We start from the raw sequence: 58,112 nt of genomic DNA on the forward strand, positions 1-58,112 counted from the left end.
ACCTGTCAAGACTGACCAACTAACATTAATCACATAACACTCTTACACTGAAAGAACCCCACAGGCTGATGTGGAGGAGATACTCTAGGCTATGTTCCACAGTGTGGTTAGGTGCACATGCTAAAGCAAATGATAAACAATTGTTGCGTTTGCCTCAGTTTAACAAAGACAAAACACACACATTCATCTCAAAATGGGTGCTGGACTAAGTCAAATAAACAAATTACTTGAAGTCTGCAACATCAGGCTCCAGTTTCTCTAATTATTTAATGTGAATATCAATAAAATTAAGAGAAACGGGAGCCTGGTGTTGCAAACAATTATTGCCTGTCATTAGTTGTTGCCCATGGGAATATCATCATTATGTTGTACATTATTTTTCACAAAAGCTTTTTACTAAAGATGTAAACAGAAAAAATATTATGACCACTCATGGTTTCTGTTTAACCTGTTCAGGAGAATCTTGTGACTGCTGAAGAAGGCTTACTTTCCAAAACAAAACGTACTTTTTTTTACAGAAGTTTCAAAGTGTTTGTCCAGATTCAATGTGGCTATGACACAGATCTTTTAGTAGATGTAGTAGAAGAGTATAGTATTATGTGCTTATCCCAGGTTCAGGAAGTGATTCTACTTCTACATTTGGCACCTGCGTTCATTGATAGAGTGTGTTCTAATCAGCATCTCCAGGTACAGAATGGGCGATGTGGCAGCGTTTTATTTTATTTATTTATTTTTAACAGAGGTGTCAAAAGTGAAGTTAAAAGTAAATTCATGGTAGCACATGACATTACACATCTGTTATACCAATTACTCCATTGTACTTAATGAGATAATGGTAGATAGCTGTTCTGTTACTGAAAAACACTAAAACTCCGTAACTCTCTGAGTATTGATGCTGCTGTGACTTATGTCAATGCTATGATTATGTCCCACCTGCATTATTGTTTATCAAGCTGGTCCCAGGCCAACAAGACTGTCTTAAAATCCATTGATTCACTATACAAGCAGGCCCTGAATGTCCTATATAGAATATCTTTTCAGTACCATCATTGTCCTATACTGAGCAAGTATAATATGCTCAGCCTTGAAAACATCATACAATTTTCTGATCTGCGGCTAATCCATAAAATTATTCACAATGCAGCACCCCCACCCCTAAGAACATTTGTTCAACCCTGCTCTGAATTGATGAGCAGAACGTCAAGATCCACCATTAGGGGTGATTGTAGTCTCCCAATCCGACGAACTGCTTTTGCTCAGTCAGCCTTCTCCTTCAGGGCAACCAAAACATGGAATAGTCTACCCAGTAACCTAAAAAGTATTACTGATTATCAGGCCTTCTCAAGGGGTCTCAAGGGGTGTAACCAACCAGTCTTGTCAACATTAATCATATGTTTTTTAAAATATGACTCACACTGTATGACATTTTTGTGTGTGTGTGTGTGTGTGTGTGTGTGTGTGTGTGTGTGTGTGTGTGTGTGTGTGTGTGTGTGTGTGTGTGTGTGTGTGTGTGTGTGTGTGTGACCCATGGCCTATGGATGTGCTTACTTGTTTATATCTTGTTTATGTTAATGTATTTTAATATTTGTTTTACCTGTCCAGGGACTGCAGATGGAAATTAGCTATATAGCTATAATCTGGCACAAGCCATCTTTTTACTTCTGTAATCAATGCGTATTGTGAATGGCCCCTGTTGAGTTGAACTAAACTAAATAAACTAAACTAAACTAAACTAAAAAACAAAGATCCACCACAAACTTGATCCAACCAATGCAGATTCAGCTGATCATAAGACAAGTACACATAGGTCTACTGGTTAGGCTACTTAGATAAGTTACCTGGGTTAGAAGGAAACTACGTTTCATTTTTCTTTAGTTTTAATTTTTACTTTTGACACCTCTGCAGCAGAGTATTGTGTGCATATCCCAGGTTCAGGAAGCTACATATTCTTTCTACATGTGCTCTTGGCACCTGCATTCATTGACAAAGAGGGTTCCAATCAGCATCATCAGGTGCAGGGGCCTCGTGTTCAAAGCCTGCTTACATAGAAAAAAAGCCACCTAATGCTTCTTTTCCACTGCCGGTTTTCTGGTAGGCCTATAGCTCGACACAGTGCGACTCGGACACCACTTTTTGCTTTACGATTGAGCTTTGTTGTGCCTATTCCAAAAGCAAAAAGTGTTGACCAAGTCGCGCTGTATCGAGCTGTAGGCCTACCAGAAAAATGGCAGTGGAAAAGAGGCATACAGTAAGTAACTTTTTATGCAAATGTTCAGATGTACTAAGGCTGACTTGACATGAAAAAGAGCATGTGCACACTACATTTCCTGTGAAATCGCATGACATGAATTAGCATGGAAGCCTGTTAATACATGGACTGATTCATCCAACATTTTAGGTGGAGACATAAGGTTTCAGCTGATGATTTGTAAATAGTCTCAGCACCTTCAGACCACCCAGAGGACCATCAATTGTACCCCCCGAATTATGTTAAGTGTGACCTTGGTGTTGCACAATAACCCCTTTTCACCATCATGACAGACAAGTTCCGCTTTGAAGCGAAGCCGGTGACCTGTTTCAAGCAAGAAACAGTAGCGTTTAGATATATTCTATATGCATATTGTGTCTATATGTCTGTATGTCTCTCCCACCAGAAGCAATTCATTCCTGGTACGAAAGCATTGAAATGTTCAATGTTCGCAGGTGTCTGATGTCATGTGTAGAGGGCCCATGGTGGACTCACTCTCAATAACAGTTCTGACTGCTTTTCACCATTCTATTCCTTAGCTTCCAACTTCTTCTTCCCTCTGTGTGTCTCATAGGATATTTGAGACAATCTGACTGCGCTTCCCGGCCGCCACCATGAGCGACGGAACAGGCCTGTCGCGCAAGCATGGCCAGTCGTCGGGCAGCGGCCGCACCATGACCACCACTGGCCGGCAGCAGCCGTACTTCCACGAGCCAATCTCCTCCAAGCGCGTGTGCTTCTACAAGAGCGGCGACGCCCAGTTTGGCGGCCTGCCTGTGGTCATCAACAGCCGCACCTTCAAGACGTTTGAGTCGCTGCTGGACAGCCTGTCGCGGCGAGTGCCCCTCCCCTTCGGCGTACGCACCATCACCACGCCGCGGGGTCACACCACCGTGCGCTCCTTAGAGCAGCTCCATCACGGACACAACTACATCTGCTCCGATCAGGTTAATACTTGGTTAATGGTTGTATGCAGATATGTGTACGGAGCGTATGTGTGTGCAATATGTTTGCTCTGTTAATGTCTGTGTTTGTGTGTGCTGATGTGTGCAATATGTTTGTTCTTTCTTGTGTATTATGTACGTATAGTCTGCAAGACACCTTGACTGCCTTTGGTGCAGATCCAGACTGGTTATTTAGCATACAGGGCATTTTTTTTCAGTTGGCTGACAGTTCTTACACTGTAAAACATTGCAGCCAGTTATACGTAAAAATTGTAAGTTGCCCTGCTGCCTTAAGTTTGTGAGTTAATTCAACTTGAGAAAGCCTCGTTCATTGAAGCCTCGAGTTGAGTTAACTTGCAGTACAAACGCAAGGCAGCAGGGAAACATACTTTTTTAGGTTCGATTTTTTACGTTAGCTTTTTTACTAGCTTGCAATGTTTTGTAGTGTAGGGGCCGTCCCAGTCCAGGTCTGCTTTGGAATCCATGAAGTGACTCTATTCTTCTGTACTCCTGTCTACTCGACCAGCGCACCGTCAAACCTGTAGACCTGGAGCGGGCTCGGCGGAGGCCGCCGCCTTGGTACCACCCTCGGCAGGTCAGCGCGCCACGGCGGCGGGAGCAGTCGCAGCAGAGAGATCAGATCCGCTCCAGAACGCGGCGGCGGCGGCGGCGGGAGGCCACTCCGCACCTCCTCAGCACGCCCCGGCGGCTGGTGGTCTTCCGGAATGGCCGACCAGAGGAGAAGCACACCGTCCTACTGCAGAAGAAGAGTGCTAGATCGTTCGAGGCACTTCTGGACTATGTATCTGAGGTCATGCACTTCCCAGTAGTCAAGCTCTACATGCCTGATGGTCACAGAGTAAGGGCTTGTTTCTTCATTCTTTCATTGGTACACATACCAGACTTTGGTTCCGCAGTAAAAGTACTGCATAACCCTCATGAAAATTAACCATGGTTATTCATGGTTTTCATGGGAATGATTCGCGACTATGGTTTAGCCATGGTTTGACTATGGTTTAACCATACCGTTACAAAAATTAACCTTGGTTTTACTTTGAAAACTAACCATGGTTTTACAATGGTTAATAGTTATTCATTACATTACACTTACACTTTTTCATCCAAAGTGTCTATACAGCTATTGCAGGGTATTGGTTACAGTTCTTGGAGCAATGTAGGGTTAAGTGCCTTGCTTGGATTCGAACGGCAAACTCTGTGATCTTCAGTCCAACTCCCTATCCATTACACCACGGCTGCCCACAAGTAGTTATTATTCATGTTTTTAGTATTTTTTTGGGTAACCACTAAAACCATGGTCCGTGACTATGCTTTAGGTTTGTGGCAAAGAGTACACTAGTTGAACTCATGGTTACCCAAAAAGATCATGAATAACTATAAACCATGATAAATCCATGATGAAAAACATGGATAGTTTTCATAGTAAAACAATGGTTAAACCCTAGTCAGGAACCACAATTTCATGGTCACCCAAAAAACCATGGATAAGCCATAGTAATACTATGGTTGGTTCAGAGTGCTTAGAGTAACCATGACATACCATGGTAGAACCATGGTTACTACAAAACAACCATGGTAGATTTTCACAAGTGAAAAAAGTATTTTAGTTTTCAGTTGTGGAGGAGAAGGATTAAAGTTTCACCGGCAAAACTGTGTGGAACAGCCTAACAACTAAATGTATAAAAGCTTCACCAGCCAAACTGTATGGAACAGCCGAACAACTAAATGTATAAAAGCTTCACCAGCCAAACTGTGTGGAACAGCCGAACAACTAAATGTTTCGCTTCTCCTTCCTGTTATGCAGCTCATGTAAATAATGTTCCTTTTTTCCTTCAGGCTTTTCTGTCAGACAGACAGACACGCAGACTGACAGCAGACAGACCTTTTGACCCTAGCTTTACCCGATCCGTGTCACTAAAAGTTACCTTAATCTTGACTTTACATGCGTGACTATAGACCATGCCTATATTTGGTCCTCTCCCCCCCTGTAGAGGAGGGGGATATAATCATGACAGTAATACCAAGGCAGGGACTCTAAGCGTAAACTAGAGTCGGAGCACTCAGGTGGTCAGGGAGCCTGTGACATCACACCTTGGCCCACTGTTGCTAGGCGCGTATAAATAACATGAAGTTAGAGAGAAACCCTTAATCTCCCCAGGTGCGTGATCCGGCCAGCTACATCTGTTCCGCATATGCCATGTAGTGACAAGCTAAATAAAGAGGACACATTCGCCTGCACAATCCGCACCAGACACGTGGTCCTGAAATGGTTGATGGCTCCCTGTCATGTATGGACCTTAATAGATAAAGCAGGTAAAAATTGCAGATGAATAAGTCGGAAAAGTTTTCATGTACTTACAAATGTAAAATGTAAAATGCTAATTAGATGAAATGCTTGAAATTGATGATGAGTGTGAACATGGAAAACAACATTTTCAAACATGAAGACCTGGAAATGTACAGGCCACACATTCAATCAGTCTAAAATTGATTGTAAAAGTAATAGTAACATATTATTACTTTTACATGTAGTTTTATTAAACAATTCTTTTCCTGTCCTCTGTCATAGTGGTGTAGTACTATGGTACCATAGTTAAGTTTTTTTCAGTGACTATTAAAATGTTCCAGTGATGGGACAGTGTGTGTTAAGGGGTTACATGTCCAGTGTGCAAATTTGATATTGTTCATGAATATTGTTCTGAATAGACCAGAGTATGATTTTAAAGTCCAAGATGTCTGATGTCTACTACTGGAAATTCAAAATGGCTATTTTACATGGACAGGATCCACCTTTTCGTGTATGAAAAATGTGAATTTCGAAAAAAATTGCTGATGGTAGTAATTATTAATGAAAAGGATGAAATGTGTGAATGATCAGCATACATTATGGAAACAATCTACTTAAGAGTTCCACACTCCACCTTCAAAACTATGCAATGTTATTGTGTAGAACATTGAAGCACATAAGCGTTTCAGTTGGTTATTTGCTCTTTTCTGACCCAATGACAAAAAAATTGTGTTGGAGTCTGCTGAGGTAAACGGTCTTATTTTTTACTGTTATAACAGAAAAACATGCAGAATCACATATATACGAATGTATGGCATCGAGCCTATGTAGGAATCAAGCATTTCCACAGCGAATGTTGGTTGCAAATCGTGGTGGAAAATCAGTCTTCTTTCCTTACAAGTCATTATGCCCATGTGCAAGGCAGATAGTGTAGTTGGCTGGATTGGGTGCTTACAATCTCCTTTAGAGCCTCATCCTCTTATCTTCCAGTGCATGCTGGGAAATCACCTGACAGGGCGCAGGGGTGGTGGGGTGTGGAGAAGCCTATTAGCGCGTTATTCCAGCTCCCCCCAGGCTTGAATGGAGGCACTGCACACAACAAGACACACGCATGTTTACGTACACAATTCAAGAGGAATACGTGATCATGCAAATTTGCCAGTTTCCACAAACGGTGAGGTGGAGGCTAAGAGGTCATTACACAATATCAGTGTATATGTGTAAACTACCTACTGAGTAACATTGTTTAGATCTAGTCATGTAGTCTATGCATCTACTTCAAAGACAAACCGCTATTTAAACATAAGAGAATACCTTTGTTGACAGAAATACACAAATTGACTTTATACCTCATCAGTTGATCAGAAAAATAAATAATTAATTGAATTCCTTCTACTTTAACATTATTTTAGCACAGACAGCAATTTCAATTGTACATTTTATATATTCTATACTATATTTTATTATATCAGTGAAGATGGAAATCGTCCTGACTGAAACAGTCCTTTCACACACCACTCACAAGCATACACATAATCGGTGTCATTTTCAGAACTTGCTTGTGATGACAAGAAGTCTACATGTCCGCCTCAGTAGTCCCTTGCTTACACCCCCCACCACACTCTCTACACGTGTTGACTTACGCCCACCACCACACTCTCTTCATTCGTGGACTTACGCCCACCACCACACTCTCTTCATTCGTGGACTTACACCCCTCCACCACACTCTCTCTCTACTTCCGTGGACTTACTCCCCCCACCACACTCTCTCTCTACTTCCGTGGACTTACACCCCCCACCACACTCTCTTCATCTGTCGCAGGTGGACGGTCTGCCGGCTCTGATCCTCTGCTCCGGAGTGCTAGTGGCAGCTGGTCGGGAACCCTTTAAGGTCGGCGACTACGACGTCCAGAGACCCATGGCCCCAACATGGCTGCCCGCCAAGAGAGTTGACCCAAAATGGGCGCATCCCACTCGCCGTAAGTCTGGCTCCTTAAATAATGTATTTTCAATAATACAAAGATCCAAAAGATTCAAAGACTGTAAATGTTACCATATGAGAAAAACTGTCTTTTGAGTGAGGGCTTGTGTGTGTCTGAGGTGTTTGTGTACACGTACAGTAGGTCCAGTCCAGTAGAAGTGGAGATGTTTGCGATATTTCTTATATTTAATATATTTGTATATATTAGATATAGCATATATTTAATGTTCTGTTCCTAATAATATATTTTTGATAATAAAGATACTGTTGGGCAATTGTAAAACATGTTTGCATTGGTACCTAAATCGTGGGCTCAAGTTCCTAAAACAGTGCACTCACTGCTATTACTGTACTGTAAGTCGGGCCCACGTTTTGTATCTCGTGAGAACAATTTACTAGGCATAGCCACGATTTATATAACATGCAATTGTTATTGAACAATCATAATTTATTATTAGCTTTCTAAATGAAGTGAGCATATTTTACAAATTGTTGACACGTTTTAGTTAATTGTGTTCACAAGGCATATAACATGGGCATGACTGAATAGCAGCAGTAAGATCAGAGTTTTCGTAGGATGATTCCACAATTTAGGTAAATGTACATTGTACATATACATTGTACACACGCTTTATTTAGGTGCTCGTTACACGTATGCAGATATTTTTAAATGCGGATATTTTTAGCCGTTTACGTGAGGGATGGGCAACTGGAGGCCCGGGGACCACATGCGACCTGCCTCCATACTCAGTGTGGCCCGGATATAAACATAATTCAATTTTGTGTCAGCATTACAGTAAACACGGTATTTTGCTCATTCTTTAAAACTTAACATTTGTCTTGGTTGTTTATGACATCATGTTAAAATACCATGGTTTAATAAACATTCGGGTATAAATACATATAACAAATAATTTTGCAGATTCGCTTCTCTTTCTGAAATGCGTGGTCATGTGGCCCTCTGATGGTAGCGATGAAAAATGTTGGCCCTCTCTATCAAAAAAGTTGCCCACCCCTGGTTTACGTACACATGGCATGTGGATCCAAATAAAAACATTTTAGCATTTTAGCTCCCTAGAAGGGATATTTTTAAAACTTTAACTAAACAGTTTTAAGAGATGATTCCTGAAATTCTGTGTACAAGTGAACAATAAGTAAAATCCAATGCGTTTTAAAAAGATATTAATATCCATGTAAACAGCATCTTAATCGAATGCATGACTAAATAAAGTGAGGGCAAGTTTTGCAAAGAGAGAGAGAGTGCTTTCTTGAGTGTGTGTGTGTGTGTGTGTGTGTGTGTGTGTGTGTGTGTGTGTGTGTGTGTGTGTGTGTGTGTGTGTGTGTGTGTGTGTGTGTGTGTGTGTGTGTGTGTGTGTGTGCGCGTGCATACAGGTGTGTGTGCTGCACAATACATTTCAGTGTACGTAGAAAGTGAAATATTTTAAATGTTCTTTATTTGCCTGGATTACCAGTCTCCTTGTCTGTGACTGTGGCTTGTGTGAATGAGTATGTGTGCATACTGAAGGTGGCTGGCAGAGGGATGAGACAGCTAGGAGAAGTGCTGAGGTAGTCATATCCGTTGCTGTAATACCCTCAGTAACCTACTTACTGAGCGCATCATATCCCTCATACAGACTAGCTCAGATACACTATGCTACGACGTGCCTCAGGCAGTCTCAATATTCTATGCCTTGCATGACTAATGTGCCTTTTTTCCTTTTTTTGTCTCCCTCATGCACACGGATGTTCTCCTTCTGCCTTGATGTGGGTCTTTTCAACAAATGGGCCACCTCCTTCTTCTCCTGGTTCGACCGACTTTAACCATCTCGACCAACGTGTGTGCCTGCAACAACCTTGAACTCATGAAGGGAAAAAGAAATCAGCGTCCAGCAGCGTGAGGTCCAGGATCTTCTCACCGTCCTCAGAGCGTTTCTTTGTCAACCAGATCCATAACAGTGTGGCGGAGAGCATGGGTGACGCTGTCGGCTCAGTGGAGATGGAGAACGGCCATGCCCTGGGCTCCCTAAATGGGACGGACATACTGACATATGGAGAAGCCAATGACACCCAGGCGCTTCCCGATGATGACATCGAGAAGTCCTTCCGGGTCAATCAGGATGGCAGCATGACGGTGGAGATGAAAGTCCGATTGACCATCAAGGAAGAGGAAACAGTTCACTGGACTACGACCTTAAGCAGGTCAACTGTACCAAATCAAATAATGGACTCTAGTATGCTTTCCGGTGAAGTAGAAGCTGGTATGGCAGATTTCCCTCCACCCCCTGAGCATGAGGATGACTCGGATATTGCAGCTAATGAAAGTGCTGAAAGTCAGGAGCTGGTGCCTCCAATTAAAAACAGCTCATCTGAGACCTCTGAACCTGCAAGGGAGAAAGAGGAAGAGCAAACCGGACAAGTCAAGGTTTTCAGTCCCCTTGCCGCTCGATTGCCCACGCCTGGCCCACGCAAGGAGGCAAGGAGACAAATACAGTCACCAGTCGAGAAAATCTTGGAGGGTTCTGAGACTGAGGTCCACAGGGAAGTGGTGGGCACCTACTCTTATAGAGAACAGAAACAAGAATACTGTATAATGCAACAGACGAGTAGGCCTGTGCCCAAACCCCGAAATGTTCAGTCTGGCGTGGGCCTTCAGTCCCAATACACAGATGCTGACATTCTTAAGCTCCAGGAGAATGCAGAGGAGATCAGGGAAACTGTGCTTCACATTTATGAGCAGCAGACCTGTCAGGACAATTTTCTGGCCAACACACAGTTCAGAGTTCGAGAAGTAGCAGCTACATACAGTCACCCTACTTCCCCAGATACCGTCCTCCCAGCCTCATCCGAGAGAACTCCCCACAACTCATCCAGCCTGGACTGGGATGCGGACCAGAACCCTTCCACTACCAGCAAATCAAACAGCGAAGGGAAGCTGGTGGACCAAGTCTCGTCTTTAAACTCTAACACCCATACTGGTGAAGCGCCAACTGCTACGGACAGCGGTTCTAACACCGTCACAGGAGAGAAGGCGTCGGAGTCAAATCAGCAAACAACAGAAACCAGTGCAGATTCCCAGGGTCAGGGCAAGAAGAGGAAACCTGTAACATTCAGTCAGGCATTCCAGGGCACAGCATCAGAAAAGAAACGAAGGGAAAATGTAGCTGAAATTCTAAAAGGAGTTCGTAAAAGAAAAAACAGCCCCGCCACTTCGACGAGACCTAAGACCGCAGAGCGTCTCAAGGCAAAATCAGCTCAGAGACTCCTCAAAAAAAGACACAAAATGCGACCGCCTGAATATGAGGTTACTGTTTCTGATATGAGCGCTCAGCAGCCAACAGAAATCATCACAACACAAGCAACAGAAAATCAGAATGAACTGTCAAAGCAGCCAAACGAGCCAGTGGCAGACGAAAAGAAAATAGAAAAAAGTGATGTAACGAATGTTCAACAAAAAAGAAACGTGCTGGAAGTTGAAGCGTTCCGAGGAAAAGCTGCTCTAATACGCCAGACTTCTATGCATGAGGAGAAGCAACCCACTCCACAGACAGCTGAGCTGAGTGAGAGCGTGTCTCTTCCTGCCCTCAACTCTTCATCCTCCATGATAAATGAGTATGTGGAGCAGTGGCTGCTATCAAGTCGACACGACGTAATGGCGGATATGGACGAAGAGTCCCCCTTTAATGTTCACCCAGCCTCCCAGTCCGCCTCTCAAATAGCCGATGACCCCAAAGCACTTTTCCAAATCAGCTCTGATGGGGAAGGGTCTACAGGGGCTGAAACGAACAATGATGCTGAGAATCCTGGCAATGATGTTCCATCAAACAGCGTGCCCTGTATTGTACAGTCACATATTTTACAAGATTCGAATAAGACGGCAGAACCTTCACCGCCGCAGTCACAGAATTCTTCACATAAAAGTAATGATTTAGAGTCAGTGGCAATACAAACAGATCTTTCTTTATTGAAGAGTTCCTTACCCGGTAATCACACACTGGAAAATAATGCAGATCCAGTAAAAAATGCAGTAGCCACAGACATTCAGCCATGTGAGGTAGCAGAGGACACACCTTTACCATTGCCCAGAGGCATTACTTTAGAAAAGAAACAAGCAGTTCATTCCTCACCCAAGCAATCTTCACCACCAAATACTGATGTGAAAAAGGTGCAAGTGTCTGGGATTTCTAACTTTGAAAGAACGAGATCGAGATATGAGTCTCAAAGGAAAGCAGATAACGGCAATCAAATGACCAAAAAACACCAAACAAGTGGCCAGGCTCTGGCTCAGGCACCAATAAATAGTCCTACCTCACCCAAAGCCAGTATCGCAGTCACTCCGAAAGAGAAAACACAAATTGTCAATGCATCAACAACAGAGGGAAATGCGGTATCTTCCGATTCAAACAGGCAGAGCAATGGACAGACTTTAAAAAGCATAACATCTACCGTAATACCAACTCCAACAGGGTCCTACACAGTGAGAATGGCAGCCCGTCCTGACATGAAACCAGTGGTAGAGCAGGTGTGCCTGTCCATCCAGTCTATAAAAGTGACATCTCGACAGACACGCCCCTCGTGCCTGGAGAAGTCCAACAGCTTACCTGACTTCTCATCCCATATCGCTTCGACCTTCGGATCATCCTCCCGGGTCCTTCTGGCTTTTCTCTCTGTGATGGCACTGAAGGATGGCCTTTCCAATCTCAACTCAAACAAGCAATTGGGAATAGACAACCTGATTTATTCAGAGGCTCTCAGACTGTTAAACTCACTGAAAGAGCTGGCCAAGATTGAAGATGCACAAGTTCTAAGCGAGAGTCTGTCCGCCCTGCAGAACTCAATATCTAGGCGGTTGCTGCAAAGCTGGAGGGGCTTTCAGGAGCTTAGCGAGCAGGCTAGGAGTTGCAGTGTCAACTCCAACAGCAGCACCAGCACCAGCACCAGCTCAGGGAGTGACGGCCCTGCTGACATCGGACAAGAAGAGGAGAAAGCCATCGAGGAGCTCATGGGAGAGCTTGGAGTGCCAGAACGAGTCAGAGAGGAGCTCGCTGCCATACACAGCAAAGGTGAGACCAGTCTTTCCAAGCAGAGAAGCGCAAAAGACTCCCCTCAGCTAATGGATGAAGTCTCTCAATTTCATAGTGCAAAAATGGCACTCAGCGAAAAAGTCACAGATGTAAGAAATCAAGACATTCGGGAGCAAACGAAAGCGAAAAGGGACAAGGCCTCAGATGTAAGAAATCAAGACACTGGGGAGCAAACGAAAGCGAAAAGCGACAAGGCCTCAGATGTAAGAAATCAAGACATTCAGGAGCAAACGAAAGCGAAAAGCGACAAGGCCTCAGATGTAAGAAATCAAGACAATGGGGAGCAAACGAAAGCGAAAAGCGACAAGGCCTCAGATGTAAGGAATCAAGACACTGGGGAGCAAACGATTGCAGTCAACAGCCCTAAACATGGCACGGTTACAGTGCAGCAGTCTGTGGAGTACTTCAAGGAGGACAGAGACTCTACGGAAAACATCAAGAGCCACCATGAAGAGAGTGCTCTGGAGGCATCCTATGAAATAACAGAATGCCCGCCCTCAGAGTCCACTGTAATTTCCGCACACTCAGTGCCCAGCGCCGAAATTCAATCAACCAGCATGCCCTACAATGACCCACTCAATCTCAGACTTTCCAGTACCAATCTGATGGAAAAATCAGATGAAAGCAATCGTCCTGCTTCTGAAGACCAGGTTGAAGACCAGGTTGACCAAAAATGCCAGTTTAGCTATATGGAAAGCCGGGCAGATTATACAGCAGAGTCACAGGCTGAATATGAGATTAGAGTTGATAGGCTGCTTAGTGATGAAGACCAGGAAGTAAGCCAAGAGAAGGAAGAAAGCAATACTGAAATAGAGAGTAGAAGCATCGAACCAAGCCAAGAGAAAGACATGATCGATGTTACCATTCCAGAATATGGCACGGAGGAAGATGTAATACATGCAGAGAGTGAAAGTCTAAAAGTACAAAGTGATGCAGAAGAAAAGCCATCCAGTCCAGAAGATAATACATCCACCCATGACTATGAATATGAAGAAAGTGTAAAAGTACAAAGTGATACAGAAGAAAAGCCATCCAGCCCGGAAGACAATAAATCCACCCACGACTTTGAATATGAAGACGGTGTAAAAGTTCAAAGTGATACAGAAGAAAAGCCATCCAGCCCGGAAGACAATAAATTCACCCACGACTATGAATATGAAGAAGGTGTAAAAATACTAAGTGATACAGAAGAAAAGCCATCCAGCCCGGAAGACAATAAATCCACCCACGACTTTGAATATGAAGGAGACACCTGTGATGAGCTGATGGGCTTTTCAGAGGATCCAGATGAATGTGAAAAGCCAAGCGACACAGAAATGCAGCAAGCTACACCAACAGGTGATGAATACGCTAGAAACTCAGACTTGACCAGCCTTCCTGAGGAACACAATGATCAGATGGACAAACTGAGAGGAAAAGGTGAACAGGGTGGCTCGAGTCCAATACAAGAACCATATGTCTGTCAAATGAAGAATGAAGGAGAAAAAGAGCACAGAGATATGGAGAGCCCTGCAGTGACCAAAGATGAACAGGATCATGACAATGGACAGAAAGTATGTACCCCAAGTCCTGTAATCTCAGACAGCCCAGCATGCTACACCATCCATCAGGAAAGCTATCTGGCAGAACCACAGTGGACAAAAGGGACAATGACAAGCCACCACACTACCATTCTCCTTTATCCCACCGAGATTGCAGGACTTGTCAGCAATTTGGAACCACCAAAACCACCAAAACCAGCAAAGCGTTCCAAGAATGAGTCTCATATTGAGGTTCGAGAAGCAGCTAAGGACGATGAGCTGACTAGCGTGTCTCACCTGTCTGACGAACAGACTAAGATAGAAGAGTTTATGGCTGTGGTACCAGGCATAATGCAATCTCAAAGTGCGAAGGAAACACAAGAACCTGCCCCGACCAAGACCAGAGCCTCCCCACCGCTTATAGACACAACCACCAGCTCAGCGGCATCATCAAGAAAACCATCTCCCTTGGCTTTTAGCTATGACTCCCGGTCGAGGGACTCAGACGGCAGTCCTCAGCCCAACAGGGTGAAGTCCATCAGAGAGATGTTTCTGGCCAAGAGCTCCTCAGACAAGAAGGCTGTCATAAGGAAACAGCCCAGCCCCTTAAAGTCTGCCCAATCCGACTCATACCCAGGCACGTCTGACAGTGGAGCCACTGGGACTCAAACGTCCACGGACAACTCCAGCGCAGATGAGGATGCGGGCAGGCTGTCCATAGCTAAAGGGTATGTCAGGAGGACCATCGAACGTCTCTACGGAAAGCCTGGATCTGGGAAAACGTACGAGGCGAGTAGTAGACCCGTTTCTGCTTCCAAATCCAAGCGCAGGGAAGCTATTCTGCATAACACTGTCAGAAATCTCACTGCGCTTCATGAGGCTCGGTCCAGCGTTATGACCGAACTGTCTTACTTCAATGCGAAAAGCTCAATAGATGTGGCAAACGAGTCAACACAGTGCACCTCTTTGACTGCACAAGCAGAAAGCCCTAATACTGTGAGGGCGGATGAGGGCCGCTGGCAAGGGCAAGACGATCATCCTCAAGAGACCACAACACCAGAGGAGACTATGCAAAGAGACATTCCATCCAGGGGTGGTAAGGAAGCCATCAAGGAAGATGCTCCATACTCCCATTTCAGTTCTGTCGAATCTGTCAAAGTCGATGTGGAGGAGCCAGTTTCACATTGCGCCTACCTCACCCTCCCGCACCAAGGCGACTCAGAACACGAGGAGGATGAAGGACGCGAAAAGCCGAGGTCTGAGGCTGACGCTTCCAAGAAAAAGAAGCGGGAGGTGCAGAGAGTCGCCCCCATCACTGAGCCACCCAAACCCTCTGTGAACAAGAATACAGCACTTCCAGGGTTCTTCCCAGAGTTTAAGAAAGCTGATAACAAAGTGCACCCACTGATGAACATCCTGCCTCTTGCACCCCCCGTAGTGTCACAGCCTACCAAGAGACAAGACAGCCAGCCCACCCAAAAGGCTGTGCACCGAAGCCCCAACACCACTCTCGAACCAGACTTTTTAGACACACTCTACATCATGTGTGGAGAGAACTGTCCCTTCCTGTGAACCACGCAGGGGCATGACACTCTGGGGGTAAAATTCTTAAAACCCCAACACCACTCTCGAACCAGACTTTTTAGACACACTCTACATCATGTGTGGAGAGAACTGTCCCTTCCTGTGAACCACGCAGGGGCATGACACTCTGGGGGTAAAATTCTTAAAACCTGTGTACAGGGCTGCATACAATGGGCCCGAGTGATGGATGAGAATCACACAGGTGACAAAGGTGGCGCACACAGACTTTGTGCAGACAGAGAGAACACACTTTAGTGCTGCTAAACCTATAAAGACTTTTTTATAGACGCTGTACTATGTGGAGAATGCTGGCCAGTTCCTCGGAACAGAAGTGGAGGGGGCGAGAGAAGGTAAAACACATATGATGTTTGATGGAACCTCTTCTTGAGCCAGCTGATCCTCATGAACACATCAACGGTCCTTTTAGTGTGACATCAGACATCTTCCAACACTCAACAGTTCCATGCATTCAAAGCAGGTTATGTTGCATCCTGTGGAATAGACATACACATGTTAGACACCACTTTTTTCCTGCCTCAAACATGTAGTTGTTTATGCTGCTTTGCTTCAAAATGTTACTTGTTTGATGTAAAAGTGAAAATGACTAATTAGGAAGGTAGATCAATGGACTTCTGAACTGTCCTGTTGCAGAGGCAGTAGCAACAACACAGTTTTTTTTACACTTGGAAGCTGGTTGGGATGTTCACCTCTGCCTTTGGTCCTTCTAAATACATGCGAATCCTGCCTATTTTCATGTTAAGTCTGTTTGCGTGCTCCCCTCACCTTACCATTAGTGAAAGTCTAAGCTTATCCCCAGAAAGAAACCAATACTGTAAAGTGAGTCCCTCCAGGTATAATCAGTGTTAGTGTGAGTCCTGTTGGTATATATTGGGACTTGACAAGAAACCTTTAATGCGATTGGTTGAGTGAGCAAGAGGTCACAAGACAAGTGAAGTGAACATCACTTGATGCTTGTAACTTAAAAAAGATATTTACAAAATCTACAGTGCCTAATTGCATGTTGAAAAAAAAACATACTTTGATCTATCTTGCGTGAGCGTTTGAACATGTGTAAATCAGAGACTGATGATTCCTGTACATGGTTTTGTATCACTCTTTACCTCTTTCTCTGTATCTCTTTGTCGTGACTGGGTGCTGCTGTGGTAAGGTCTCTATGGATGTATATGTAACACACAGGGATTGTAATGTTACCTGGGTAAACTGGCCATGACTCAGAAAGGCAATTTGTGTAATCTTGTTAAAAACATGTTAACAAGCTCAGAAGGGCAGATGCCACAGACCAGTGGCCTGACATGTAAGGATTAGCTAAGAGCTGGCCACAAACAAACAAGCACACACACACAAACAAAGTCTCAAGACAAACCATTTTTATATTGTACTTGAAATTTGCTCACCGCAAGAGATTAAATTGTTCAATGAAATTATTTGTCCATGTTGTTGTGTAGTATAAACCATGTAGGATTTACATTTTAAAATTAGCAATAAAGAGTGTCAGAAAAAGAAAACCATGTGAGATACCAAAGTTTGAACACCAATGGCAGCTGGAAAACTTTTCAATTTTTTTTTAAAATTATGTTCATTAAATACACATTGTGTTCTAAAAATTGTTTGTGTCTGTTTGCGTTAATCCTAATACAGTATGTCTGTCTGAAGTATTCCACAATATAGTACGTGACTAGCCGCAATAAATCAGGCCACACATGTCTATGTCTATCACGTGGCAAGGGTTAATCTCAGATTCTAAGATTTACAATCATACTTCACATGTAGTAATCTGGTAAAGTTCCACTTGCCCATAGAAAAGAATTAACACTAAATGCATGCTTTTAGACAAATCACTTATTCTGAAGTATTGGGTGGTTTCTTCAATACATCAAATTGAAAATTCTTTAAAAAAAAAAACATGATTTGTGATTTTCTCGACTGGGGCTACTTGTGGCCTGTTTTCTTGTGGCTAGTTGACTTTACAATGGCCGTCTACGGGGCATGTCCAAATATGTTCTTAGAAACCATCCTTAACATTTGTTTTCGAAAGTATGCATCTCACAAACTGGTAATGAGTGTTGCCTGGCATTCCCTAACAAGTTTGAAGGCAGGATATGGCTTCTGTCATTTTTTATTTGGTATTTTGTGAATTAAAGAAAGAAAATGTATTTACAAAATGCTACAAAAAAAGGACAGAAGTCATGTTTCCCTACAAATATTGTTATGGAAACCAGTGAACACCCCTACACCCCCAGTGAGTTGGACAGTATTGAAAACAAATGTTTAGGGTGGATTCAGGAACATATTTGGACATGCCCATAGACGGCCATTCTAAAGCCGGTTGAGACAAAATCCAAATTTTCCAAATAAAGGAGACAGCTGAAAACATGAAATAAACGGTGAGTGGGGTTCTAAAACATTGCAGACAACTCAGAAAAGGGCTTAATGTTTAAAATAGTGCTGTTGTCCTTTAACATAATTATTTAATTCATTATGTACGCATACTTTATCTTGCAGTGTCTTCGCTACCGCCTACCACTTGCTCTAATGCAAATGACTTTCACATAAGCTGAGAGTAAATTCCAAAAATAATGTGCATTGTGATGCCCCTGTTGAAATCCTTTAAAGGAAATTATTTTGTTATTTTAAAGGCCTCTTTGTTGTGTCAGGGAGGCAAAGGAATGTAGACACAGTTCTTTGTTTACGGAGTGTTTACCACAGTCCGCTCCTGCCTGTGCCAGATGGTCTCAGTGTGTAGTGATGTTGTTTGTCCACTGGGTGCCAGTATTTGTCCAAACTTGTGTCAAACAGGGTCATGCTTGTTGGCTGTGAAAATGGGACAACACTGAATTGAAAGTGCATTCAAAAGTGGCACCACTATTTGTCAGTAGTTAAGCATTAAAAAATGATTCATTGATCATGATCAAGTTTTGTGTTCCACACAAGTGATTTCTACAAATATGTGTCTCTTACGTTCTGATGGTGTGAAACAATCTGAAAATGCCCCAAAAAGAGCATACTCTGATCTCCATTCTCCTTTTGTTTTCTTCCTATACAGTATTTAAATCACATCTTGGGATATGAATAGGCCTATTATTTGTTTGTTATTTTGTAGCAGGCTTGGACTGGCAATCTGTCATACAGGGCATTTCCCGATGGGCCAATCTCAGGGGCCGATTCTATACAGGTTACATTTTCTTACAGACTGGCCCACAATGTAGAGGGCAACAATCCCTGGGCCTTTTTTGGTCCCAGTCCAACAATGCTTTGTGTCTATACAGATGGGTTTGATAATAAGTAATGCCGTTAACAAACAAACACATAATAGGCAAGGCAAGGCCATTTTATATTTATAGCGCATTTCATACATGCAACAATTCAATGTGCTGTATAGTGAGATAAAACCATGCAAAACAGAACAACATGAGGAAAAGAAACAAGAATAAACAATAGCAGAAAAGCAATAGCAGCGCAAGGTGTGCAGCAAAAAGCAATAAAAGCACAAGGCATGGCAGGTAAAAACAAGATAAAAAGAGGCAAGGATAAAAGCAAGAAATAAAAAAATTTAAAATAGAATTATCAAAAGCTTTTGAATATCTAAAAGAAGGCACCCGAGAAGAGCTTTGAAGCATAATAAAGAAGATCTAGTTCATATAAGAGATTTTTTTCATATTAATCACATTCATCACATTCATATCACATAAGATGCAGCATATGAACACTTGTCAGAAAAAGCTGGTGTTAGATGAAGGATTTTTTTTTAAACATTCCTCCACAATGATCACTGACTCTCCGTAACATCTCGACTTTTTGAAGCCGTCAGCAGGAAATGCCTTGCCTCTGTTTATACTCTTCTTTCCTGGCCAACATAATTCTCTCTCAGTTCAGGAGCCATACAGCGTGGACAGGAATCAGTCATTCATGCTTTGACTTGTAAGACACATTTTTTACTTCTAACTGTAGTACATCCACGTATCCTGTGAATCCAAGAAGGATGTGCTGCAGTTAATTAGCAACATATAAATGTAATGCTTGTGAACAGCATGTTTCAAATAATTTGAAGAGTTAGAGTGTTGGCCACACTAATTTTTTTGTCTGTAAAAACCGAATTTCTTTCTTCTCTATTATGAGACATTACGCTGAACTATTTTGATGCTATCAGCCATGTTGTTACATACTGTAGGCCCAGCTGCATGAGGCAGACGTGCTGAGGAACGTTTCCCCCAGGGATCCAGCCAGGGCACTGGAGCGTTATTATGTTATTATGCAAATAAATTATAAACACACAGCGTACACTAGCAGGAAGTTTGACTCTGTAAAAAGTGCACTCTGGCTTGGGCACAGTCAACAGTCAACCTTGGGCTGTATACTGCAGGTGATGGCAGGAAAAGAGTTTTAAACAAGAGGACAGTGCTTCTACTGTAGAAAAAAAGAAGAACATTGGTGAAAAAGGCTAGGAGAATATATGGGTAAGTGAAGCTATGTTTTCTTCTTGGTTTAAATTTGAATTGAGTTGATGCACAGGCAGGCCTGATGTAAGTAAGACAAACTACACAGCATTTTTAGTTTTTAATATTTACATTTTATTTTTTAGCAGGTTACATACATACACCACTCTTGATGACTGCCAAAGCACAAAGTGATTGACTGGGTTTTTAAACAAAATTAAATGGAAAGAAATCCACATATGTAGGCCTATATTTTTAACCACCTTTTTTGGTTTTTATCTCTTCTCCTGCACTACGTTGAACATTTTTAAATGCTTATTTGTAAGGCAACTTCAGTTCTTTGAAATCTGATGAATTTATTTCATCTTTCATACGTGCTGCCTCTCATATCACTAGTATGTGCCATGTGACTGGATAAGACAGCAGGTTAAAGCTACAGCACATGTGTTCATTGAGACATGTGGTTCATAACATTTAAAACATGACACCTCTTCTCCTATAAAGTGATTTCTTCCTTTGCTCTCCTGCCCCTCTTATCTCTCTATCCATTATAACGACTGCTGTTTTCTCTTTCTTTTCTCTCCTGCTTCCCTTCTCTCTCTCTCTCTCTCTCTCTCTCTCTCTCTCTCTCTCTCTCTCTCTCTCTCTCTCTCTCTCTCTCTCTCTCTCTCTCTCTCTCTCTCTCTCTCTCTCTCCTCCTCATAGGATGGGGTGCGCCGGATCAGTACCCCAAATTGGGAAGTCTCTGAGTCTCAGGCACAGGCCTCCGGGGGACAGGGACAGATACAGCCTGGACCCCACAGGCCTCGCCAAGGTGTCACTTTTACAGCATGGCCACACCAAGGCTCTTTGTTTCCCTTATTACACATGCACACGTACACATGCACACACACATGCCGCACGCGCACGCGCGCGCACGCACGTACGCACGCACGCACGCACGCACGCACGCACGCACACACACACACACACACACACACACACACACACACACACACACACACACACACACTCACACACACACACACACGCACACACACACCAACAAACAAACCAGTGGTTGATCATACGTAATGGCAGGAAAATATTCAAATAAGTTTGGGGGCCTGCCCACTGAGCAGTTGTCATTCTCTGACTGTCATTTCCACAGAAACGGGGACTTCTGCCAGGGCAAGTTCTACACAACAGAAATGGTAAGGCCTTGGCTGAGTGAGTTTTCATGCTGGTGTATGCAGGTGGTTCTAAACAAGGTGGGCCAGGTCCCCAGTAGAATTAGCCTGATTATCATAGACTTTCAAATATCTTCGAGACTTCGTCTGACCAAGAGCATAACAATTAACAGTTCCCAAATGGCATGGTTGACCCTACAAAGTGGGAGAAGCTAGAAGCAACTAGAAGCAACACTGAAGGTGTTGCATCAGGGCACGACCTGGCTACTGTGCTTGAACATGGATTCAGTTACATTCCAGTGCCATATTCCAAATGACTTACCTAGTTTTACTTGTCCAATTAGACATTTGGAAAGGTAAAACCAGGTAATTTGGAATCTGTGGCACTGGATTGTAACTTCTGAATCTAGGTTGCCCTCACATCACTACCTTCATCCGTGGTTGAAGTGCCCTTGAGCAAGGTAGCTAACCCCCTATGACCAGCTAAACCAACACCTTGTAATAACTGTAAGCCGTTTTGGGGGAAGGTGTCAGCTTAATGTAATGCAATAAGTGTTTGTATGTTAATTCTTTCAAGCAGAGCAAGGAAACAACACACTGGTCGTCGCCCTTTACTCATATGAGGGCAGGAATAGAGGGGATCTTCCTTTCAAGAAAGGAGAAAGAATGACAGTTCTGTCAGGGTAAGTGACATGCACATTGAACTACGTATAGGCCTACAGGCAGACAGGGTCTGCCCAAAGATTTTCAATATGGGAGCCAAGAAAAAGCATACCACATGTCACCAATGCAACAAAGAGGGATTACATCCAGTCTCCTGAGTCCCAGCCTCTTAAAGCAATACTGTACTATTTCTGTAAATAAGCTAATTTTACACCTTAGTGATTGAGTTTTACCTTTCTCCTGCACGTCCAGCCATTCTCTGAGTCTGGCAGGGCAAATTTAACCTCCAAGCCATACGTTTTATTGAATCTTACGGGAGCGTACCTATGTTCCCAGGGTTCTATGTTCCCCGGGTCCTATATTCCCCTGTCTTTGTATGGGAAAGGGGAACATAGGACCCTTTTTCTAAAAAAGGGTTCTATGTTCCCCACATTGTATGTTTCCAAGTTTTCAAATTGTGCCCTTCCCAAAACCATCCCTAAACCTAACCTGTCAGAACTGCAATGTTTCTGATATGTAAATTTGAGCCTTGACCAAAACTATCCTTAAACCTAACCTCAGAAGTGCAACAACAACCAGCACTTTGCCATGTGGCAGCAGTCTACTTTGAAGCAGTGGGGAACATAGAACCCTTTTTTGAAAAAAGGGTCCTATGTTCCCCAGTAGAGGGGAACATATGACCCGGGATACATAGGACCTGGGGAACATAGGGACATAGGGACAAAATTGACATTCTTCATGAAGTGACAAACAGACCTAAAATTGCAAAGAAGTTCAATCATTTGAGAAAACAAATAAGCAGTATTTTAGGCAACAGTCGTTATAAATCTATTCCATAGATGCCATACTGTACTGTGTGTGTGTGTGGTACTGTGTGTTTTCAATCAGGACGGGAGAGTGGTGGACAGCCAAGTCTCTGGTCACAGGGAGAGAAGGACTGATCCCAGCCAACTATGTAGCTGCCACTGAGAGCATGGAATGCAAAGAGTGAGTCTCTCTCTCTCTTTCTCGCTCTCTTTCTCTTTCTCTTTCTCTCTCTCTCTCTCTCTCTCTCTCTCTCTCTCTCTCTCTCTCTCTCTCTTTCTCTTTCTCTCTCTCTCTCTCTCTCTCTCTCTCTGTGTGTGTGTGTGTGTGTGTGTGTGTGTGTGTGTGTGTGTGTGTGTGTGTGTGTGTGTGTGTGTGTGTGTGTGTGTGTGTGTGTGTGTGTGTGTGTGTGTGTGTGTGTGTCACTGCTGATCACATTGTATTAATTGGATTCAATTTACGGTGCAACCTTGTGGTTTAACCCTTTCATGCACGGTGTCCACATACGTGGACAGTAATTCTAACCCCACTTTAGATAGGTAAATAGTGGTTATTTTTTTCCAAATTGTATATGGGAAGTACCATGAGGTTCATTACAATACTTTAACAGCAGTTATAACTTTTTGCACTAAATATTAAGTGTTTGATGACATCATCAATCTAAGAAATCCACCGATGTGAATTATGACCATAACAAGCATGTTTATATCTGAAAATCAACCACACCAAAGGGCAATTTCAGGTTTTAAAAAATATTATGATGTTTAGTACAGTTCACTTGAGAAGTCTATGTTGTTAAAATCCAAATTTACAATAAAGGTAGGTTTTTATACAATATAAAGCTACTGTCCACGTATGTGGACGTTGCGCATCAAGGGAGTCTAATGATAAACATATTATTTATGATTACCGTGAGAATATTCTGCTCATTTTGGGCAAATACTTAATGTTATGAGCATTTATAATGATTATAGTGTGAAAATAAATTATTTTTAACATATTTAACACATTTTAACACTTTTAATTTAATAAATTCAAGAAAAACTACCTAAAATTAGTGTTTCACGCACGTGTCTATAGGCATATTTCGGGTTTCTTTCACCACAAAATGACACAAATGATGTAGGAATGAGCTAGAATACATGCTGAATCAAATACAGATCTGTCTTCTTCATCAGAATTGAAGTTTTTTTCCACATGCAACAAGGTTTCCCCACAAATCTTGCCATAGCTGTGTATGTAAATATTGCTAAATTGACAGTTTTTTTTCTCTTTTTTCATCTTTGTTCGTTAAATACTGTAATATATAATGTGTAAGTGTCATATAATGTTGGAATATTACATATAGTAACATGGAAAGTAAGTAAAATAACTTGCATTTATAATAGGAGGTCTATTTAACACTATTTTTTCACAGAAAATACTTGAACATGCTGATGAATGACTACAAAACGCATGTGTCTGGAGGCAAATTTCATATTACCTTTCATATAGGGACAACATAAATGATGTAGGATTGAGCTAGAATCCATGCTGAATCAAATACAGATGTGTCTTCATCAGAATTTAAGGTTTTTTCCACATACAACAAGGTTTCCCCACAAATCTTGCCATAGCTGTGTATGTAAATATTGCTAAATTGACAGTTTTTTTTCTCTTTGTTTCATCTTTGTTCCTTAAATAGTGTAATGTATAATGCATAAGTGTCATATAATGTTGTAATATGACACAAGGTAACATGGAAAGTAAGTAAATTAACTTACATTTATAATAGGGGGTCTATTTAACACTATTTTTTACAGAAAATACTTGAAAATGCTGATGAATGACTACAGAACGCATGTGTCTGGAGGCAAATTTCACATTACCTTTTATACAGGGACAACATAAATGATGTAAGATTGAGCTAGAGTACATGCTGAATCAAACTGAGCTTTTTGTTCACCAGCATTGGCTGTCTTCTTGCATGCAATAAGAATTTCCCACATATTTTTCTATGACCGCCTATATAAACAATGCTATTTTTATATATATGTTTTTGTTGTTGGTTAATTACAGTGATATATGGTGTTAAAGTGTTATATTGTGTTGTTATATAGCATAAAACACCATAAAAATGAATAAAACAGCTTAATTTGAACTTGAAATACAGTATAGGCCTATATAACTTTTCACTCCTTTGATGCGCAGTGTCCACATATGTGGACAGTAAAATAACTTCCACATCAAAAGATATTTTTGAAAAATTCCAAAAGATTCTTCATATTAGCTCCATTATGAGTGAGAAAATCAATATATAAAAAATCTTGCACATTTTTTTCATGGTGTCTGCATGAAAGGGTTAATTGCATTAAGCAACAGCTGAGCAGCCTCAATGGAACGTATGGCAGCCAGTCACTGTAGACTAGAGTACCAATGTGAACCCCATTATTTGACCTCTGCCACATGTACATGCTGCACCCCAAGACAGTTGTGTCTGAAATGCTGTTTACAGGTGGTTCTTCAAGGACATCTCCAGAAGAGACGCAGAGAGGCAACTGCTCGCTCCCGCCAACAAACCCGGCGCCTTCCTTATCCGGGAGAGCGAGACAACTGCAGGTCGGTCTGAGACATAAAGCTCAATTAGCTATTTAATTAGCCCACTGGGCCCAATTCCAAAGGCATGGGCAGGGGTGAGGCCTTACGAGTAAGACAATAGCCTGTAGCTACTTAGCTTATAGTACTTAGTACTTATTAGTACTTCACTTATAGTTAAGCTTAGATATAGTAGGCTACATGCTAACAGGACATTTTGTGTGTGTGTGTGTGTGTGTGTGTGTGTGTGTGTGTGTGTGTGTGTGTGTGTGTGTGTGTGTGTGTGTGTGTGTGTGTGTGTGTGTGTGTGTGTGTGTGTGTGTGTGTGTGTGTGTCTGTCTGTCTGTCTGTCTGTCTGTCTGTCTGTCTGTCTGTCTGTCTGTCTGTTTAATGTAGCCCTGCATTCACTCTTTAAACACACAACTAACTGTCACAAGGAAAATCAAGTTGAGGCTTAGTGTTCTCTTCTCTTACAGGATCATACTCCCTTTCGCTAAGAGACGTTGGAGAACATGGCACTGACATCATCAAGCATTACAAGATTCGTAACCTGGACAGTGGTGGATATTACATCTCCCCTCGCAACACATTCCCAGACCTAACCAAACTCATACAGCATTACAAAGGTGAGTTGCAATCGCTCTGTCTTCTTTTTTAGAGGGGATATACTAAAGAGCTATACTCTTTCTCTTTTTAATTAGCTACGGTATAGTCAATGGACTCTTAAACATGTCAATCACAGTGTCTTTGGACAAAACTACTGTTACAGAAGTGTTCTATGTTGCATTTTTTTTAAAGAAATTATTTGAGTGATCTCTGTTGGCTTTTAGCCTAGTGTAGGGGTTAGTGGTCCATGGCCATTAGACCTCTGGATAAAATCTGGTATTGTTTGAAGGATGGTATTTTACAATCTTGTTAAGTTTCGTAGTGGATGGCTGTGCTGTGAAGAACCATGTAGTCACAATACGCCTGGCTATTCTCACAAGGTCCAGATGCACTGAATTCTGTTTCTTCTTCCCCTCAAACACAATTTCAAAAGAAAAACACGAATGTGGGCTAAAAGCTGACTATGGTGAAGACGATTGTCAAGACAATTGATAGAAATTATATCTTCTTTCAGCGTGATCATTAGGGCTGTAACGATATTGTATCGAACCGAGAAATCGTGATACACAGAGTCACGATACTGTATCGTGATACAAGGAGGCAGTATCGTCAAACGCCCTTTCAAAGTTTTATTACCCATTAGTCCATAAAACAACTTTATGATTTGATGCGATAGTGTTTCCAAACTTCAGTGGAGATACATTTTAGAAATCGTGGGGTGTATCGAACCGTAGGTCAAAAATCGTGATACGAACCGAATCGTGAGTTGAGCGTATGGTTACAGCCCTAGTGATCATGTCATGTTATGTGAACTTTGCCATATAAAGGACAAGCTAATGGACTCTGTCGGAAGCTCGGACAGGCTTGTGTGAAACCTGAAGTGCAGACACCCTGGGACAGAGACGCCTGGGAAATCTCCAAAGACACACTGCGCATGGTGAAGAGACTAGGAGCTGGGCAGTTTGGGGAGGTGTGGATGGGTAAGTCCTTCTGTAATGCTGGTTTATCATTTCATCTAGGAATGGAGAAAGATGTGGTTTTCTTTTTGAACGTAGCCAGTGTGGTTGCTTGGCGGATGTGGAGAGGTAGGCTGTTTCAATAGGTGGGGGCAGCAACACAGAAGGCTCTGCCACCAAAGGTCTGTAGTCTGCAGGGGGGTTGACAAGCTGGTCCTTGCCAGAGGACCTCAGGGTCAGGGACCCTGTATATAGTATAGTATTATTTTTCTCAACTTTTTTTTACCTTCACTTGTCAAGTCATTAATTTCATTGTCCAAAAAATAAGGACAAAATCTGCCAATTATAAATAAAAATAGATTTTTTTAATAGAAATACAGCTGCATCACATCAAGTAAGAAAATGGCACATTAAGACAACATAGTCACCTAATGTCAGTTAGTCAGAAAAATGCCATGATCTATTTTTGATGCATCATTGGTTTTGAGTGATTGTGGCCAGGACCTTTGTCAGAACACATGCTTGTACACAGATGAAGAAGCACCATGTCAAAGCAACAGTAAGCTTTTTTAACCAATTAAGACACAGCGTTATACATCTGCTGTTACTAGAATGTAATTGACCAAGTCACACTGTATTACTAAAGGCCCTGAGTTATGTCATAGAGTTATACTATAGCACTTAACTTTGACTATGACAATTACAGTGTTCCACTCTGGTGGAACAGCGGGCATTATGAGGCTACCAGGACAGTTTCTCGTAGCTCATGGGGTAATTTTACACATCCAACCATGTGCTGTCGGTGGTTCCAAAGGGGTTGTATTTCTTCCTAAACTGCCTACTACTTCATGCAGTGGAATTGTCCAGTAAACATGTATTAAAAGGGCATCCTGCAACTAAAGAAAATGACAACCTTTTGTAGAAATTTGGCACAAGTTGCTCCATTGCGTTAGTTTGTGTTTGTGTGGGAGAGAGAAAAGAGAGAGAGAGAGAGAGAGTGTGTGTGTGTGTGTGTGTGTGTGTGTGTGTGTGTGTGTGTGTGTGTGTGTGTGTGTGTGTGTGTGTGTGTGTGTGTGTGTGTGTGTGTGTGTGTGTGTGTGTGTGTGTGTGTGTGTGTGTGTGTGTGTGCAGGGCCGCTGACAGCTTTGACCGGGCCCGGGACAAAGTCATCTTAAGGGCCCCCCACCCAATACATGCATAGTAATAACAACTCAATTCTGGGCCCCCTCTCTCCCTGGGCCCGGGACAATTGACCCCTTTGTCCCCCCATGTCAGCTTCCCTGTGTGTGTGTGTGTGTGTGTGTGTGTGTGTGTGTGTGTGTGTGTGTGTGTGTTTGTGTGTGTGTGTGTGCCTGTGTGCGTGTGTGTGTGTGTGAGTGTGTGGGAGAGAGCTTGTGTGTAATGGGTGGTGTCTGCAGTGCTATGTTTGGGTATTCAGCTGAATTGGGTGTTGATCACACTGCTGAGAATAATCAGCAGACCATGCTTCCCTTTCTCCTACACCACTAGTTCTCAACCTGTTTCTGAATAAACGCCCCCTGCTCTAGCCTGGCTCTCACCCTCAGACCCTTCGTGCATTTCCGGGACCCACTAGTTTGACGCCTTCTCGGTACTTTCGTGGTACATCACATGGTAATCAAACATTTCAAACAAGCGATTTAAGGTTAGGGTTAGGTTTAGGGTTAAGGTTAGGGTTAGGGTTAGGTTTAGGGTTAAGGTTAGGGTTAGGTTTAGGGTTAGGGTACCGAGAGGGCGTCGAATTAGTGAGTCCCGTGCATTTCCGCTCAACTTCGTGAGCTCGCACGAGGGTCTGGAAATCTTAGACCAGCCTGAACGGAATCAGAATTTCACAGCCTGTCCAATCAGAATCGCGGGGCGGGATCGCAGGGCGGGGTAAATACGAAAGCCACGTGAATTCTCAAATCAGGTTCAAGCTGTTTTGAACACACCCACGCTTTTCCAGAGCTAAGCGATTGACAATGTTCCACCATGGCGTGAGAACCAGGTTACCCCTGCCCCTCATCATAAGGGGATTCTGAAGACCTTGAAGCAGGGTACCAAATTTTGGAGGCCTGTGTGTGTGTGTGTGTGTGTGTGTGTGTGTGTGTGTGTGTGTGTGTGTGTGTGTGTGTGTGTGTGTGTGTGTGTGTGTGTGTGTGTGTGTGTGTGTGTGTGTGTGTGTGTGTGTGTGTGTGTGTGTGTGAGAGAGAGAGAGACTTGTACAGTCAGTATCAGTATGTTAGTCTTCTTACTGCACACTGTGTGTGTGTATGTGTGTGTGTATGTGTGTGTGTGTGTGTGTGTGTGTGTGTGTGTGTGTGTGTGTGTGTGTGTGTGTGTGTGTGTGTGTATGTGTGTGTGTATGTGTGTGTGTGTAATAAGAAATGGGGCCTGGCGTTTGCTTCTTCACCTTCCCCTTGTCTTCTCTTCTCCTCAGCGATGTACAACAACACGACCAAGGTGGCGGTGAAGACGCTGAAGGAGGGCACCATGTCTGTGGAGGCCTTCATGCAGGAGGCGGAGCTGATGAAGGGCCTGCAGCACGAGAGGCTGGTGCGCCTCTACGCCGTGATCACTAAGACACCCCCCATCTTCATCATCACAGAGTACATGGCCAATGGTACGATGTGTACACACACACAGGCACACACGCACTCTCTTTCTCTTTCTCTTTCACACACACACCCAAGCGCACGCTCCCTATCTCTCTCTCTCTCACACATACTCACTCACACATACACACTGACTTTACTACGCATGTTCATGACACAAGTTTGATTTTTGACGCCCCAATCCTCATTACAAGGGGTATGAATAGTCTGTTTGATGAGTTGGTGAACACCAGCTGCAGTTGTTGTGAAACCCCCCTCAGCAACAGGGCAGAAGCCCTGGAGCAACGATGGCTTAAGGTGCTGGGTACACGTATATGTACATACCGATATTTTTTTTTTATCTGTTTACGTGTAAACATGACATGGATAAAAAAAAATCCATTGTGACAGGTGCATTTTAGTCCCTAAATGGGATATTTTTAAAACCAGAGTTTTGAAATGTGCATTCTAATTAATGAGAATTAACTATTCTCAGTCGTGTTTTGCTTTCTATTTTTATACATCTGTAGAACTCCCGCTGCGATTTTCTGCCGTTTCTGCGACAGATTCTGCCGTTTCTCTCATGAACAGCAGAGGGCACACTTCCGAAATACAAGCAAAAGCCTGTAAATGGCGCTTTTGACTATGAATGGTCTGCCACATTTTAATGGTTCCAAATTGCGTACGTTAAGTATGCGGAGCCCTTAAGGCTATGCGCCCATGACAAGGGAAATGATTAGAGATGCACCGGATCCTGATTTCTAGGATCCTGCCGGATACCGGATCCACTGCCTAAGATCCTGCCGGATCCGGAACCGGATACCGGATCCTACGAAAGGGTTGAAACACATAGCCAACTTGCACACATGGGCCCTTTTTATTACATTGGCGCAAACTATTTTCAAGACTTATTGGCTTACTGCCACACTGCCTTCAATGGCCGCTTCCAAAGGGCTTTCACTCCATGCAGCGATTGGGGTTTTGAAAGACTGACTGAAAAGCCTAGGCTACGTAAAAAGTAGAGATGCCCCAGATCCTGACTTTTAGGTAACTGCCGGATACCGGATCCACTGCTTAAGATCATGCCGGATCCGGATAGTCTGAAAAACCCTATTATCCTGCCGGATCCGGAACCGGATCTTGGATCCTGTACATCTCTAGTAATGATAGGTAAACGTGGAACATTTGGACAGATGTACCCATCTTTTTTTTAAGGAGTTAAAACAGAGAAAACACAAGCTCCCTCCAGAGTGGAGATATTGAAAACATTGCGACCTGTCGTCGCTGTTGGAAGCGCATTTTTTTTTGCACATGCTTAGAGGTTTAGTAATATACATAGCTGCCACGTAGCTGCCACCATGTCATAACTTTTTTCACTGGCCTAGCTCCAGGCAACCCAGGAAATTTCATGCAAATCCACCATAACTTTGCATAGAGGTACCAACCAACAAAGACCCAACCAACACCTTGACTAACAGGCAAACAAACCAACACCAACAGAACTGTAACCTTGGTGGAGGCAAATAGTCAATAGTAATGTTTTAATATAAATATTAATTTGATATAAGTATAAATAATATGCATTTGATTTCTTTCAGGGAGCTTATTAGATTTCCTCAAGAGTGCATCAGGGAAGAGGGTGCTTTTGCCTAAACTCATCGATTTCTCTGCACAGGTAATTCATAAAATGAACACCTTTTGTAAGTAATAGGGTGTAGTAGGCCTAATAGGGTGGAAACAAATTTACAAAAAGTTTTTCAATAAGTATTGTTAGACTTAATTATTGTGTACCCGTTTTTGTGGGTAAATTCCTCTGAAACTCAAGAAGAGAAAATGGAGAAGTGATGAACTGCCATTTATAAAGTTGAGAGTGTGTGTGTGTGTGTGTGTGTGTGTGTGTGTGTGTGTGTGTGTGTGTGTGTGTGTGTGTGTGTGTGTGTGTGTGTGTGTGTGTGTGTGTGTGTGTGTGTGTGTGTGTGTGTGTGTGTGTGTATGCTGGCAGATTGCGGAAGGGATGGCATACATAGAGCAGAAGAGCTACATCCACAGAGACCTGCGTGCAGCCAATGTGCTGGTGTCGGAGTGTCTGCTCTGTAAAATCGCAGACTTTGGCTTGGCACGCATCATCGATGATGACATGTACACAGCGAAAGAGGGTGAAGTAGTAACTAATAAATCCCCCACGAAAGTGAATTGAAGATTCAAAGTACATTTTATTTCTTGCCAGCTGAAATGTTTTAAACCACTTTAAAATGCTCAGATGTGCTTAAGTCAAAAGAACACCAATGTTAAGACATATCAAAAGAAACAGAGCGCTATGAAGGCTGTGTACTCACGTAAGACCATACTTTACTGAACACCATACTTTTGAATTTTATATTGTTACAGATTTCTTCAAAGAGTATATCAATGTAAATTACGTTTAAGCCCTACTCGAAACTCTTTTAAAGGGCTATATTGGATTGTTGTTTAATACTGTGGTTATTTTTTAAAGGGGCCAAGTTTCCCATAAAGTGGACCGCTCCAGAGGCCATAAACTATGGTTCCTTCACCATCAAATCAGACGTGTGGTCCTTTGGCATCTTGCTATACGAGATCGTAACCTACGGCAGAATGCCCTACCCAGGTGAGAATGTCCTCTTTGAAATTTCCTGGTTCTTACTATGAGCACAAAAAGGCAAAACCAATATACATGTTCAAACAAATGTGACCAGCCACAATAAAACAAGCTGCAAGACCAGGGGCACACTGGGTCAACCATGATAGTGCAGATTAGACTTCACAATACCTCACCTGTGGGAATCTGGTAGCCTATCTGATGAATTTGTGGCTTGTTGAATGTTTTCACTTCTTAAAAGTAGAAAAAACAGAGAAATCAGCTCTGAAAGTTTCCCTTGCCCTTATAAAAAAGAAAATATTAGCTTTCAGATAAACCAATCCTGTTTTTTGACTCATTGACTAGTTTCTTCAAGACCCTAACTTGCACATTCTACAAAAAAAACCCCAAAAAAACCCTTAATGATTTTCTCAGTTTCGCTCTGAGAGACATGCTCCTGTGGAGGAGGACTCTGATGAAGACGCATGTCGAAACGTTAGTCTCACTGCACTAAAAAATAAATTACAGAAAATAGACATCCGTGTGGCACCAGAGTTCTTTCCCTTTTTGCACATGCTCCTGTGGGTTTGAAATCCAGTCACAAGTGTGTAGAATGTGAAGTTTATGGCTGCTAGTGGTGTTGGCGGAACACAGTAATAATCCCAGTGAAAGTCATGTCTGCCATCTACTGGCTAAATTATGGAACTTTTCAGAGCTTCCCAGTTAAAAATATGACTCCCATGCGAATAACATACAGGCCATTTCAAGGTTGACACGTGATTTTAAGATGGTCTACCTAACTTTTATACAGTCTTGTGACATTGTGACACAGTGGCAATTCAGTGTTTGTGAGGTGGTCTTTCTTTTCAGAACAGACGAGCTGGAGAAGATTACACATTTAGGTTTCAAAATAACCGAAACAAAAGTAGAAACTATTAGTTAAGTTTCTGATGATTACATGGTTAACCAGGCTTTGAGAATATGACATGACATGACATTCACATCTTATTACATGCGCTTCCTTCTACACAATGATCTGATCCGCTCCTTAGGCAGAGATTCTTTAAGTATATAGAGATATGCCAACATAATAGGTTTCTATGGGCACCTAACATGACCAGGTTCCGGTCTGCCTAAAGGGGCATGTCATAATACTCCTAGCATTGAATAGAACAGTCCTTAGGTCTGCCTAAAGGGGGATTCCCCCCCCCCTGCAATACTAGAACCCGGAAACAATGGGTCAATGGAACTTCTCTCTCTCTCTACTCTCTCTGCCTCAGGTATGAGCAACTGTGAGGTCATGGCTCAAGTTCAGCGTGGCTACAGAATGCCTTGCACAGAGAACTGCCCTCCTGAACTTTACGAGGTGCAGAGGAGCTGCTGGCAACCCAAGGCGGAGGAGAGACCCACGTTCGAGTACCTGCAGAGCGTCCTGGAGGACTACACCACGGCCACTGAGGGGCAGTACCAACAGCAGCCATAGGCGGGCAGCAGAGAGACAAGACAGGAGCAGCATTCCAACCACGTCCCTCTGGGCTGCAACAGTGCCCCCCCCGAATCCCCTGCAGACTTGCCAAGCAATGCTTTTTAAAATATACATATATATTTAAGGCTTTTGTGCCTTTATTATTTGATAGGACAGTGGAGAACAGACAGGAAATGGCTGGGAGAGAGAGACGGGGAAGGATCGGAAAATGACCCGTGCCAGGAATCGAACCCCAGTCGCTCGCATAGCAGCCCAGTGCCCAGCCGTTACAGCCACAGCTGGGCTTCCAAGCAATGCTTTAAGAGGTAGAACTACTTTGGGAAATGTTCATGTCAAAGTAATTCCTCCCTTCCTTTCCTGATAGTCCGGGAGCCATGGGGTTGAACCCAGATTTCTTCGATAAAGTTTTTTTTTTTGCTTTATCTGATAGATTTTTGGCAAGTCTTCAAGATTTCAGAGGATGCCCGGTGATATCCCTTGAACATTTCCAGATTTTGAGCCTTTATTGTCCCATAAATGCAAATTATGACAAAAAACTAAAGACACCTAATATTACTGTGAATAATGTTACAAAATGTACCAAATTGCTTATATTACCTGAAAAACATTCACATTGGACTGCCTTAACACTGCCCTTATTGAAACAAACTCAATATGGGGTAATAATTAACCCTTTCATAACAGCAATCCCACAAATAAGACGAGACACTGTAGGTGAATAGGGTATTTTTTTTAACTTGCAGATATCAATATGAAACTTTATCAGATGATTACTCGTATGAATTGGAGAAAAAAATGTATTACAAGTTTTCTATATTTTATGTTTAAATATGCTAATTAGGCTATTATCTAATTAAATATGCACTAATTTGCATATATTTTGATGCAATGAATCTGACCACCTGAAAATGCCAGCTTCAAAATTCCTTTTTTATTTTGTTAATATCGTACATACAAGAATATTTACTGTGGTTAATTGTGGCTATCTCCTTTTGTTATCCAGGTACAGAGAAAATACTGCTAATAACCTTAAAAAATGCGATTTCTGCCTATTTTTATGCATTTAGTTATATAAATCAGGTCATGAATGACAAATCAACAAATGCCTCAGTAAAAACATTCACAACATTGCTTAGAATAAGACTGTAAAGTATGGAACGGATTGTGCATTATGAGATCCTGCATAACATCACATCATGACAGCATACATGACAACATTGTCGGTAGGTAGCCTACCACAAATAGCCAACATGAAAGACCATACAGCCATCAAATAAGACATGTACATGCATTTAAATTCGCACAGAAAGACCTGTCCACACCCATACAACATACAGAGTCCTTAACACCTAAAACACCTATAGCCAGGGCCGTATTACCGACCGGGCGAGTGGGGCTGGCGCCCCGGGGCCCATGGATCCAGGGGGCCCAGGGGGGGCCCAACAACAATCCAGATACCGATGTCGATGCTGATTGCGATAGAGCCCTCTATTCTAGGATATTCTTTAGTTGTACTTCTTTAGTCTATAAGGGTTAACTGAAATGGGCTGGGGGGAGTGACAGCAGTCAGAGGGCCCTCGGCCACAGGACATAGGAACCAGAGGGCCCCTGGGCCATGTCGTACAGCAACCAGAGGGCCCCTAGGCCACAGGGGACGGCAATCAGAGGGCCCCTGGGCCACGGGGGATGGCAAAGGGCCCCTGAACCACGGGATATGGCAACCAGAGGGCCCCTGGGCCACGGGGGACGGCTATCAAAGGGCCCCTGAGCCATGGGATATGGCAACCATAGGGCCCCTGGGCCACAGGAAACGGCAATCAAAGGGCCCCTGGGCTATGCGGTACGGCGACTAGAGCGTAGTGGAGTGTGTGTTGGGGGGGGTTCGGTTGGTATGGGCTCGGAGCGGGAGGGGGGGGGGCTTGCAATCTCCTTGCCCCGGGGCCCAGACCCACCTTAATCCGGGCCTGCCTATAGCCTACATTATATACAACACACACACACACACACACACACACACACACACACACACACACACACACACACACACACACACACACACACACACACACACACACACACACACACACACACACACACACACACACACCTCACACAACATTGGTTCAGCAGCATCCCAGCCGAAAACATGCACAGAAAATGGTGCAAGGCACACTGTTTACAGCACAGCTACATTTCTTAGAATTGCAGGGGCTTTTACTCTTGCAACCACATCTGATCATCTGTAAAATGTAGTCTGGTGCCACTTTGACATTTTCTGGAACACTTATTGGTATCAGTGCTTTGTTGCATGGGTCTTTCTTCCATCCAAATGCTTCAGGAGATAGTTCAGGTGGAGTGTGAACCAATGTCCTCCACAATATTGCTTGAAAATGAGCCCTTTTCACGTTCTCAAGAAATGCCTCTGTTGTTGGTGGAAGAGCAGCCAGGTTAGGTGAAGATAAATGACCTTTCCCATTCTTTTTCCCCATACCACCAACCTTGTATGTGACATGCTGATACTGTCTGGAATGCCATAACATGCCGACACAAAGTTAGTGGCCTCACTGGAAAGTTGTTGGAATGGTGCCAGCACATTACCAATTGATGTCAAGTGATATCCAGCTTTTAGGGTCTTGATAACAGAGCCTTTACCAATACCAAAATAGGATGCCGCAGTGTCACACCCTGATATGGCATGGGCTGGTAAAAGGTCAATTACAATGTCATTTTGTGGATTTACATTTTTAATTTTATCTCTTTCCATGTTAATACGACCACCACTGAAATTATGTACTTTGTAGGCAAACAAATAATCAGCCAAAAAATATGTAATTATTACTTACAAGTTTTATTTTGTGTTACAACAGCACAGGAAGAGTAAATAGCAATGTATGAAATGGTGAAATTCTGTGTTGAATTAGTAATCCTTTCTGGGTATGTCTGAGCTGACACCACCAATATTCGCCTAAATGTTACATATTTCTGCTTGACAAACAGCTAGTTATGTAATTGTCTAAAATGTATTTGGTACGAGGACACTTTCTCCACTTTGATGTGGCAGGCCTACCACCCAGAATGCTCTATGGTTAATCATAGTGCAGTTATGAAGCTGTCAAAAGCTTGTGGGCTATGGCTGCAGCGAAATCAACATGAAAGGGTTAATATCTGAAATTTGCACATCACCCACTCTTATCCTGATGGGTAAGTGTTGGACAACTACAAACAGCAAAACCAAACAACCCACTATGAGATATAAAGCCACGTTTGGCGAAATGTTGGCCTTTGTGTCTCCGACTTGGAAAATCAGGCTTTTTGGGTGAATGCCCCGCCCCCAAACATGCATGACCCCACCCCCACTGATGTCCATACCTCACCACCTGTTCTTATACACATCCTACCATGTAAACAAACACAAAATAAGTATGGTATAGGGTATTTGGTCAGCACAACATGAATTGGGAGCCAAACACTGTTGTAATCTATGGCTGCAGCACATCAAGCATAAAAGGCTCAATATCTGAAAATGCTCAAGGGATATCACCGGGCATCGTCTGGAATCTTAATAGGTACACCTTAGGCAACCACAAACTGCAAAGAAAAAAACTTTATCAGACGAAACTGGGTTCGGCTTATATTTGGCTTTTGGCTGCTGGACTATGATGTGAGGCTTGCAGGCTGATGTGAACTTGCAGGCTTATGTTTTTTCAAATATTCAATATCTTGCAACACCACACATTTCAAAAGGTCATTCTCATTTGTAATCGAGATCTTGAATGGGGGAGGCACGTCAACACTGGGGCAAGAGGACAAGTGGACCAAGAAAGGAGGGGAGAAAGCAGTTTGACTTGCACCCCTGGTTTAAAGCATGCCCTGCTTGTGCCAATATACTTGAATTGAATTCATGTCAGTTTGAGAAATCAAATTGGCTCTTCTAAGTGAAATCAACTCGAAAAAGAGAGTGTGCCATGCCATTTGAATGTCTCATTTTGCCAAAGGCATTTTTGTTCACCTTTCAGTCCTACCACATTGTCGAACGTTTATACAAAAACCAGATATATGATATAAAATCATTTTTATTAACACATAAAAATACAAAAAAATAAAATGCTCATTTTAGCATTAAAAACAGCAACTGTTTAAGTGCATAATAATGGATCATTCAAGTCCAAACGTCACACCGAGTAAAACAAAAGCACTGCACCGACAGCAGTGGCTGGCTCACACAGGTTTCTTCTTGAGTGATGCGGTGGATTTAACGGAGCGCTTGAGGGTACGGCAGAGTGTGCCTGCGCTGCGCGGCGATGAGACAGACTCTTTAATGTTGGCCAGCAGGCTTCGTTTGGACCTGGACGGCTCGGCCTGCGGAGGCTGAGACAGCTTGGCCAGTTCCTCTCTCAGAGAACTCAGTTCCGCCTCCTTCTCAGTCACGCCACACTGCAGTCGCTCCGTCTCCCTCTCCTGTACAACCAGGAAGCAGACCAAAAATACATTTTAAAAAATCACCTTCACTCAAAAAAAAAAACGTTGGATTTTTGTTGCATTACTTGCCTTACTAGTCAGACTGACTGACTGAGAGGTTTGCAGGTTCACTCAGTAAGAATCCGGGCTTGACATTGGTACCTTCCAACTAGCCAAATTCTGGTAAAACCTGGCTGTGGCTAGTACCAATTTCAATCTCACTTGCCACTTGATGGTAACTTATTCTTTGGTGTGACAAACCACGTTAGTTGCATCATTTGTTTTGTATTTAAATGCAAGAATATAATAAAGAAAAAAAGCTGACTACAAAACTGACTAAAAATTTTGCTGAAAGGCTAAATGGCTAGTGACTCAGGAAAACCAATAGCCACAGTGGCTGGTGAGCAAAAAAAGCTGAATGCAATACAAACTGATATTGCCAGCATGCCTGCATCTTGACCAGTGGTGTAGTCTACTTTTCTGAAGTGGGTATACTGTATATTTGAGCATTTTTTTGAAGTGAGTATACTGTATATATTTGCCCTATTCTAAATAATGGATCAATCAATTTTAAGTGGGTATACTGAAATCCCAGAAATTTAGAAGTGGGTATACTCCGTATACCTGCGTTCTACGTAGACTACACCACTGATCTTGACCTTTTACCCTCAGGTTCAGACATCTTCAGTCAACATGGATAATGAGCTCTCAGTACCTGATAAGCAAGTCTATTCTGTAGTGTTTGAACCAGTGCCAGCTTCTCCATGTAGCTTTCTCCCGCCTCCTGCAGCGTGTCATTAAGATCCGAGATCCTGCTCTCTAGCGTCACAATGAGCTGAAGGAGAAGAAGGGAAAATGTTAATGTAGTTGGAAAAAAGTAAATAAAATCAAATTTTGGAAAAGTTTGTGGTTCGTCGTTTTGAAGTACCTCTTGTTTTTCACAGCACAGTTTCTCCACTGCACATTTCTCCTTGTAGAGCCGTTTACACCTCTCTGCATCTGAAAGACAGGGCCCATGAGTCAAGTTCAAGTTGTTTTATTTGTCACATACATATATGTAGTGAAATGATGGGGTCATCAACGTGAGCTCCTACACGATGTACAACATAAAATAAAGACTTTTGGACCTTTTATGTCTCTGGTTTCAATTCATCATAATTGCATTACGGCCAAATCATCAATATTAGTATTATGGCTAGTGCTGCATCAATATGAGTAGCTTAAAAGTTGTTTTGCATATAAACAATCAGATTTTCTTGAATTTAATTGATGGATACTTCAAGTAAAAGGAGGGACCGAGACAACATGCATTGTGTGTGGGAAAAAAATAAAAAGTCCATAGCAGTGCTGCCTCAGGACTCTCCTTTTACTTGAAGTATCTGAATTGAAAGTATTTGAAGTAAATTAAATTGAAGTATTTAAGTGTCTGATGCCCCTTTCCCTGGAAGACCACCTGCACCACACTTGATTGAGACCCAAGGCAGCGCTCTCCCATCTCTCTTTTATAAATGAATGGATAGTATAGGCAGAGATATTCTATAGAGATATGCCAACATAATGGGTTTCTATGGGCACCTAACGTGACCAGGTTCCGATCTGCCTAAAGGGGCGTGTCATAATGCTCCTACAATGAATAGAACAGTCCTTAGGTCTGCCTAGGTCTGCCTAAGGGGGGGCATAATAGAACCAGGAAACAATGGGCCAATGGAACCTCTCTCTCTCTACTCTCTCTGGTATAGGTAAGGTGTTTTTTTTTGTTTTTTTTTAAGTTTTGGCAGGGGCCATTACTCAGAAGTGATGTGTATTACAATAAACATTAGATGATGGCCCCTGCGTTGTGATCCATGAGGTAGAGATTAGGCTAGACGCGAGAAACAATGAAGAAATCTGACTATTGTCCCCAAATTAATACATTGTTTTATATTGTGTTACATTGTGTTATTGTATTATTTGTTTCTCAATCTGTGGTGAAATAACTTGTGTAACTCGTCTGTGAGGGGGCCAAATCAAAGTTGTCTTATGGCCCCAGTTGTGTGTGACCCTTGATTACAACCGTCTGTGGCATCACCACATGCTGCATCACTTCCTGTTAGGTCCTTTTAAAAACTTAGATACTGGCTTTGTCAGCTGCCTTCTTCGCCCTTCTGTGTCCTCACAGGTAAGTTTCAATTACTTCCGTGGATATTTCGGGAGCAAATGAATGTTAAATTAAATAAAAGTACTTCAAAGCATTGCAAGACTGATACAGACTTATCCAGACTGATACAGAAAACAGCCAAAAAATTGTTGATCGGTATCTGACTACTTGTATTGCCTCATCATGATTGATAAAACATTTGCTTTGCTTTCAGTAGAAATGTAATGCATTGCAATGCATTGTAGCATCAAATCGCATATAATCGAAACCTCCCGAATCGTGAGGGCAGTGCCAATCCACACCACTATTATAGGCAGCAAAACCCAGATACCATCAACACTCTACCCGAGGATCACATGTGTACCTGAATCTTGAAGCTTCTCCTCGTGTGTCTGGGTGGAGCACTCCTGAACAGAAGGCAGACAGAAGGCCATACTCAGAGAGCTGCTCTCAGATCGCCTCAGCTTCTCCTCCACCTCACTCAGTCGGCTCTTCAACTCCTGAGAGGAAGCATTTTAAAAGATGCAGTGTTCAAGACTCATATGGAAAGGAAGCATTCCGGAATTGGACATGGAAGGTCACCAAATATTTATGTTATACTAAAATAATTCGTCTGGATGCTACAGCCATGTGTTCAGAATGGAGACTTAGTTTATGTTGTCGATGAACACATCTCAACATGTATTGCACTCCTGACACAATGAACAATGTAGTCATTCCATTATCAACACACAGTAAAAGCTTTTGCAGAGTTGCAACATTCCCTCTCACACAGTCCCTAACCTCCTCTCCCCCCCGCCTGCAAAAACTAATGGCGGCCTCCAAAGAATCCTCCTGGTGTTAACATTTCTACAAATGAGAATCTGATGACTGTTGAATTCGAAGCGTAATCCAGCCATGAAATAATAAAAGAAAACAAAAAGGATTTTCAGTGTGCGGACCCCTCACTTCAAAACCATTTCTACAAAGCTATCTGAACGGTATGCTTTGATTAGGATTTGTTGGTAGGATAATTTCTTCACAGTCCTTTGAAATGGTTAACATTTAGGGCAGTGGTTCTTAAAGGTGCACTGTGTAAAAGTTTTATAAGTTCATTTCCAGAATCCAGGCTGCCCATTTGCAAAATGTTACCCATTTCATCAACACTTACCACCAACATCAAATTCTAAGTATTCATGAAGACTGGGAAAATTGCACTCATTGCACTAATTGCACAAACATCACGTATAGAACCTTTAACTTAACCCCTTCTGAGAATCATGCCAAGCCAACAGCCCAAGGCCCCAGCGTTTACCATCTCCCGGTGCTGAGCAGTGTTGTAGTCCTCTATGGGGATGTAGTCCTCCTCCACCCTCTCCATAGCGCGCTGGTAGGCATGCTCCTTCAGGGCATCCTTGTACATCTCAAATGTACTCTCCAGCTTCTCCTCGTAGCTTTCCTTCAGCTCCTCTATCTGTTGGCTGTTGTCAAATAATGAAAGTAATGGTTTTCACCAACAGTAGTAGGTATATATATAAACTTTATTACAGGCTCAGGGCCCAATAGGCAGACACACAACATATACATAGAAATAGAATGTGCAGGAAAAAGAAGAAATAATAATAATAAAAAAAAACAATGTTTCCACATATATGATTGGTATCGGACAGAGCTATATCTGGCACTTGTGAGCGTCATCATAATGCAGTTTTCAGACTTGTCCAAACGACACATGAACTTAAACATGAGGTTCCTCAGGAGAGCCTGTAAAGTACATAGTCCTGAGTCACAAAATAGTTTACTAGCACTGCAACTCCTGGGCTTTTTCAGCAATATCCTCAGGCAGTCATTATATGCTACTTGGAGTTTACGAATTGTCTCTTTTTTATAGTTGATCCATAATGGAGCTGCATACATAGGACTACAGTAGGCACGAAACAAGCTTACTTTCACATCATCAGGACAGTAATGAAATTTTCATTAGGCATGTACGCATATCTTTCCATTTTAGAGGCTCTTAAAAATAGTTAAACATAAATTGCCACCTGCTCTAAACTCAAACATGTTCTCCAGTGTCTTTGCATAGTTCGATCAAATGGCAAATTTTGTTGATTCTTCAGCAAATTGGAATGATGCAGACATGTCAGAGAGTCATGGACACAAACCAGAGCATATTACAGGGATACAGTTAAATAAATTATTTCAGCACTAATTAGTCACAATTTTTAAAAAAAAAGTTTTGCAAAAATGCTGTTGCTAGATGGAGGTTGTTGAGGTGAGACACCAGCCAGTTCCAGCACACTTTTCATTGGATGAGGTCATGTGCTGCTGCCCCAGGCCAAATTTGCATTATGGTCATTGTAAAGTACTGTAAAGTCAATGGGAAATTGGCCAAACATGCAACACAGCTCATGGATGCAAGCGTGCATGCACAGGGGTGATAGTGAAAAAAAATCCTGAGCCTGAACTTTTTCCCCTGCTCTAAGGACGACGACAAGATGCTGCATAGTGACGTAATGTATGCCTATTTTGACACATTATTCAAACATTTAATAGCCTGTGTATGACCATTACTCAAGCCTGATAGTGAAAGAAAACCCTGAACCTGTAACACTTTCTGAGATAAGAATAACCTAATGGCTAATTATTATCAATGTTTTTATTTTTGCAAACTCTGTCAAGCCTGAAATCAGGCATGGAGCCTGAATACTATCAGCCCTGCATGCATGCGTGTGGAGGGCGGTTACCTGTGTTGCTCCTCACACTCCATGAGCTCTTTCAGCATGGCATCTCCCATCTCTTTGCGGATCTGGATCTCTTGCACCAGATTCTTCTTTCGTTCCGCAAGCAGCTTGGAGCGCAGACTCTCAATGATGCCCAACAGCTCCTGTAGAACCAGGAGAGACAAAGCAGAGTAAAGATAAAAGGGGAGAGCTTCAATTGCTTTAATTAGATTATTAAACAAGGTTGTAGGGATAGAGTTCATTACTGACCATTTAATTTACTGAGGGCTGCTCATCACTGACAGGACAGGGTGTTTGAATGTATGTGTTAAAATGTGTATGTCTTTTGTTTTCCTATTTATTTATTGTTTTTTTTGTTTCCTTTAGGTTTTGTATTTCATTTTCTAATCTTTTTATTTATACCTCTCTATTCATTGACTGATGGAGACTGGGACCGCAAACTGAATTGCCCTTCTGATGGGACTAATAAAGATATCTGAATCCGAATCTGAGAATCTTCAGAAGCAGTATGAGCATGGACACAGACGGTGCGATCAGGCCGAAAGAGAACCTTGCCGGTGCCCCTACCCTTTTAACCCGATCAGGCCGAAAGAGAACCTTGCCGGTGCCCCTACCCTTTTAACCCGATCAGGCCGAAAGAGAACCTTGCCGGTGCCCCTACCCTTTTAACCCGATCAGGCCGAAAGAGAACCTTGCCGGTGCCCCTACCCTTTTAACCCGATCAGGCCGAAAGAGAACCTTGCCGGTGCCCCTACCCTTTTAACCCGATCAGGCCGAAAGAGAACCTTGCCGGTGCGATCAGGCCGAAAGAGAACCTTGCCGGTGCGATCAGGCCGAAAGAGAACCTTGCCGGTGCCTGTACCCTTTTAACCCGATCAGGCCGAAAGAGAACCTTGCCGGTGCCTGTACCCTTTTAACCCGATCAGGCCGAAAGAGAACCTTGCCGGTGCCCCTACCCTTTTAACCCGATCAGGCCGAAAGAGAACCTTGCCGGTGCCTGTACCCTTTTAACCCGATCAGGCCGAAAGAGAACCTTGCCGGTGCCTGTACCCTTTTAACCCGATCAGGCCGAAAGAGAACCTTGCCGGTGCCCCTACCCTTTTAACCCGATCAGGCCGAAAGAGAACCTTGCCGGTGCCCCTACCCTTTTAACCCGATCAGGCCGAAAGAGAACCTTGCCGGTGCCTGTACCCTTTTAACCCGATCAGGCCGAAAGAGAACCTTGCCGGTGCCTGTACCCTTTTAACCCGGCCGGCATGTTCACACTGCAAGTCTGAGCATTTGGGAACTGGAAAGTTGGCTCGCAATGCGGAAAAAAAATAATACTTGGCTTTTCCCTGTGAAACGTAAGGACAATGTGGACATCAGCAGGTTGATCCAGGTAACAAATGGTCACGTACAGAAAAGTTCAGAGCAAAGTATGCACTGTAAGGTTTGTAGTTAAGCAGTTTAGTTTCGAACACAACAGGAACAATAGCATCGCTCTGGTCGACCTGAAAACAGTAGTTTTACTCATATTTGCGCCACTGGCACATGGCACAAAAACAACAATATGCATATTTGCAATTTACTCACATATGCCGAGCACTGTGTTTGGCATGGCAGCAGTTACCTCCTGAGGCAGAATGGACATGTCTGCTTCATCGTCCCCATCCAGCAGCTCGTCTTCTGACAGGTATTCATCTACAGCCTGCTGATCAATCACTCCATTCTTCAGCAACGGCTTGCCATCACGTCCCACCAGCCGGGACTCAAAAGCATGGGGGAGAAGCACCTGAACTACCTGCAGGTACAATAGACAACAGATCAAATGTGAGATTCCAAAAACAAGGTTAAACGATAAACCTGGCTAACTTAACCTACAGGAAGTGGTAAACTTGCTAATAGAATGACAAAAGACCAACAAAGGTCGGCGTCTGCGCCTTGAACTTAATGCTCGTGTATTGCTTGGTGCGGGCACTCCCAAAAAAGTAGTAGGCCTAATCACTCAAGATAATGGAAAAAAGGAGGCGCACACAAGACTTGTGTGAAAAAGTGTATTGAAGCCGAAAATATACAACAGAAGTCTAAGGTTAACTGGAGAGACAGACGTTTCGGAGCTAGTCCATTCTCAATGTCTCCAGTAGGAACCTTGCTAATAGCAAAGAACGTGGATAAAATATTCTATGAGAATATCATCTAAATATGTATGCCATCTACTACGGCGTACCTTTTGAGCAACAGCAGAGAATTTCATGACGTTGAGCGTCTCGTCATAGGTGGAGGCACACTGGTTGATGTTGACAATCATGGAGGCTTTGCCCCGCCCACTGAACACGCCTTGGAAGAGGCGAGTCAGCTTGCTCTCCCTGTAGGGGACATAGCTGCTCCTCACCCTGAGGTCACATACATAGAGGCACACAATCAAGATTTAGGGCAGCTGCTCCTCACCCTGAGGTCACATACATAGAGGCACACAATCAACAGTTAGGGCAGTGGCTCCTCACCCTGAGGTCACATACATAGAGACACAGAGACACAAAATCAATATTTAAAGCAGTGGTTATTCATGCCGATTTCGCACAAATTACATTAATGAACTAATTTCATTTGGATGGATTAAGCATGTATGCAGATACATCTTCACTCTAGCAGGAGAGCGGCTCTCCACGCAGTGGATTATCAAAGTGCTTCCGCTCCACGTGTACCACTGCACTTGAGAAGCTGAGATTTTATATTAGTTACATTACGCGGCTTATTGGGCAAGATCGCTGGCCGTGGTGCTGAAGTATTGCCACGGCCGAGAAATGTCTACTAAAGATTCTCCAGCTCGGGAGTATGGAGCGCTACTGAGATCTCAGGCAGTTTCTGCACCCGCAGATATGTGTGAGGTCTAAGCGGACACCCCCCCCGGCCGATGATGGTCAGAGACCGATGGAGCAAGGTGAACTGGAGAGGAAGCTAGGGCAAGACCCCATTTCGAATTTCCAGACATAGACATTTTAAATGTAATCAAATGTAAACTGGCTGAGACCCTCAAAGGTATTGCAAACTGTAAGCAAAATCTCCATAACTGCTCTAAAGGTAGTTCAAGACCCCAACAGACAGCACAAAACACTTTGATTTGTTTAAGTGTCCAAGAGAATCAATAGTATCATGTAGAGGCATTTAGAACATGTGAATACCCACCCATTGCTATTGTTACGCAGTGCTGCAATGCACTTCCCCAGTATGAGCAGAGAGGTGTTGATGTTCCCCGCCTCCTTCAGGCGCTCGCCAAACGTTTTGGTTTTGTTGCAGCGCTCGGAGCCTGCCAGGTCACAGAGAGACAACCTGCAGCAACATCATGGACCAGAGATGGGACCAAGTCACTACTTTGCAAGTCACAAGCAAGTCTCGAGTTCTTCCAATTAAGTTTGAGTCAAGTCACAAGTTAAGACATATTTGAACACGTCAAGTCCAAGTCGTACCCAAGTCAAGTCAAGTCCAAGTCTCATTTCCCCCCCCGCCCAAGTCCTTAACAAGTCACCATGTATTCTATGCTCAATCTTGACAACTACATTTGGTCATAAATTCATTACCTCGTCCCAATGCTATGCATGTCCCCCCTTTGCCAGTTACATTCTTAACCAGAACAAATAGGCCTACTGTTTTTTGTTGAGGCCAAATCATTTCATTGTCATTTTTTTCATGTAATATTTTCACATACAAACGCAAAAAATGTGTAGACTTGACATGACACTGCAAGATAAAACTGTCAAGTCAAGTCTCAAGCCAATAGCGTTTAGTCAAGTCACAAGTCATTCGTAATATTGCCAAGTCATGTAATTTGTGAATCAAGCCCAAGTCACTAGTCCACATCTCTGTGGACATTGGAAACATGTAAAATAAAATCCATACAGCTAGTCTGGCAATTGCAAAGTTGTAAAAAGTTATCAGTTTGGCAAACCGCCCATGGAGAGGAAGCTCTGGCAAGATATACAGCCATCTTACAAATGCCTCTTAGTACATGGAAAGAGAACGGCATTGCATTACATCTTCGCTGCCATCTTCCTTTATCCAAGTGCATAACAGTATGGGGCTCCGTACACCATTTCCGTCAAAAGTGCGGAGCACTTCCCTGCCAATGTTTGATTCCACCATTTTCAATATAATCACTCCCCTTTGGATCAGCCTCCATCATACTCACTCAGACATTCCCTGGATGTCAGATCCATCAATCCGCAGAAGTTTGATGGTGAAAATACTATGGCTGAGAACACAGAAACATAGACGAGGAAAAGAGTTAAGTAACTACGAGGTTAGATTACGTTCCAAGAGAGAAGTAATGGGTGTCCCAACTATTGAAATAATGATTGATGTGTAAAACGCATACAAATCTATAAATTGTAGAATTGATACAAGTGACAATTTGTTGCAGTCACCGATCTGCATGTTCTGCCAACCAAGTTGAGTCTGAATTGATGTCATTTGTACCTTCGACTAGAGGACTGGTTCATCTTTGTTGAAGCTGCACTGCGGTTCTTATTCCCAACGCGGAGAACTTTGCTTGCCTCGTCTGCGTTGTGGATGTTCACCCATCTAAGGTCTACAAACATACACACAGACAAAAAAAAAACACACACCCTGTAGTATTACAGTGCTGAAAATGTAGAGAACCCTATGAAACCTAGAACAGTTATTTTATGTTTGGAGAGCGCTGTCACCTCTGACATAAGAGTTGCCGTTGCTGTCGTCACAAACGCGGAGCGAGGGCCTCTTCTTGGTCTTCCAGGAGGTCTGGGACTGCAGCAGGTCAAACACCTGCTCATTATAGATCTCGTAGAAAGACACCCACACGCAATACTGGAAACAGTCCTCTGCAGCGGATTCTAGAAAGCAAGAAGGGAGGGGAAATTAGTAACAGATAAAAAAAAAAATTTTTACATCTAAAATAACAATACAGAAGAGATGAAAACATTTTGAACAGCCCTCCTTACCAGTGGGGTCATAGGAGATGCCAGAGAAAGACAAACTGGAGGCAGATGATGAGGAGCTGCTTCTGGACCTGCTAGCCCTCTGCTCCCCATCAGCCTACAACATACAAACACGCCAAAATCATTGTCTGTACCGCACACTTCAGTTTAGAGATTAGTGTACGGCCTTTAGATAGCCTTTACTGGTTGGGAACCAATAATATCTTAATGGGTTTTTTGGTTGTTTTTTTTTTTCAACGTCACAGACCCTACAGTCAACCTAAACCAAGCAGCCACACATTACCAAAGTCATTCATAAAATGGAGAGAATATTAACACAATCAGATCAGATCCAAATGATGACAGAAAAATAGTTGAAAGCAGTAGAGTACCTCTTTCAGAAGAGCGGCTTTGCTGAGTTTCTCCGTCTTCAATTGCTCTGCGTCAAGCCTTTGCACATCACTTCCTAGATACGGTTTCAGGTCCATGACAGCATACTGACGACCACCCATGTAGCGGAAAATAATGTCCAAAGCCCGTGGCAAAATACCTGGGTCCTTTGATGAACCTGAGAAACACGGATAGAGGCAAGCACCCTTTGACATGCAGAACAAAATGGAACAAAATCACTTTAACAAAGGCTAGAGAGTCAACCTACGCTACTGCAGAAGTAGGTAATTAAATTTAAGACATAGGACTGTGTCTAAACATTCATCAGAAAATGTCTAAATAGTCAGAATTTGGGAGACACATCTAAATGAATTATAATATAAAAGAAAATGGTTTAACTGTACTGTAAAACTTACATTGGTTAAACTCTTGTATTAAATTGATTGCACACAGTTAATGTGAATGCTCAGACTCTCTGTGCCCAAAACAAACTTCTCTCTAGAAGAGACAATAAAGACTCATCCCATCATAACATGAAATATTCCTGGCCTTAGATTGATCTCATTTTTTACTATTACAGCCAACAGTAAATAAAAAGTCTCACTTAACTTTGTATAGGCCTACACCTGCATACAATTGATTCCACCACTTAGGCACCATGAAAGAAATGTCTAAAATGATGGTCTTACAATTACGTCATGTTGTTCAATCTTACCCTGTATTGTATGGGTCTTTCCTGCATTGGTTACGCCGTAGCTGAAGAGCAGTGAATTTTTCCCAAGAAGAAAGTCCAGCACTTGAGACCTGACAGTACCATCAAAGACCTCTGGCTGACCAACCTCAGGTCCAAAGATCTGGGAGAAACACGCACATGATGTGAATTGATATTGCTTGAATGACATATTACATGTTGATGTTTCATACCGCACAAACTGTACTTCTTCTATAGGCTACAAAGTGAAAGAGACTTCAAATGGAGGGGATTGTCAAGGTCACATCAGGAAAGTACAAGAGCTTGGAGACCAACTAGTTGGGTGGGTAGTGAATTGGTGTCGTTAGGGTAGCCTAAGGAGATTTTGGGACAGTTTTAGGGGCAAGAAAAGCATAGTACACCTATTACTGTAGCAATGGGTAACTCAATCTTCTATTTGGTAACAACAACAACATTTTTTAATCATGAACTTGCTAGGTTTGTACAGTAAAGAATGTCTGTACCTGTGTGAAACTAAACTTGTATTTTGATTGGCCGATGCCCTTCTCGCTGCATTTCATTGAGGCAGAGCCTTTGGGTGCATGAAGCGCAGCAGTCTCGGAATCTTCCAGTACAATACAACCCTGGGGGAAACATCCAGCCAAAACAATTCTGAATGCAGTGACACCTGCTGGCATCGTCTCACAAGTCGAAGAAAGTGCTCGTCTAAGACCTGCCCAACTGAAATACAGCTTAAAATATTATTTTAGGTTACTGATTTTTCCTAAAAACATTAAGGCAATGACAAGACCAAGGCCAATGTTGAGAGGATGACATGGTGTCTTGATTCTGGGTATCAGCAGCCACTCACCTGGTCTTCACCACTGCTCAGCTCCTCTTTGGAGAAAGGTCTTACTCTCAAGTACACTCGAAGTTGCTGTTGCTCAGAGTTATCCGTTACTTCACCCTATGGGAAAATAATGGCGGTAATTGCCCAGCATTAATACTTTTCGCTCATGTGTAGGCCTATACGTGCCCTGTTCTGTGTAATCAGCACGCGGCGGACTCGAAGGAAGGTGACTGGGGGAAAAAGAAATCGCATGAAGTTACCTGCATGGATGCAATAGAGGAGATTCCGGACAGTTCAGGTAAAGCTTTCTGACATGGTTCACAACCGTGTAGGTCGTTGCAGGTTGACTCCATCGCCTCAATCATGGTCTCGTCGTGCGCCAAATCAGTATCTGTCGCCATATCTATGCAAGAGACCCGCGCGTAAAATGTTGCGGCGCGCTTAGGCCTACTACGTGCGTAAATCAAACGTGGTGCTCTTGTTGGTAAAAGTTTTGGAATTGTGCCTGAATGTTTAGGTACAATCTGCTGCCTCTCCACTTTCAAGCGGGTTGAGGTGCATGTATGGGGCCTACCTGACAACAAGCAGAGCGACTGCGATTACTCCTCATGCAATCTGTTCAGTCCAATCAGATGACTAATTCCACTCGTTAGTTCTCCCACCTGGATCCAGTCAGTCCCGGCGCATAGATGCATAATTGATCAACCAATTAACATATGGGCATCATGTGAACAAGGTCCTTCCGGTTTTATCAAATATTTTTTTATGTTCTAACTTAACTTTTTAACCATCTTTGCTTTTACTACCTGGATCCGCTGCATCATGACATATCTTGCATACATGAGAAAAAAAACAAAAAAAAACAATAAGATGTGCTGTTTCCCCCCTGATAAAAAAGTGGTAGGCCTACAGTTCTTTAGGCTATTAATAGTCCATCCAAATTCAGGGTTTTGTTGTACAATTTCAACCGTCTTCACTAACTGCTTCAGAGAGTAAATGCAAGGAGCCAACTTGTTATGGTTAATAATAAGATCTATACACAGACTTAACTAAATGTATCTTAAAATGTGGATGGCCATGGAGGGACCCACCCAACTCTAGCCTAGAAATCTAGACGCCCCTAGCGACCGCAAATTGAATTTTTGCTGTACGGGTCTGGCTGCGCTAGGCTAACCCAACTCAGCTACAGTGGCTCTACTTCTCATGCAAGGTTTCCACTGCTGAGTTTTACACTGACTTACAGGAATATAGGTAGATCGATTTTTTGAAGATTTCCCCCAATGGTGTTGGGCTACATAAATCCAAGATGTGTGTAGGTGATATATAAAAATCAGAATGAGGAAAAACACCCACAAACTGTACCCTGGAAGCTTAAAAAAAAAAAAAAAAAAAAACACAGCTCCTACCCACCCTGCCAAGCCAGACATAAAATTGACTGTCACCTGTTACCAAAACCCTCAATCACATAAGTTCATCCATGTTCACTGTTGAGTTTGACAATAGCTAAACAGTAAAGATTCTAAACCAGGGGTGCAAACATAAGGGGGCCAGATTCAGTCTGCTAGATGGTTCAATCCGGCGCCATACTTTGAGGAAAAAAAGCCAATCTATAGCCCAGGGGGTCCCAAACCGTACCATGACAAGCCCCCCCAGGTTAGTGCAATCCTAAACCCATTGTACTACAGAAGGCGTAATAAAAGAAAAAATATTCCACTGGAATTGTTTAGCAAATTTTGACTACTTAAGTTATTCAATTTATGAAATTCTTTGTTACATTTCTCTGCCAACCTGCTGTGCCCCCCTAACATCCCCTTGCAGCAGCCCAGGGGTCCCTGGCCCCCACTTTGAAAACCCCCACTCTAGCCCATTAAAGTTACTACAAGTGGCTGAGATTTCAGGTTCTCAGTGAGATTACTCGCCATTGTAGTCAATGCTCCCAATACACCTGCTGTCATACACCTTGAGAACGCAGTTCAGATGGGACTTAAGTGGTGATATTTCGCCATTACGTTTCTGGTCTGGCCAATTTGGCTGTATGTGGCCAATGGACCAAAAGGTGTTAAACAACCCCGTTCTAAACCCAAGCAGGGTTCCCATTCCAATTCAAATATAAAATTCCATGATTTTCCCATTTCTTCTCAGACCCTAAAACAGAATTTCCATGACTACTTCCGTAAAAAAAATTACGTTAAAACGTTTTAAAGTGTGTAAACTGAAGATTATCTTCACCCCTAGCGACGACGCCGAGCCACAGCCAGGCACATTTGATCCTAGAATGTTGCAGATTAGTGCGAAACCTAACAGTCTCTGGTGAAGCGTTGTAGTTTAACCAGTAAGAAACAAATGTTACACACCAAACAAAAAAGTTTGTTTCTCCACAACTGTTAAGAAAATTCCATGACTATGTATGCAGAATGGTAAAATTCCCTGACTGGAAAAACGTATGAAATTCCATTATATTCCAGAAATTCAATGCCCCGTGGGAACCTCACCAGGACTGAGACCTTACTGATGCATGCATGTAGGAAACCAATACAAAAACGACAGACAAAGTGGATCTTTTTCTTCCTTTTATTGGTTGCTGGCCATGAAGAGCCAAGTGTCCCATTTTATGCGTCAGCAATGGTGACCTCAACCTCTACACCAGGCTCGATGCTGATGCTGGTGATCTGCTTGACGATCTCAGATGGACTGTGGAGGTCAATCAGGCGCTTGTGGATGCGCATCTGGAAGCGATCCCAAGTCTTGGAACCCTCACCACAAGGAGTCTTACGAGTGGTGATGCGCAGGGTCTGGGGAGGGATAGGGGGAAAACACAAGCTGTTAAATCCATGTCCAACATGCAAAGTGCACTGGTAAAGCAATGACATTTGCCTTGACAGTGTACACCAGGTGGGTTAAGGAAACAATGTTTATAGCCTCGATAAGTGATGAATGAATTAAATGCATTCTTGAGACAGCCGACAAGTATTTAGTTTAGGGACGCTGAATAACCCTCTGGTGTGATGTGTATAAAGACTAAGTTCAGGTTTGTTAAACTTAAAAAGCAATTCAAAGCAGACTAGAACAATGATTAGTCCAAATGTATAATGAAATTGGTATAAGAGATAGCTCCATGTTACACTTCAGACCTCCACTTGTCCAGAGACGAAGAAAAACACAGCCAAATATCTTCCCAAAATATGAATTTGTTACTGTGAGTGATGGAGGGTGTAGTAGCCTTCATTGATGGTCAATCTACAGCATGTTCATGCTAATACAAAGAACCCTATAAAAAAACTTGGCGAAAATAAAGCGTGCATAACGTTACCTTAGTCGGCATACGGACAGGTCCCTTCACCTTCAGATTCTTCTCCTTGGCGCCACGGATGAGGTCCGCGCACACTGTTGCATGAAAAGAAAGTGTAGCTTTGGTAAGCAACTATTATGCGTAGACCGTCCGGCGATACATGTGACACGTTGGCTCAGAATAGCGTATAGAGTGTTCATGACTTAGTTCATAAAAAGTTTTATCCTCATGGCCAGCCTCTCTGTAAACAAAAAAAATGCAAGTAGAACTAGACCAGGAACTTTTTCTTACCCTTCTCCAGCGACTTGACGTTGCGGCTGGTCAGAGTGATCCGGATGCGGTGAATGGCCACTTCGGCCTCCACGGGAGCCTTGCCTGTATCCTTGTAAGCCTGGAAATAGATACAATATCCATTAATTCACTAACCAGATCACTCGTTCTGGTGGAGGGTAACGCACCACAGGCAGGAAGATGTGGAAATGACTGGTAGGATATGTCGGCCATTATGGCTAAGCACCATGTAAACACCGTGCGCACAGGGCATCCTAGCCAAAGCTAGCTAGCACGTGTTTATCTTCTAAGAGTAAGCTATAATGCAGCATTAACTTACAAGAGTGAACGTGTTGTTTGAATGCTTAAATAAGTGGCGTGATAGATTGCCTTCTCACCATGTTTTAATGTTCCTGGCCGACTTATTCGTAAGATTTCGTCGCGAACAGCGGTGAGCCAGGAGATTGCGCGCCGGGTCCCACACGTTCAAACGAAAGGAACGTTTTCAGGCCTGATCAGGCTTTTATACCCCATCATCCGGGTACTTTCAGACCTTTGTCATTTCTTCTTCGCCGAGACTTCTTTTTGTTGTTTGCAGTCTCTGTCGCCACCTAGTGTTAATAAATAGGTTAGCGCAGCATACTCAAACGCGCACAGTGCAAAGCGCACCTCTGGGTAAGTCGAACTGATACTGAATGTCTTCAGTCTCAAGAGATACATTTTCAGTGTGGATCATTTCTATGAAGTGTCCTAAACAATATAGGCTACTAAAATGCATACACGGGCAATTCCTGCGTTATGACGGGGAGTATAAAGCCACTAAAATGGAAATAAAGGACCAAGTATTTTTATTCTTCCCAATAAAAAAGTAGGCTACTTGAACTTCAGTATTTAGGCATTGCATAGGCATACATTAAAGACACCCCAGGTTGGAGAAATGAAAAAAGAAAAGAAAAAGGGGGAAATGCATTTGTTATGGATGTGACAGAAAAAACTATAGGCCTACCCAACTCTGCCATTGCCAGTCTTTGCCTCTGGCAATTTGCCATTCAATACTTTCAATAGGCTAGCCAAGAGATTTATAGTAACCATGTAAAGTGTTCCTCGTATAGAGTGATAAATGCTTGCCTCTTTTTTCAAACGTTTCATTCCATCACTGTGTAAATGTGCTTTTACTATATTACCGAATTTGTAGCTGATTCAGATCACACAGGTTTGTGCCGGTAAAGGTACAGTAAAAAGAACTTCTAAAATGTCATTACAAAGCAGCAAACATGTCTGCATGAATCTGCTGATAACTCTGGAGTGCCTCCAAGGTTCCTCCAGGGGCGTGCAGTTATACGCCTACACAAAGAGTGCGTTTTAATATGCGACCTTGCCTCCTCCACTTGTGCTTGTCTCCTCGTCCCGCCTCCTGGCCCCTCCTCCGTGGAGAAAACGATAAAGTTTCCCAGCTGTCAGCCTAGCCACAACAACTTTTGAGGGACTGTTTTTCATTCACCATCCCAATTGCAAATGAGAAAAAGACTCTACAATTGAGCTTTTGCAAGATATTGAAATATAATGCTGTTGTCAGTGATGTCATCATGACGAGAAGCAAGTGGAGGAGGCAAGTGGAGGAGGAAAGGTCGCATATTGCAACGCACTCAATGTTGATGCATTCAGGTGCGGTAAAAAATGTCATAATCCTACACATAAGCCATCACAACCAGCAGGTGCACAACCCGCTCAACAAACTGCTGGAAACGTTAAGATAACAAGCGTTTGAAGTGGTGTTTTACCAATCTGTCCTACAATTACAATGTTGCAATAGCACCAAGCACCAAGTCAGATTGATTTGACTTTGACAAAGCAGCATACCTTGGAAAACATTTAACATGCAGAAATCTGACTGGTACAGCAATGTTTTATTTTTTTAAATGGATTTTATCCACATTTAGTTTGCATATACAGCATGTGTACGCATAGCAATCAGTCCCCAATGATGATGCCCTTCTGTGATGATGTCCTATGTTGTTAAACCGTTGAATCGCCCATGGGACAAAGGACCTCCTCTCTGTCCTGCTGCACAGAGAGTCTGTGGCTAAACAGACTCAGCTGGTTAGTGAAGGTGGTGTGTAGGGGGTGTTGCTGATTGTAGAGTCCAGTTTGTTCAGAGTTATGTTTTCAGCTGTTGAAGTGAGACTCCAGCTCCATGCCTACCACCGCACCTGCCTTCCTCAGTCTGTAAAGGCGTCCAGCCAGTGGTGTAGTCTATGTAGAACGCGGGTATACGGAGTATACCCACTTCTACATTTCAGGGATTTCAGTATACCACTTGAAATTGATGGATCCATTATTTTGAATAGCATAAATGTATACAGTATACCCACTTCAAAAAATGCTCAAATATACTGTATACCCACCATAAAAAAGTAGACTATACCACTGCGTCCAGCATCTCTCTTCCTCATGCTACCACCCCAGCACACTACAGCATAGAGGAGCACACTGACAAACTGGTAGAAGGAGACGTTGGCTGCAGATATTGAAGGACCTGTCTTTTGAGGATGTAGAGAACTTATGCATATGGCAATGTCACAGAATTGTACTTGTAGCTGAACTCAGTTGTGTACAGAGTGAGCAGCACCATGGAGAGCACAGTTCCTGGTGGTGCTGCTGACCACTGTCTAAGATGTAATGTCACCCATTTGTGAGCTTAGAATTATAAGGTTCTATCTCCGTTTAGGGTAGTTCTGAGATATTGAGCATCAAAGTTTTTACATCCCAGCTGTTTTGTGAGATAGAACCTTTCTATTTTATTAATAACAATGTGAAATAATACTTTTTTTTGTTTGTTTACAAAAATAACACCACACAGGCATTAATAAACATGTAATGGGTCAGATTATGCAAAAAACCCTCAATTTTACAAAAAATGGAGATTGAACCTTATAATTCTCAGCTCACCCATTTTTACAAACTGGGGCTGCTCAGTGAGGTAAGCAGTGATCCAGGTTAGCAGGTCAGGGTCCACTCCCATCCGCACCAGTTTATCTCACACTGTGTGGTGTTGTAAGCCTCTACTAACCTGCAAACAAATCTACTTTCGGGTATCGATAAAGTTACCTTACCTTACCTTATAGCAGCAGTGGTTGTACCGTATGGTGTTGAAAGCACTGGAGATTTTTTTTAAAAACATGATTCTCACAGCACAGCCACCCCGTCCAAGTGATATGGATATACAATAGTTTGTAGAACGCCTCTCGTCCAATCAGAAAGTGTGAAATAATTCGACCGGATCTATCTATTGTATAATAGTTAGAAATGCATGTTTGCCATTGATGCTGCCCCATTTTCCTGAAAAGTATGTATAGGTATGTAAAGTATACATCATGTGAAAGGTCATGAGGTCAGGATTGAAGTTAAGCCCATGATAATCTCGTATATGATTTAGGTTCCTTAGCTGGAATATCTGGAAATCATGTATGCACTCCATTTGATTGCGAGGTTGGCTCATGATGCTGCCGCCCCCCTTGCCATCAGGACGATTTATATAAAGGCTGCTGTGCAGGTTTGGTTTGCCCCCCATGTTGAGGGTGTACATTTGATTTTCCTTTAACGATAGCACTTCAGTGACATCCCTTCTTCATTCATTTCATTGCTGAATGCCACAGTAGGCCTACATGATGCTCTGATTAACTTTTAACACTTTTTAAAGAACATGCAAAGTAAAAGGCATGAATTTCTAAACTTATCTGCTTTGTCTATATAGTATGTTTATTTATACACTGGAAGTGAATAAAATGAAATAATAAAAAATTCCATGGAGCTTCTTCCATTATCTATTTTTGTGACAGGGGCCCATACTATATTGTTCAATACTTTCCAGCACTACGCAAACTAATTGTGCAGTAAAATCAATGTCAACACTAAATCTTGGCCATACTAATCCAATCAGGAAACTTCTGCAAGTTAAATATGTCGTTGGTGTGTAATTACTTCAATCGAAGGCTGTGATCCTGGACTTACGCAGACAAACTATGAACACAATAGAGGACAATGGGCTTAAATATACTGAAAAAGGAGAACTTTACTTGTGAAGACAATGACCAGACAACTATGGAATGAGATGTGAGAACAAGACACAGGTGAGTAGACAATGATCAGATATTACAAGGAGAGAGCACTTGCACAGCACAGAGAAAATTTCAAGCTGAAATTTCTGTTGTCTGTGAATGTGTTTAGTTAGATTACACAGGCAGAGAGAAAATACCAGAGATTTGTCATTAGTTTACAATGTTGGCAGTTATCCTGGACTGTGTTGGAGCTCCAATGCATTCTAAGCACCAGGCCTATTATTTTGAGGCAGGGGTACATGTTGCTTTAACACATATTGTACGCTTAAGACAATTTGCTGACCAGGTTGTGCACCCCGGTTGTAATCCTGACATGTCATAAGAGTTCATTTTTATACAACCTTTTACACCAGCCGAATGCATACTCCACCCACCAACCTGGTGGACCGGGAGTCGAACCAGCAACCGACCCTAACCGCTGACCTATGACCCTATAGGGGCCCGGGCATTTTTGGCTTAAACGGGCCCTTTATTATTTACCGGCACAGAACTGAGTCCCCGGAGAGCCCCGCACTGTCATGGGCCCCTATTTTCAGAAATGTAAAAAAATAAATAATTGCAGGGCCCACCGGGAAGTGGCCGCAGTGCCAGATGGCCAGTCCAGCACTGCCGATGACTGCCCATAATTTACATGACTATTTTCAAAATGTCTAGGTGAAGAGTCTATTTGCAAAACGGTGTATCTACC

At 42.8% G+C, this 58,112-nt stretch overlaps 3 protein-coding genes and 1 non-coding gene across 6 annotated transcripts; 1 reads left to right on the forward strand and 3 right to left on the reverse strand.

Moving 5' to 3' along the window:
- The first annotated feature begins 20,010 nt into the window (after positions 1-20,010).
- LOC134455489 (tyrosine-protein kinase Lyn-like) lies at positions 20,011-35,433 on the forward strand. Of its 3 annotated transcripts, none has more exons than XM_063206573.1 (13): positions 20,011-20,140; positions 20,825-20,933; positions 21,270-21,312; positions 21,866-21,971; positions 22,840-22,938; positions 25,250-25,353; positions 25,806-25,955; positions 26,763-26,915; positions 29,329-29,511; positions 31,081-31,157; positions 31,485-31,638; positions 31,977-32,108; positions 33,359-35,433. In XM_063206573.1, exons 2-13 carry the CDS (start codon positions 20,826-20,828, stop codon positions 33,559-33,561), a joined length of 1,512 nt encoding a protein of 503 aa, XP_063062643.1. In that variant the 5' UTR covers positions 20,011-20,140; position 20,825; the 3' UTR covers positions 33,562-35,433. The 3 variants fall into 3 exon arrangements, with proteins under 3 accessions (XP_063062643.1, XP_063062644.1, XP_063062645.1); XM_063206574.1 differs by having other exon boundaries at positions 21,869-21,971; XM_063206575.1 differs by lacking the exons at positions 31,977-32,108; positions 33,359-35,433 and having other exon boundaries at positions 31,485-31,953.
- A 2,186-nt stretch (positions 35,434-37,619) lies between these two features.
- On the reverse strand, positions 37,620-50,568 carry zgc:56231 (uncharacterized protein LOC406257 homolog). Its single transcript, XM_063206576.1, has 18 exons — positions 50,008-50,568; positions 49,769-49,864; positions 49,422-49,541; positions 48,922-49,060; positions 48,209-48,384; positions 47,841-47,934; positions 47,568-47,732; positions 47,338-47,449; positions 47,051-47,113; positions 46,051-46,194; positions 45,092-45,257; positions 44,495-44,665; positions 42,886-43,025; positions 41,454-41,619; positions 40,524-40,659; positions 38,951-39,021; positions 38,738-38,857; positions 37,620-38,022 (listed from the first exon to the last, which is right to left on the reverse strand). The coding sequence occupies exons 1-18, from the start codon at positions 50,146-50,148 to the stop codon at positions 37,783-37,785; spliced, it is 2,460 nt and encodes an 819-aa protein (XP_063062646.1). The 5' UTR covers positions 50,149-50,568; the 3' UTR covers positions 37,620-37,782.
- Positions 50,569-52,304: 1,736 nt separating this feature from the next.
- On the reverse strand, positions 52,305-53,823 carry rps20 (ribosomal protein S20). Its single transcript, XM_063206577.1, has 4 exons — positions 53,705-53,823; positions 53,328-53,427; positions 53,058-53,131; positions 52,305-52,539 (listed from the first exon to the last, which is right to left on the reverse strand). Exons 1-4 carry the CDS (start codon positions 53,705-53,707, stop codon positions 52,357-52,359), a joined length of 360 nt encoding a protein of 119 aa, XP_063062647.1. The 5' UTR covers positions 53,708-53,823; the 3' UTR covers positions 52,305-52,356.
- Positions 53,205-53,271, reverse strand: LOC134456139 (small nucleolar RNA U54). Its single transcript, XR_010036225.1, has one exon. It is a non-coding gene; the product is annotated as a small nucleolar RNA U54 (small nucleolar RNA).
- Positions 53,824-58,112: the final 4,289 nt, after the last annotated feature.

This window comes from Engraulis encrasicolus, chromosome 9 (assembly GCF_034702125.1).
Source record: "Engraulis encrasicolus isolate BLACKSEA-1 chromosome 9, IST_EnEncr_1.0, whole genome shotgun sequence".
Classification (NCBI taxonomy): domain Eukaryota; kingdom Metazoa; phylum Chordata; class Actinopteri; order Clupeiformes; family Engraulidae; genus Engraulis; species Engraulis encrasicolus.

Bases quoted from the DNA above. Each gene is read 5' to 3' on its own strand.
- rps20 (XM_063206577.1), bottom strand. The intron at 53,132-53,327 runs GTAAGAAAAAGT...TTCATGCAACAG, and splicing joins CGTCAAGTCGCTGGAGAAGG to TGTGCGCGGACCTCATCCGT. The intron at 52,540-53,057 runs GTAACGTTATGC...ATCCCTCCCCAG, and splicing joins CTGTCCGTATGCCGACTAAG to ACCCTGCGCATCACCACTCG.
- LOC134455489 (XM_063206573.1), top strand. From the start codon at position 20,826: ATGGGGTGCGCCGGATCAGTACCCCAAATTGGGAAGTCTCTGAGTCTC. The intron at 25,354-25,805 runs GTCGGTCTGAGA...CTTCTCTTACAG, and splicing joins GGAGAGCGAGACAACTGCAG to GATCATACTCCCTTTCGCTA. The intron at 25,956-26,762 runs GTGAGTTGCAAT...TGCCATATAAAG, and splicing joins ACTCATACAGCATTACAAAG to GACAAGCTAATGGACTCTGT.
- zgc:56231 (XM_063206576.1), bottom strand. From the start codon at position 50,148: ATGGCGACAGATACTGATTTGGCGCACGACGAGACCATGATTGAGGCG. The intron at 47,935-48,208 runs GTACTCTACTGC...TGTATGTTGTAG, and splicing joins AAGCCGCTCTTCTGAAAGAG to GCTGATGGGGAGCAGAGGGC. The intron at 47,450-47,567 runs GTGACAGCGCTC...GTATGTTTGTAG, and splicing joins CGGCAACTCTTATGTCAGAG to ACCTTAGATGGGTGAACATC.